General features: G+C 45.3%; 3 protein-coding genes across 5 annotated transcripts; all 3 read left to right on the plus strand.

The window, feature by feature from the left end:
• The first annotated feature begins 33,380 nt into the window (after nt 1–33,380).
• LOC120961803 (pentatricopeptide repeat-containing protein At3g20730) lies at nt 33,381–35,817 on the plus strand. Its single transcript, XM_040399833.3, has 2 exons — nt 33,381–34,317; nt 34,733–35,817. Exons 1-2 carry the CDS (start codon nt 33,720–33,722, stop codon nt 35,785–35,787), a joined length of 1,653 nt encoding a protein of 550 aa, XP_040255767.1. The 5' UTR covers nt 33,381–33,719; the 3' UTR covers nt 35,788–35,817.
• On the plus strand, nt 35,718–39,539 carry LOC109736835 (peroxidase 1). 3 transcript variants are annotated; one of them, XM_040399834.3, is made up of 5 exons: nt 35,798–36,019; nt 37,609–37,706; nt 37,783–37,971; nt 38,201–38,369; nt 38,912–39,539. In XM_040399834.3, the coding sequence occupies exons 1-5, from the start codon at nt 36,007–36,009 to the stop codon at nt 39,343–39,345; spliced, it is 903 nt and encodes a 300-aa protein (XP_040255768.1). In that variant the 5' UTR covers nt 35,798–36,006; the 3' UTR covers nt 39,346–39,539. The 3 variants fall into 3 exon arrangements, with proteins under 3 accessions (XP_020151648.1, XP_040255768.1, XP_020151647.1); XM_020296059.4 differs by lacking the exon at nt 37,609–37,706 and having other exon boundaries at nt 35,718–36,019; XM_020296058.4 differs by lacking the exon at nt 35,798–36,019 and having other exon boundaries at nt 36,042–37,706.
• Nucleotides 39,540–39,862: 323 nt separating this feature from the next.
• LOC109736869 (NDR1/HIN1-like protein 10) lies at nt 39,863–41,307 on the plus strand. Its single transcript, XM_020296085.3, has one exon. It carries the CDS (start codon nt 40,335–40,337, stop codon nt 40,977–40,979), a length of 645 nt encoding a protein of 214 aa, XP_020151674.1. The 5' UTR covers nt 39,863–40,334; the 3' UTR covers nt 40,980–41,307.
• The last annotated feature ends 30,782 nt before the right edge of the window (nt 41,308–72,089 follow it).

Below are 72,089 nucleotides of genomic sequence, written 5' to 3' on the forward strand. Positions count from 1 at the left end.
GGCAAATCACCAGAAGAGTATGACTCGTGAAAACTCTCGGGTGCATACGGTTAGGGAAGGTATAGGTTCAACCCATAGGGGCATCTTAGGAACATATACCACAAACTTCAGGAGCAAATAACTCCAGCTCGGAAGTAGAGCATGGTTGACAAAGCAGAAGATACAGATTGTCAAAGACATTATGTATCATGGGAATAACTCACAAGAATTTTTCAATGTGAAGGATACTAACGGATAATAACCCAGCAATGGGCCTGGCGGCGCACAACGCAGTTGATGTGAGTATCGGTACTCAATAAGAGGAGGAAAGAATGCAAATGCATCGGATTATAGAACATCTGAATAATTCGTTGCTTTGATAACAAAGGAATTATGATTTCCAAAACGAAGGATCAAAAGCAGACGCTCTGATCAAAGATGGATAGTCGAATAGACATAGGGGCGTACAATCGACGACAAATTGATTGGTCAAGAACCAGCTCATGCCCGGAGTGACGTCTGAGCTGAAGGGAAAATTCTAATTGCTTGATGATTGCGAGAATTCGCAAACATATTGAATTAATGTACTCAAAATAATAGTGACAAAGGGCGCCAATAAGATTACTAGACTTATGGGATTAACCATAATGCAAGCAAGCAAGGATTTCAAGAACAAAAGGCTGTTGAGATTTTCCGAAAGATTGAATAGTATTTCGTAGACTTTTGTGAAACACATGAACAAATGGGGAGAAACAAACCCTCGGTATGTGTGAGGATTAATTTGTAGGTGTATTTGGGTGACAAGGAACTGCAAGGCAGCAGGCACAAAGGATCCTCGGAATAGCGGGAAGTAGTTCAGGGTATCTTGTACTAACAAGAGTAATTGGGAATGAAGGTATACACGGCAAGTGGAAGTAGATATCCATAGGGAGGTATCGGTGGCAGGGAATTGCAAACCCGATGAGCACAAGTTCTCAGAAGAACATCAGAGAGTTCCTTCGGAACCCTACGGTGTGCCGAGCAATCATCTGGAGTGACAGGCTCTCCGGGAGAAAGTAATTACGAGAACCTAGAGTTAGAGTTAGCAAAATCATTTAAACCCGAATAGAAGAGAGATCAGAGTCCCAGAGTATAGACGAGAAATAAAAGATCCTAATACCACCCAATGGCGATGTGGGCCCGTAAGCCACACAACCATGTTCGTAAACGTTTTACAGTGACTAGAGACTCAACTTCGGTCAAGGAGTTCGAAGGGGGATTCCTACATGCAGTCGGCTCTGATACCAACTTGTGACGCCACCGATTCAATCGTACACTAATCATACACGCAAACGTGTATGATCAAGATCAGGGACTCACGGGAAGATATCACAACACAACTCTAAAATAAAAATAAGTCATACAAGCATCATAATACAAGCCAGGGGCCTCGAGGGCTCGAATACAAGTGCTCGATCATAGACAAGTCAGCGGAAGCAACAATATCTGAGTACAGACATAAGTTAAACAAGTTGCCATAAGATGGCTAGCACAAACTGGGATACAGATCGAAAGAGGCGCAGGCCTCCTGCCTGGGATCCTCCTAAACTACTCCCGGTCGTCGGCGGCCTGCACGTAGTAGTAGGCACCTCCGGTGTAGTAGGAGTCGTCGTTGACGGTGGCGTCTGGCTTCGGGGCTCCAGCATCTGGTTGCGACAACCAGGAAGAAAGGAAAAGGGGGAAAAGGGGGGAGCAAAGCAACCATGAGTACTCATCCAAAGTACCCGCAAGCAAGGATCTACACTACATATGCATGGGTATATGTGTAAAGGGGCCATATCGGTGGACCGAACTGCAGAATGCCAGAATAAGAGGGGGATAGCTAGTCCTGTCGAAGACTATGCTTCTGGCAGCCTCCATCTTGCAGCATGTAGAAGAGAGTAGATGGTAAGTTCACCAAGTATCATCGCATATCATAATCCTACCCGGCGATCCTCTCCTCGTCGCCCTGTGTGAGAGCGATCACCGGGTAATATATGGCACTTGGAAGGGTGTGTTTTATTAAGTATCCGGTTCTAGTTGTCATAAGGTCAAGGTACAACTCCGGGCCGCCTGTTACCGTGGACACGGCTATTCGAATAGATCAACTTCCCTACAGGGGTGCACCACATTACCCGACACGCTCGATCCCTCTGGCCGGGCACACTTTCCTGGGTCATGTCCGGCCTCGGGAGATCAACACGTCGCAACCCTACCTAGGCTCAACAGAGAGGTCAGCACGCCGGTCTAAATCCTATGCGTGCAGGGGTCTGGGCCCATCGCCCATTGCACACCTGCACGTTGCGTACGCGGCCGGAAACAGACCTAGCCCCCTTAATACAAGCGCGGGCTTACGGTCCAATCCAACACGCGCCGCTCAGTCGCTGACGTCAAAAAGAGCTTTGGCTGATACCACGACGCCGGTTGCCCATATCTTGTCCCACGTGGCGGTTAGTGCGTATAAGGTCAACGACCCAACTCAGATCAAATACCAAGATCTTGTTAAGCGTGTTATTTTGAAGTAACCGCGGACGCCGACCAGGGCCAGGCCCACCTCTCACCTAGGTGGTCTCAACCTGCCCTGTCGCTCCACCAGAAAGTAACAGTCGGGGGCCGTCGGGAACCCAGGCCCACCTCTACCGGGATGGAGCCACCTGTCCTTTCAGCCCCCTCATCGAAACCACTTGCGGGTACTCTACGAGCCGACCCAACTTTAGTCACCACATGTATCATGTATAATATGTATGTAAGTATATACCCGCGATCACCTCCGGAGTGATCACGGCCCGATAGTATAGCATGGCAGACGGACGAGAATGTAGGGCCATTGATGAAGTACTAGCAACCTATACTAAGCATGTAGGATTGCAGGTAAAGGTATCAACAATTGTAGCAATAATGACAGGCTATGCAGCAGAATAGGATTAACCGAAATCAGTAACATGCTACACTACTCTAATGCAAGCAGTAGAGAGAAGGAATAGGCGATATCTGGTGATCAAAGGGGGGGCTTGCCTGGTTGCTCTAGCAAGGAGGGATTTTGCCCCGGGCCTTGCCCTGGCCGATCAGGTGAGACGCAGGTTTGGATCTACAGTGCATTTTTCCCCTTCCAGAGACGTCAAGGAATTCTTTTTGGTGGCCTCGTTTTCTGCTGCCTCTTTCCCTCTCACGGTGGAATCCGTTGGTATTTCTCTTCAATGCTGCACTGGGGGCTATCGTGTTGGTCTTAACGTGGTCCAAATCTCTCCTCGAGCATTTCGGTTTTCGGTTGCCAATAACAAAGTTGGCCATATTCATATACAGTCTTAAGGACCGGGTTTGGCCTGATTTTGTGTGCCGTTTTCACTTATTCAATGACCGTTTTAACCGGGCTCCAGTGGCTGCATCCTGCTGGCATGCTAATGAGGAATTACCAGAGTTAATTGGTCGGAGACCTATTGCTATTCAGTCCAAATTGGTTCCTACGAATCACATGGATGTCTCCACCTCCATGCAGCAGCTTGCCAAATTCAATTTGGCTCCGCTCAATTTGATGAGGTTTTCCAATAAGGATTCGGCTGAAGCTTCTACTTCTAATATTGGGATTGTTCAACGACCGGATTCATCTGTTCATACTACTATTCTTGCTCAGGAAGAACAAACCATTTTTGGATCCTTTCGTACCACATCCGCATTTGAGGCAACTGATCAACCTATTTCCTTATTGGACAAATTCCTCCAATCAGCGCGTTTAGAGGAATCACAAATTCCGGTATTTCTCCATTTGGGCGCTTTCAAATGCAGAGTTAATGTGGCATATCCCGCTCTCCCGCAAAGTTTCCTTTCTTCGGCTTTCAAGTATGCACCGGCCCATGACCACTGGCCCCCGATTCTCTCGGCCCAGCACAAGGCAGACTTGGCCCAAGCCTCATACACAGAAGCGGAGATTGTAGATTTATCGGCTAACTGGGCAAACCTGTGTGGACGCTGTCTGCAATGGGGTCACAAAAAGATTAATTGCCATGCCAGGCTTATTTGCATTAATTGCTCTGCACCTGATCATAAGGTAACTCTCTGCCCATTACGAGCTAATCTGCCGTCCAATTCGGGTGTGGAATCCACAAGTTTTGGGAATCATATCAATCAACCAGGGTTTCCTATCCCGATTACTTCTGGCACTTCCCCAACTACCAAACCCTCGACCACCGTCCGATGCAGTAGCTATGGTTTCTATGGCCACGTGGCTCGATTTTGCCTTAAACGCTGCAGAGCGAGGCAATGGAAATGGGTACCCAAAAAATCTACTCTTTCCATTTCTACCCCTCACGTTCCAACTTCTGCCTCAAATACTGATACGCCCCTGCTCTGTCTGACATTCGACCGCACCCACCAACATCGCTCCCACCCTTGCTCCCCCTCCCCCTTTCCACCATGGCGAACTATCCCCTGAACCCGGTGCCGTTCCTGCCACCGGGCTTCGCCGTCGAGCCAGGGCTTGATGATCGCGTCGTCCGGGGCGGGATGGTGGTCGGCCCGATCCCTCCGCTGAATCACGACTACCTTGCCATTGCTGAAACTAGTCAGTATGTTCCTCTGCATCGCCGAGCCGCCATCCGCAATGCCATCCAAGGTTTGCTTCATGAAGCCCAACTTTTCACCACTGAATCCAGTGATCATCCTTTGGGTATTGGGATTTTTGGATTTGCGGATTCTTTTCTCAGAGATACTGCTGTTGCCACCCCTCTGGAATTAGAGGAGGAAGATCTGCTCATTACTTTTGTGCCGCATAATGAAGCTCTCAATAGGCGCATCACTACCTTTGGTCCTGAGATTTGGCTGATGTTTTTTGGTTTTCCCTATGACTACCAGACAGATTACTATGTTAGTAAGGCTTTGGGGGGATTTGGTTCCTTAGTGAATTGGTATAACCCCCGTCAGGACATAAGGTTTATGCTAATCAAAGCTAGAGTTATCAGTCTGAGATTGGTGCCTAAAAGCTTTGTAGTGTGGCAACTGGGTGGTGCACGGGACTGTTGGACAGTCCAAATCACTATTTTGCGTAGCAATGACTAGAACGCCCTCCTACCTGAAGTTCCTCCTGCAGGTGAAGAACCGCCACCTCCGGATGGCAATCCGCATCCCCAGTTTGGTCCTGAACTCACCGCGGAGCAGCTTTACCAACAGAAAGTACACAATTGGCTTGTTCAGAATGCCGCCCCGGCCAATGGTGGTCAGCAAGGCAACAATGGTTGGGGTGCATGGCCGGAGCCCCCACCTCCACCCATTGCCCAAATGCCACCCTATCTGATGAATTTTCAAGCTTGGTTGGCCGCGCAGGGTCTGACAGTGCAACATGGTCTGGTTCCTGAGGACAACTTGGAAGACAGTGCTACTCAGGCCTGGAATGACTCGATCATGGTCTCTGATGAGGGTAATTCGGATCTCTCGGGGTCCGCCTTTGCCTTGGTGATTGTGGACAATCCAACCCATCAGGAGACGATGCCAGTGGTGTCTGAAGAATCTCTTACTGTCACTGTCGAACTGCACAATGAAGGGCTGCGCTTTGGACTTTCCACCCACGGAGAAATGCTCATGAATCTTCTACTTGCTGACCCTACTCCTTGCCAATTACTCAACTATGCCTTGTTCTCTGCAATTCGACCAGTTCTGGCTACCTGGGGTCCCTGGAGTAGTGGATACGGTCCGAGGTCCAATTTGCAGGTGGAAGTTCAGGTCTCTGTCAACACTAATGGGCTGCAGTTCACGCACGTCCCCAACACTACCACCAGCTCTTCTGTGGTCCTCACCGAGCTGACTGAGCCCACTGCCCAGTTTGAGCTTTTGAAGTTGCCTGCACCTCGAGAGATGCAGGCGATCAGTTTTCAACCATCTGAATCTGTTGAGCCTGCTGATGTGCATCCTGAAGATATTCCGATATCTGTTACTGCCGAACCTGTAGCAGCTCAGTCCGATGATCACATCTCCCCTGCCAGTACTGAAGTGATGTCTGAATCCTTCTCCTCTGAAATCGATGCACTGAGCAGCGCGATGTCTGAAACTAGTTTAATTTCTGAGAGCTCTTCCAGGCACACCAACATTCAGAAACTCCGCAAAGGAAAGATGTCGGTGCCCATTGATACAGCCACTCTACGCCGCAGTAACAGATCCACCAAGTATGATGGCTTCCGGGTTCCACAGCCTTCCGATTCTCGTCAACAGAAGTCCAAGGTTAAACCTCGCCTGATCCCCTCGGTTGTTACTGATGCATCACAGCCCACCTTTGCAGATCAGGCACCTGTCGCCCAAGAGCTGGTAGTCCCACCTCCTACTCCAATTGCTACTATGCAAGCAGTGGGTACCCATCTGTGCGCCATCCCAGCGGAGGAGCTATCTGATGCAGCTCTCACCAAGGGGCCCGAGGATTCCACCTCCTCTGCCTGAGTTATCTGAGTATTTTTCTTTTGCTTCTTTCGTCAATGGTACTTTTGCAGAGTTGGAATGTACTCTGTTGGAATATTCGCGGTCTTAATTCCCCCGACAAACATTTAGCTCTTTCAAACGCGATCAATGCTAGTGGATGCGCCGTTATCTGTCTCCAGGAGTCTAAAATGCCTTCTTTTGATGTCGCTGCGCTCAAAGTTTTATGCCCTCGACGTTTTGATAAGTTTGCTTTTATACCATCGCAAGGGGCCTCGGGCGGCATAGTAACGATTGGGAATAGTAGCATGTTTACCGGCGATTTCTTTTTATCAGAACCGTTTGCTCTGGGCATAGATTTTACTTCCACTCAATCTTCGCATCGATGGAAACTGATTAATGTTTACGGTCCGTGCCAAGGGGAACATCGTGACAAGTTTACTCAGTGGCTCTTTGACATTGATATCCCACCTTCTGAGGACTGGCTCATCCTTGGGGATTTCAATTACATCCGATCACCTGACAATCGCAGCAAACCTGGTGGTAACGTGCATGATATGTTTGTTTTTAACGATTTCATCCGGCAACAGATGCTTACGGAAATTCCTATCAAAGGACGAAGTTATACATGGTCAAACATGCAACAAAAGCCACTACTTGAACAACTTGACTGGGTTTTCACTTCTCTAAATTGGACTGCCTCCTTCCCCAATACGATTTTTCACCCGCTGGGTAGACCGGTTTCAGATCATATCCCTTGCTCGGTGGTCATTCAGACCACGATTCCTAAATGCAAAATCTTTAGGTTCGAAACCTACTGGATCGCGCACCCTGGGTTCATGGACATTGTTGAGCAGGCTTGGAACAACCTATTCGCCATGGAAAAACCTCGAATGCTGCCTCCAGACTCTGCCAAAAGCTTAAGTCTGTTCGCCATGCGCTCTCGCAGTGGAGTAAAAAGATTTCCCGCCTCAAAGTCGCCATTGACAACACCAACAAAGCAATCCTTGAAATGGACTCTATTGCGGACCACCGCCGTCTCACACTGCCTGAAACCAACTTCTTGGCCATTCTCAAGAAACACCTTCTTCGACTATTGCAATACCAGAAAGATTATTGGAAAAAACGATGCACTATCAGATGGATTCAGTTTGGCGATGAAAACTCGAAGTTTTTTCAGGCGGTGGCAACGGAAAGCTATAGGAGAAATTGTATTTCCACCCTAAAGACACCAGATGGCACGACAATTGATGACCATGCGGGCAAGGAGTCAATTCTTTTTGAGGCCTTCAAAGCTCGACTTGGGAAAGCTTACCCTCAACCCATGCGCTTCAACCTTTCCAAGCTATTCAGATCACAGGTGGACTTTGACAGCCTCACCACTCCTTTCACACATGCAGAAATAGACGATGTTGTCAAAGAAATGCCGGTGGATCGCGCCCCTGGGCCTGACGGTTTCAATGGAGCCTTTTTAAAAGCGTGCTGGCCAATCATCCGATCGGATTTTTACCAGCTTTGTGAAGAATTTCACTCGGGCAAACTAAATTTGGAAAGCCTCAACTATGGATTCATCACTCTCATACCTAAGAAAAATGCCCCAGAGACAGTTAATGATTATCGGCCCATCACGCTCCTTAACTGCTGCCTCAAGCTGGTAACCAAAATTCTTGCAAATAGGCTCTAGAAAATCATCCTTCAAATTGTCCATCGTAACCAATACGGCTTCCTACGGGGTAGATCGATACATGATTGCCTGGCCTGGGCTTTCAAATACATACACCAATGTCAGGCCTCCAAACGGGATATTATCTTATTGAAGTTGGATTTTGCCAAGGCATTCGACACCATAGAACACTCGGCTATGCTGCAAATTATGAAGGCAATGGGATTTAATAAGAAATGGATCCAATGGATAGAATGCATCTTTACTTCTGGGAAATCTTCAGTCCTTCTCAATGGATCCCCGGGCCGCCAATTTCTTTGCAAATGTGGAGTCCGACAAGGTGATCCTTTGTCACCCTTGATCTTTGTGTTGGCTGCTGACCTCCTTCAAATGGCCATTAATGATGCTCTGGCTAACAATCTCTTGCAACACCCGATCCCACCATCATCTGAAGACAACTATCCGGTAATTCAATACGCGGACGACACCATTATTGTCATGCCCGCCTGCCGAGAACAGATCATCCGCATGAAGCAAATTTTGACAGATTATGCTGCCTCAATCGGACTCAAGCTCAACTTTCATAAGTCATCCATGATTCCGATCAACACTTCCCACAACGAATGCAAAACCCTCGCTGACCTTTTTGGTTGCTCCATTGCCAGCATGCCCTTCACCTATCTAGGCCTGCCACTTGGCACGACCAAACCAACGGTCCTTGATATGGCCCCCATGGTTTGCAAGGCTGAACAAAGAATCACTGCTGCTATGTCACTAATGTCATATGCCGGCAAACTGGCACTTGTGAACTCCCTCATCACGGCTCTTGCTATCTATCCCATGGGAACCCTCAAACCCCCCCCCCCCCCTTAGATAATTGAACAGCTCGATAAAATCAGAAGATATTGTCTGTGGAAGAAGAAGACCGAAGATGGGGAGAAATGTACACCCCTGGCTGCATGGGACATGATTTGCCGACCCAAGAAATGTGGTGGCCTTGGAGTACTAAATTTACGCATACAAAATGAGGCCCTTTTGCTGAAGATGCTGCACAAATTCTACAACCATCATGACATCCCGTGGGTAAACCTCATATGGCACACTTACTACAATGGCCTTATCCCACATGCAACTGAACCCTCTGGATCATTCTGGTGGAAAGACCTCATTAAGCTCATGCCTACATATCGTGGGATTACAACGGTGCAAATCAACTCTGGGGATACGACCCTTTTCTGGAAAGACATGTGGAATAGCTCCATCTACAACACTACCTTCCCTCGAGCATTTTCCTTTGCTGCCAATGAAGATATTTCAATCCAACAGTTTCTGGCAACCACGGATCTGGCTGCAACCTTTCGCCTCCCGCTTTCCATGCAAGCACACGACGAGCTCAGACAAATTCAGCGGGAGGTCTCTCACTTCACTCTGGATGGCTCAAAAGATCAATGGACTTGCATTTGGGGAGCCCAAACTTTCAAAACCTCTGCCTATTACAACTTTGTCTTTCGGAATGTTCAGACCCATGAGGGGTTCAAATGGCTTTGGAAGGCCAAATCCATTCCAAAACTCAAAGTGTTTGGCTGGTTTCTGCTCTCCGACAGACTCAATACACGCAACATGTTGAATAGACGACACTACAATATTGGCACCAATTTAGTCTGTCTCCTTTGCAACCAACATGTTGAGGAGACGGTGGAACATCTGTTCTTCCGTTGCACCTTCAGTCAAACATGCTGGCACCTCTTGGGGATCCATTGGCCACCTCAGGGCAATAGGCTGGATATGATTTCACACCTAAAAATGAGACATAGGCGCAAGATGATCATGGATATCTTCCTGGTGGCCGCCTGGAGCCTATGGAAGGAACGTAATAACAACTACTTTCGACATATGACCCCTACAGTCGACTCCTGGAGGGCACGCTTCAAAAAGGACTTCTCTGATATTAGCCATAGATTACCACAGCATAAGATCCATTTACTGGACACAGTGCTTGCTGCTCTCCTCTAGCCACCCCCAACCCTCTGTTACCCCCTCATGTAAACCCCCCCTTCCCCCCTCCATTATAAATACCATGTAACACCACCCATTATATATATATATATATATATGCAGTAGGAAACTCTCCTACTGTCTAAACTTTCAAAAAAAAGGAGGGGTCGTCAACACCGTAGTCGATCGGGTCAGCAGCGGCGTTGGTCTCGGTGTCTAACGAGAGAAGAGGGGGAAGAAACAATAAATATAATGCAAACAGAAGCATGACGATGCATGACAGGACAATGAGCGGTGCTAGGTATGCCCTAACGCGGTAGGAGGTGATACCGGCGAAGGGGGAAAACATCCGGGAAAGTATTCGCGGTGTTTCGCGTTTTCAGATAGATGAACCGGAGGGGGAAGTTGCGTGTTTGCTATGCTAGGGATGTGTGGCGGACGAACGAGTTGCGTATCCGGATTCGTCTCGTCGTTCTGAGCAACTTTCATGTACAAAGTATTTTCATCCGAGTTACGGATTATTTTATATTAACTTTTAAAGATTTAATTCATTTTCTAGAATTAACAGATTATTTTAATTCAAAATTGCCTTTATGACGTCAGCATGACATCAACAGTCAACTCTGACCGTTGACTGGTCAAGCTCACACGTGCGTCCCATTGGTCATAGACCTAGGTTAACTAAACCGAGTTAATTAGACTAACTAAGTGATTAGACTAATTTTTTTGATTAGATTAGTTAAACATGATTAGTTAACTTAATTAACTCATTAATTAATTAATAATTTATTTATTCTAACATTCTTTTTTTTAATTCCGTTTACAGGGGCGTGGGCCCTGTTTGCCATAGGCCCTAGGCCTTAGCGGGCACCGGGTGGTGCGGTTACGGGCGCGAGGGCGTGCTGGCGCCCGAACCGGGCGGGGGCCGAGCGGCCGCTGCAGGGCGCCGGCGTGGAGCAGTGGCAACAAGAGAGGGGGCGGCCCGGTGAGGCATGGCACGACGGAGCCAAGGCAGGAGGCGGGGCGACAGGGGGGCGCGGCGCGACCGGGTGGAGTGGGCGCGCGGGTCGTGGACGGCGCGGGGAGCACGCGAGCGAGCGCGGGCCGGCCACGACAGGCAGGCGTGGGGCGAGGCGCGGGGAGCTGCGGGGCCGGGCGGAGCCGGGCGCAAGCTGGCTGGAGCGACGACGGCCAGTGGCGCGGTGGCGGCTGCGGGTGGCCGCGATGGAAGCGGGAGGCGGCGGCGCAGCGGGCACGAGAAGCAGCCGGCGAGCACGCCGAGCGGGAGGGGCGGCAGGACGGAGCGGGCAGCGGGGCACCGGAGCGCGCGAGCAGGGGCGGACAGCAGATGGCGGCCAGGCGAACGAGCGCGAGCGGGGACGGGGCCCGGGGAGGAGGCCACGGTGTGAGCGCGTGCGCGCGAGGGAGAAAGGAGGAGGGGGGAGCTCACGGGGGCCGTAGGGATATGGCAGTGGGCGCGGGGAGGATGTCGGGGACGGTGACGACGCACGGGAGGAGGCGACGAGGTCCGGGTGGTGGTGGTGCTCCGGCGACGGCGGGGTCCAGCGGCTTCGAGTGGCGCGGTGGCCTTGAGCGAGGGGCGACAGGCATCGTTTCCCGATCCAGATTGGATCGGGAAGGGGGAGGAGAGAACGAGGGAGTGGGGGGGAGTGGTGCGGTTAGGGGGTTAGGGTTTCGGCACCAGGGGATAAGGGAGTGGGGGCGGTCCGGTCAGGCTAGTGGGCTTGCCAGCTGGGCCTTTTGGCCCATTTGGCCAGGGGGTTGTGTTTGTTTTTGTTTTTTTTTCGTCTTGCCCTTTTTCTTTATTTTTCCCTTTATTTTTTTATTTTTAGTCCCATCTTATTTAAGTTTTATAAAACACAAAAGTTATACCAAAATCAGTATTACTAATTATACCTCTGCTACTAAAGTTTCAAACCCCTAAATAAAATATTTTAATATTTTAAATTAACAAAAGGCATTTATTAAATTGGTATGATGTTGTTGCATTCGCATTTGAGCATTTAAACATTTTATAAAAGTGTGGTTTCTCCACCATAATTACCTATGCATTATCTGGGTCACTCCGAACATTTTAGTTTTAATATTTGAAAACTTTTATTGTTTGCTTGATTTTGAATTTGAATTCGAACCGGTTTCGAATTAACGCGAGATTAGCAACAGTAATCGAGGTGACGTGCATCATTAGCAGAGGTTCACTGTAGCTTAAATATCCGGGCGTCACAAGGCTACACATAGTAGTAGGGATCTACATCGAACCGCGCTACCGCTACTTGCTTTGTAGCAGCGCGTTTACGCTGAAAGGTGCTACTGCTAAAGGAAATAAAATTAAATGGAAAGCAAATAGAAAAGTAAATGAAAATGAAAGAAATAGAAAAAGGTGAAAGGAAAAAAATAAAATGTAAAGAAAAATAAATAAAAAAGGGAAAAAGAGAAAGGAATAGCAGTAGCGCGTATCGAGGAACGCGCTGTGCCTATCTTAGAAGTAGCGCACTTCCTGGAACGCGCTACTGCTACTTCTGACTTAACCGCGCGGTTCATTCTTCCCCATGACCACTTCCCCCAAATCCAACTCCTCCGCCGTCGCCCGTTGGCCGCTGCGTGCTCTCTCCCGTCGCTCTCCGCACACCCTCGACGCCGCCCCCGACCCCGGATTCGACGCCGCCCCCGACCCCGACCTCGACGCTGCCCCCGACCTCGACGCCGCCCTCCGCCGCGCGCCCGAGCCCCGACCCCGACCTCGACGCCGCCTGCCCCTCCCTCGCCGCAGGCACCCGAGGTGAGCACGCCTGCTCCTCCCCCTCCCCTACCTCTGCCTAGGGTTCTTCAAATTTTAGTTGCATCAAATTAGTTAGGGTTCATCTATCGGTGAAAACGAATCGGATGCGGATGTTATCGGATACGGATGCGGCTCGGATGTTTTCTTAGATGATGAATAAACACTATTGTAATGCATAATAAAACGAGTAAAATTTGACCACTTATTTCACTTTTAAGTTGGATAATTGGAATATCCGCTACCACTTTCCACCCCTAGGTTCATCAAATTAGATGGTAATTAGGGTAGTAGTTTCTAGGTACTAATTAGTTAGTAAGAACTAGGTACTAATTAGGTACTAGTTTATTTTTATTTATAGTAAGTTTATTTTTAGTAAGAACTAGTTGAATTAATAGAACTAGTTGAACATGTCACATTTGTTGTTATTTTTTAGTTAAAGCAATTTTTCCCGCATCGACGTCGATGATGCCTATCCCGCATCCTCGTTGTCGACTCGACGAAGGACACCTGCTTGACCAGATGGGCCATGTCCGGGACTGGGCTCCGCCGGGCTGGTACTGGGAGGCGCTACCTACCGGGGGGCGCAGCTTGGTGAGGAGCCAGCCCATCATTGACCCGAACCTTCTTTGGTGGCGGTCGCGTGGGCCAGTGACGGTGCAGAGGCTTGAGGACCCCGCGGAGGTGCTACGTCACCGTGTCAGCAAGGAGGACGTGCACGTCCGTCGCTACTTGTTTGCGTTGGAGCACATGTTCTCTAATACCTGGCAGGTTCTCCAGGGATCTCACTGGAGCTATGATCCTGTGATGGTTCCTTCTCTTTGGGTGTCCAGCGCCCACGCCGATACCCGTCGTACGCTAGGGTTTTAGTTGTATTAGTGATGTTATATGTATGATACTATTCGGGATGTATTAGTGATAATATTCGACGATGTACGGACGCATGAGATGATTTACTTTTGCTTATTGAATGCATGCTAATTTGAATACTTATTTATTTTACGATTTGGTTTTGCTTATTGAATGCTCAAATAGGATATGTGCTTGCCCAAGTGGCCGGTCATGTTTGCAGGTTACACCTCCGAGTGGCCTATGTTTTGCCAGAGTTTTGATTCATTTCCGTTCCGGCAAATTTCAGGCGCTCGATATGTCCTATTTTAGCAAAGGTCATGCCAGATTTTTCCGTGAATTTTGGCATGACTTGTGCCAGAATATGTAGGAAATATCGAGTGCCCAGGATTTGTGTGTTGAGTATCCTGGTAGTTGTCTTCGATCGATTTTCAATTAATGTTTCAACTATTAACATAGAAAATGTCTGACGACGAAAAGGATTTCGGTATTTGCAAATACTACGAAGATGAGCGCGGCCTGTGCGACGGAATCTTCCTAGATGATGATAGGCGCTTCAGCATCAAGCTGGACGAGAACTTCGAAGTGGATACAGTAAGTCACAACGACAAGTCTTTTTTCGTAATTAAGCATGACATTTGCTTCATTTGCTTCAACTTATAATTTTTTTACTATTCTACTAGCGTATCCCCTGCCATGCAAGAGTTTTTGTCTTGGATAGGATAGGTTTCAGTAAAACTACTATGGAGGTAAAGGGAGTTTACTTGAAGACCGAGCATGGTTGTACTTTCCACGCAAAATTATACAACGCAGACATCTACACCTATTTTGGATGCAAAACTTGGCAAGCACTATGCAAGACTTATGCATTTGAGCCTGATATGGTTATCACCTTTGATATTCGTCCGGAAGATGATATTGAAGGTAATATCGACATCTGGGTCGATGTGCAGACACCTCCAGTTATACCATTATGTGAGTTTCTGACCATATTTATGTCTTTGATATTGTTTATTCAAAAATAGTTGACAACTAATTTCTATTGACAGCTTATTTCCGTTCAAGCAAACATGTCTAGCGCTTGGAAGACAGGACCTATTACTGTCCCGGGGCTGAACTAAACTGCGAGGAGATAAGTCATTATGTTTCATGGCTTGAGGATCTTCATACTGTCAAGACAAATTATTTTTCTGGACTTAAAAATCTTAGTACTGAAAACGTGCGACCAATACTGTTCGTACTGAACTACGGTCACATCTATTTAGGAAAGATGGTAATATTTTTACTATTTGTCCTCAGCGCATCTTTTGCATACATTATTTTTTAAGCTAAACTTCATTGCTAAGTATGTTACTATACGATGTTCTTCAACAGGGACTCCCGATGAATGTTGTGCCTCAATGGATCGAGACTAAAGGTCGCATGAGAATTGTTAGCTTACAGCCAAGATATCCTACAATGCACTTTAGTGCATTCAAGATTTCTAATAGTGAGAAATGCTTAATAGTGAGAGACTGGAGCAAAATTGTGAACGATCTCAAAGAAGTACTAGGGGGCAGCAATCAGAAGCACAGCCCACGATTAGGAGACAGGTTCATCTGCATGCTCCAACTTGATGAAGCAAGAGTGCTACACATGTTTTATGTTATTTTACCTGAGAGAGAGCAGCAGGAGTGATTAGCTAGCTAGAAATGAGTTTGAAGATGATGATGTGCTACACTATGACTATGATGATTAAATAGCTAGTGTTGGTGGTAATGACTATGATGATTATTATTAGCTAGTGTTGGTGGTGATTAGATAGCTACCACAGCTAGTGTTGGTGGTGATTAGCTAGCTAGAATGAGTTTGACGATGATGATGTGCTACACTATGACTATGATGATTAAATAACTACTGTTGGTGGTAATGACTATGATGATGATTAAATAGCTTGTCCTGGCGGATTAGATTAAAGTGGAGGCAACATGTGGTGCACATTGAAAGTACTACTAGTCCAAACTAGATCAAGTTTGGATTAGTAGTATACTTTTGACATGCACCACATATTGCCTCCACTTGAACCTAATCCACCTTCATTTGACACACTGTTATGGACATAATGATATAAACCTCATAATTGATATTGTACCAAAATTTGTATAACGGCGTATAAATACACCCAAAATAAAAAAAATGAAAAAATGAATACTAGTGGAGATGGATAGTAAACACGCTGCTACTAGCTAGATTAGCAGCAGCGCGGGAGATAACACACGCTGCGGCTATGTGTCTTAGCAGTAGCGCATGTAGCACGCGCTACTACTAAGTAATAGCTGTAGCGCCTTATTAGTAGCGCGGTGCCCCGCGCTACTAGTGGGCATTAAACCAGCGCTACTACTAGGGTTTTCCCTAGTAGTGTAGGGAGGAGGGAGGAGAGAGGAGGAGGAGGGAGGAGGAAGGAGGAGGGAAAGAGGGACTACCTCAGTGGAGGAGGAGGAGCGTCGGCGGCGGTGACGGACGGCGGGGGGTGCGGGGGGGAGAGTGAGAGTGGAGAGGGAGAGTGGGGGCGGACGGTTGGGGAAGATAGGATGGCGTTTAGCAGTAGTGCGCTTCGTGATAAAGCGCTACTGCTAAACAACATAGCAGTAGCGCTTTTCAGCAGAGAAGCGCTACTGCTATGTAGCAGCAACGCTTTATGCAAAACGCGCTATTGCTAAGGCTAAGAATGCAAAAAAAAAACCAAAATACATTGGTCATCAATGATCTTTTTGTATAGAATCTAAATTGTCAATAGGAATCTTCCCCGATTTAAGAACCGGCGAAGAGTCTTATTGCGGAATACAGATCCTGCACATAGAGTTCAATGAAGACCAAGTAGCACGGGTGGGGAAAAGCGCTGCTGCTAAGTTAATTAGCAGTAGCGCGTTTGCAGTACCGGCGCTGCTACTATACCTATTCTGGCGGCTACGTCGTGGCAATTGTAGTAGTAGCGCTGTTTTCACCTAGCGCGCTACTGCTATGCGGCTAGCAGTAGCGCGGTTTGTTTCAGCGCGCTACTGATAAGTAGCAGTAGCGCCTTGTTTTAGACCGCGCTGCTGGTAAGGTTCTGTGTATAACCTTTTCCCTAGTAGTGTGAAACCGTCATTGCTATGGAAGATATAGAGCCCTTCTTCCATCATCCTCTCCCAGTCACCTAGGCAAGAGAAATGCATGATGTACAGATTGTCATTTAGCAAGTGAATTTTCACCTTTTTTAGTAGGCCATCCGCATATTCTTGTAGAACCAAAATGGGCCTAAGAAGTCCACCCTTTTAGCCGACAATCTCACCCTTTCTTTTCAATTCATGAATGGGCCGCCCCCCAACAACAAAAATAAAATAAAAAAAATGAATAGGCCGCCCTGACTGCAGCCCATTTAAGCGCCGTAAGGGTAACCGCGTGCTTCCCGCTTGCTATAGCAGCTCCCCTCGCTTCTCGTGCTGGTGACTGCTGCCCCCCCCCCCCCCCCCCCCCCCCCCCCCCCGCCGCAGCCTCAGAGCCCGCAATCTTTATTAGCCCTGCCGGCCGTCGCCTCAATGCTAGCGGTCATCAACACCGCAACCTGAGAGCTTGGGCATAATTCAGTTGAACTTTGCAACTCTATGCTTAAACAATACAAATTACAGAATTGCAAAATTCAATCTCCAACTTCCATAAAAATCAACCGAAAATCCGACATTTCATTTTGTCTATGCATTTCAATTGAACTTTGCAAGTCTATGCTTAAACAATACAAATCTTACACACAACTCATCCGTTTAAAATAAACTTAATAAAAACGTCTAACCATATACACGCAGTAAAACGCGGTGGTTTTTAAACAAACATCCTACTCCACACACGAAGCGCGTGGAACAGATCGAACGGCCTCGGCCTCGGGCCGGACCGATCACCTGAACGGCGCCCGTGCGGCGGCTTCGGCACACCAGGCGCCGGGGGGAGAGACGGCCTGCGCGACCCACCAACCCCGGGCACGGGGCCCCACCGCCCAGCCGGCTGACGATAGCGCGCCGGGTTGCGCTCCTGTGGCGGCGGCGGCGGCGGCGCTGCTGACCGGCGCAACTCATCATCCGGTGGCGTTCCTGGGGCGGCTCCCTCCTTGCCGTCGTCACCGCTCCTCCGTCCCGTTTCGTAGCTCACCAGGGCCTCTCCGGCCTCCTCTGCTGCTCCCTGGCGAGGCAGCGGAGAGAGAGGCGCAGATGGTCTTCCTTATCGGCGATAGGGATGTTCCTTTGCCGATCCTGGGAACTGAGATGGTAATGTCGAGAGGGATGCGCACCAAGTCCAAGCGGTCTCGCCTCAAACGGTGAGATGTTGAGAAAGAAGATGACCACAAGCGTGAAAGCAAGTGAGAGCTTCATGGCTTGAGGCTGCGTGCACCAAGTACAGAGGAGTGAGAGAGCAAGGCCAGAGCTACATGCTTATATATAACCCCATACGTACCGGCGGCTGAGACTGGGCTGGGATTACAGAAAGACTGACCTTATGACAATGTGAGAATTGAGCAGTCCTGCCTCCTTCATGGTTGGGTGAGTCAAACCGCCGCGTAGTTTGATCCATCCTTTGTCTGCATTATATACCGCCAGAACAAGGGAATCGAAGGCTCCTTGGTTGTTCGGATGCCGCGCTCTCTGTCGCTAGCGACCAGCCACAATATGCCTTCTTCTTTCGTCGCTGTTGACTCCGCCAATCATTCTTGCATTGCACACGATTGAAACGCATAGCTGCAGGGAGATTTTATTAGTACTAATAATAGGTAGCAGGTGACCAGCTCCATGATTATGGTGGACATGTTACACCTTATTTTGTGCAAATTGGTTGGAAAGCTAGTGGAGTAGCGGTTAATTACTGTCGTTTTTTCTAGGAAGTTTATAGTCTCTCTTAGCCCATCCGCAAAAGTTTAATATGGGGCAAAAGAAATTTGGTTTGGGGAATTAACACCCATCTTCCTGCAAAAAAATTAAAGTAAATAATTCACACCCATCTAGCCCACCCACCATTTCCTTTAGTTTTTCAAAAAATAGCTTTTCATTCCCCATATTTTCCTCCTGTGTCTCGTATTTACTCTAGCAGAGACAACTCTCCTAAAAATGGTGAAACTATAGTGCCGCACGCAATGGCGGAGCTATGTTGGTTGCTTGGGGGGGGGGGGGGGGGCTGTGGCCCCCCAACATTGAACCAACGAAGGAAAAAATATTGTGAGGGCTTAGATTAAAAGTATTTTAGCTTTTGCCCCCCCCCCAAAAAAAACTCTCATATTTTGTATTTCACCCCCAGCTGATTCTGTCTGGCTCCGCCACTGGCCGCACGTGCCCATTGCCGCTGTCGTGCACCCCACCGTCTATGGCGTATCTGCAGTCCCACGAGTCGTAGACCCCCATCATCTCCATTGAACTTTATTTTTCACCTTTTCATCTTACCCATTGCCTTCGGCCACAATGGCACTTCTCCCCGGCGGCGCTCCTCCCCCATTGTCCCCAGACACGAGCAAAGCTGCACCACGTCAAAGGAGCAACTACAGAGGGAAAACTCAAGTACATGAAGAAAGTGTACACAGAAAGATGGTTGTCAGCTGCCATTGTCCATTCCAAAGAATCCTTGCGTTTTGAACCACACCATCCCGCCGGAGAAGGGCGAGGAGAATAACCCGTTTAGACGAAGAAACACCCAATCCACGGCCTATGGAGGACGACTCCTTCGTCACACACTTACACCACGCTTTATGAAATTACTTGTCGATCATCTATCCAATGCCCCTAGCTTATAGACATCATCTAGTGGCGAGAATTTATCGTTGATTCCGTAGAAGGAAGAAGGAAGGAGAATAAAATGAAGAGAGGACTTCCATATGAGATCGAGTAGGTTTGCGGAGTTAAGTTTGGATAAGGAGCTAAATGGACAAAAGTTTAATTTTACAAAATATGAATAATTAAAGGATGGGGCATAGGATGGATAACTTATGGGGATGGGCTAAAGATGCCCTAAGAGAAATAGTAGCAGATTCGTCATATTTGTCCTTCATAACACATATGTAGCCGGTTCCATAATGCTTCAGAGGCCACAGATACTGTGCGCAAACATAGAGTTGCCATAATGTAGCCTTCATATTTTTCCTGCAATTAGGACCCACATGTCATTGGGTCATAAATTCTCTCTAGCGTATCACACCAACTTAGATCAAACAATGATAATAACTCAACAAATAGTATTACAAACATTAATGCGAATACAACAGTTAATCCAAATTAACAAATATTATTACAAACCATAATCAATGAGATTTGTTCGTTGTTGGAAGAAAGGTTCACTAGTGTGCATGTCATCAGCAATTCGAAGGAACAACCAGTTGGTCATGCGTAAGCGTCCCCAAAACACGTATGGAGGGAAGGTACAACCCAACACATGGTAGTCGGGCATGAGCCGCTCGTGTCCGGTGAATTTGTTCCAACAAATGTCGCACGACCAACTCGCGATCATGGACGCCGCTCTTCCTTGCGGTTGATGCTATCCATTCAACAACCATCAATATTACATCGTCTTATTCGACATCCATCAGCTCACTCTTGGACTCGGAGCTCGAATTTGATGATGAATCATATTTTTTTAGCTCCAGCATCAGATTCATCTACACATATTGTGAATCATATGTCATCTGCACGAATCTATGAGTCACTAAACTAAATATAGAAGAAAAGGAAGGAGAAATTGTAACATCCCAAAATTCTAAATTTTGAAATGTTATATTAAATAAATAGTTTTGATTGATTGTTTGATTGTGGTGTGGTTGCTTGTGTGAAATTGAGTGAAATTTGAAACTTTTTGAAAGTTAAATGAGAGGGAATAAAATGACTTTCCTAAACTTTCATTTTTGCATTTATGATTTCCATGAATTAAAATTCATTTCATCACAAAACCCTAGAGAGAAGATGACATGACTTCTCCCATTTAATTAAATAAAAAGGGTTTTGAAAAGATTTGAACTTTATTTGGAAATATTTCCAGATTCAGAAACTTTAAGCAACTCAATGATTTTCATGAGAGGAGATAAAATGACTTCTTCAAAACATATGAAATATGAGTTGGAAGTTTAAAAGAATCAAATTTAAAGTCCCTTTGAATTATTTTCAATTTGGAGTTATTTGGTTTTTATTCAAATTATTTTTCTCCAAAAATAAAATATATGGAAAATAGGGTAAAATGATTCCCTACAATAGAAAATTGGAGAGAAATAAATTTGAAATAATTTGGTACATTAAAATAATTTTATTTGGTTTTTAATGAACCAGCAGGACTCTTTGCTTTATTTGAATTTGTGCGCATTTTATTTGACTATAGAAAAATGTTTATGTCGTAGGAAATCTTTTTCCAAAATTTTGGGCATATAATATGCCTATTTAAAGTTTTCCTTTTATTTTCGTATTTAGTTTTTCCTTTTCTGTTTCTATTTAAAAAAACTGCGCGTGCGCCTGGAACTAACTGTCGCCCACGTACACAGCATAGTGTCATTGGGCGCACAATCATTTTTTTCTTCTCTCCTAAATGGGCCAGGCCCAGCCAGCCTTTTCCTTTCCAGATCTTTTTTCTTCCTTTGGCAAAAAAAAACTGCAGCGCAATACGCGCGGCCGGCCGAACCGCATGAGGCCTTTAGGCCCATGCGAGACGCCTCCCCTGTTTCTTTTTTTTCTTCTACTTTTAATCCCATATTGCCTAGCCTTGGATCTCTAAACCTCTTTTCCACCTATAAATATAGACCCATAGAGCCTAAAAAATCATCTGATTCGGGTTAAATCAATATTTTGGTTTGACTAGATTCACTAAAGAAAAATATGTTTTTCTTTCTGGCGGGACTTCTGAAAGTTGTCTTCTCTCTCCGAAGTCATTTTTTTCTCTACCTTATAAAGGTATCTTTCTTCGTATTTTTTTATATATACTCCCGTAGCTTATTATTTCTAGACTAGTACGATAGCGTAGAAATCTTTTAGCAATAGCTCTTTTTCTTCCGTAAAACAGTTTGACCCTGATTTTTCAAATAGCCATAACTTTTTACTCGTTCATCCAAATTAGACGAAACCAACGCCAATATTTTCGTCTTGATTCCACCTATCTATCAAATAAACTTTTTGCAACTTTTAAATTTTGAAATTTGTTCAGATTCATATTCAAATTTTTTTGTTCATAACTTGAGTTTTATAACTCCGATTTAATTGATTCCTTTTTGAAAATTGAAGCTCTTGATCTAAACTTTCTGATAAGACCAAATCCCTCAATTTTGGTGTTGTTAGAAATTGTTTTCTGTTGCAAGAGTTAATTGCTTGTTTTCGAAGTTTTTCGAGATCTTTTCTTCGATTCTTTTGCATGAGTGCTTATGTATGCAATTGCTTGCTCACGATAGATTGAACGCAGTGTGACGAGTAGAACTATCAGCAGTTATGAGTGCGACGAATCTTCATCAACAGTACAAGGCAAGTTCACACTTTGATCATATCCCTTTATTACCTGGTTTTTATGCATTAGTTTCGACCCTCAAACATTGCATGAGTAGGTTTGATAACATGTGGGTATTGGGAAGTAGTTGATGAGATAGGAAACTATTGTCTTATATCAAACCCCGGGTATATACGTTATGCTCATACTGCTTTGCTGGTTTTGAGAGAATTCATGAAAGATGTGAGAGTTGTTGTTAATTAAGGTTTAACTTAAGGTGGCTACTTTAATACACATCTGGGTGGATTGGTTGGGGCACCCTGGAGCACCCAGTGGTTTGCCCGGGCACCTGGAGAACCCAGTGCTTGCCCAAGGGGATCCCGGAGTACCCGTGAGATCACTCTATGGATTGCCACCCAGGCTTAAAGGGATCATAAGATTATTCATGCTAGAAACTTCCCTGTGCAGCCACAAGCCATTATGGGCTCTGGCATAGATGAGTAAGTTGTGGGAATCCTTTCCATGATGGGCTAGCAGATGTAGGGGATTGTAGGTGTACCGGCCTATCTATCGGTTAAGGGGACCTCTTCGGAAAGAGTGTGTCTCGGTCATCCGTTTCTCAAACATCATGGAGTGCGAGCAATTCAATGGAGAAGATCGAGTCTTGTGGGGAAAAGTGCGCAAACCTCTGCAGAGTGTACAAACTAATTATGATTAGCCGTGTCCCCGGTTATGGACATCTTGAGTATCTGGTACTTGAATTGTTGATTTGATCTCATCACTTTACTTAATTATTTTGTTGGGTTATAATTATTAATAATTTGGGATTGAGTTGGAGGAACCTTCTCAATATTTTCAACAAACTTTGTAGTTAAATAAAATATATTCCTTTGTTGTAGGGAAAAATTGGCTTTATGCAAAAATTAAACTTAGAGCCTCCACCAGCCAAATATGCATGTAGTAATAGCCATTATTCAGCATTGCTCTACAGTGTGAAATTGCCAGTACATTCAATGTACTGACCTGTTGGGGAACATAGTAATTTCAAAAATTTCCTACGCACACACAGGATCATGGTGATGCATAGCAATGAGAGGGGAGAGTGTTGTCCACGTACCCTCGTAGACCGAAAGTGGAAGCGTTATGACAACGCGGTTGATGTAGTCGTAAGTCTTCATGATCTGCCGATCCAAGTACCGAACGCACGGCACCTCCGAGTTCAGCACACGTTTAGCTCGATGACGTCCCTCGAACTCCGATCCAGCTGAGCTTTGAGGGAGAGTTCCGTCAGCACGACGGCGTGGTGACGATGATGATGTTCTACCGACGCAGGGCTTCACCTAAGCACCGCTACGATATTATTGAGGTGGATTATGGTGGAGGGGGGCACAGCACACGGCTAAAAAATCAATGATCAATTGTTGTGTCTCCAAGGGGTGACCCCCTCCCCGTATATAAAGGAGTGGAGGAGGGGGAGGGCCGACCCTCTCTATGGCGCGCCCTAGGAGGAGTCCTACTCCCACCGGGAGTAGGATTTCCCCCTTCCAAGTAGTAGGAGTAGGAGTCAAGGAAAGGGGAGAAAGAAGAGAAGGAAGGAGGGGGCGCAGCCCCTCCCCCTAGTCCAATTCGGACTAGGCCTTGGGGGGCGCCCATCCTCTTCTCTCTCTTTCCCCTAAAGCCCAATAAGGCCCATATACTCCCCGGCGAATTCCCGTAACTCTCCGGTACTTCGAAAATATCCGAATCACTCGGAACCTTTCCGATGTCCGAATATAGTCGTCCAATATATCGATCTTTACGTCTCGACCATTTCGAGACTCCTCGTCATGTCCCCGATCTCATCCGGGACTCCGAACTACCTTTGATACATCAAAACACATAAACTCATAATATAACCGTCATCGAACTTTAAGCGTGCGGACCCTATGGGTTCGAGAACAATGTAGACATGACCGAGACACGTCTCTGGTCAATAACCAGTAGCGGAACCTAGATGCTCATATTGACTCCCACATATTCTACGAAGATCTTTATCGGTCAAACCGCATAACAACATACGTTGTTCCCTTTGTCATCGGTATGTTACTTGCCAGAGATTCGATCGTCGGTATCTAATTACCTAGTTCTATCTCGTTACAGGCAAGTCTCTTTACTCGTTCCGTAATACATCATCCCGCAACTAACTCATTAGTTACAATGCTTGCAAGGCTTATAGTCATATGCATTACTGAGTGGGTCCAGAGATACCTCTCCGACAATCGGAGTGACAAATCCTAATCTCGAAATACGCCAACCCAACAAGTACCTTTGGAGACACCTGTAGAGCACCTTCATAATCACCCAGTTATGTTGTGACGTTTGGTAGCACACAAAGTGTTCCTCCGGTAAACGGGAGTTGCATAATCTCATAGTCATAGGAACATGTATAAGTCATGAAGAAAGCAATAGCAGAATACTAAACGATCAAGTGCTAAGCTAACGGAATGGGTCAAGTCAATCACATCATTCTCCTAATGATGTGATCCCGTTAATCAAATGACAACTCATGTCTATGGCTAGGAAGCATAACCATCTTTGATCAACGAGCTAGTCAAGTAGAGGCATACTAGTGACACTCTGTTTGTCTATGTATTCACACAAGTATTATGTTTCCGGTTAATACAATTCTAGCATGAATAATAAACATTTATCATGAAACAAGGAAATAAATAATAACTTTATTATTGCCTCTAGGGCATATTTCCTTCAGTCTCCCACTTGCACTAGAGTCAATAATCTAGATCACATCGCCATGTGATTTGACATCAATAGTTCACATCACCATGTGATTAACACCCATAGTTCACAGCATCATGTGACCAACACCCAAAGGGTTTACTAGAGTCAATAATCTAGTTCACATCGCTATGTGATTAACACCCAAAGAGTACTAATATGTGATCATGTTTTGCTTCTGAGAGAAGTTTAGTTAACGGGTCTGCCATATTTAGATCCGTATGTATTTTGCAAATTTCTATGTCTACAATGCTCTGCACAGAGCTACTTTAGCTAATTGCTCCCACTTTCAATATGTATCCAGATGAAGACTTAGAGTTATCTGGATCAGTGCCAAAACTTGTATCGACGTAACCCTTTTACGATGAACCTTTTGTCACCTCCATAATCGAGAAACATATCCTTATTCCACTAAGGATAATTTTGACCGCTGTCCAGTGATCTACTCCTAGATCACTATTGTACTCCCTTGCCAGAATCAGTGTAGGGTATACAATAGATCTGGTACATAGCATGGCATACTTTATAGAATCTATGGCTGAGGCATAAGGAATGACTTTCATTTTCTTTCTATCTTCTGCCGTGGTCGGGCTTTGAGTCTTACTCAATTTCACACCTTGTAACACAGGCAAGAACTCTTTCTTTGACTGTTCCATTTTGAACTACTTCAAAATCTTGTCAAGGTATGTACTCATTGAAAAAATTTATCAAGCGTTTTGATCTATCTCTATAGATCTTGATGCTCAATATGTAAGCAGCTTCACCGAGGTCTTTCTTTGAAAAACTCCTTTCAAACACTCCTTTATGCTTTGCAGAATAATTCTACATTATTTCTGATCAACAATATGTCATTCACATATACTTATCAGAAATGTTGTAGTGCTCCCACTCACTTTCTTGTAAATACAGGCTTCACCGCAAGTCTGTATAAAACTATATGCTTTGATCAACTCATCAAAGCGTATATTCCAACTCCGAGATGCTTGCACCAGTCCATAGATGGATCGCTGGAGCTTGCACATTTTGTTAACACCTTTAGGATTGACAAAAACTTCTGGTTGCATCATATACAACTCTTCTTTAATAAATCCATTGAGGAATGCAGTTTTGTTTATCCATTTGCCAGATTTCATAAAATGCGGCAATTGCTAACACGATTCGGACAGACTTAAGCATAGATACGAGTGAGAAACTCTCATCGTAGTCAACACCTTGAACTTGTCGAAAACCTTTTGCGACAATTCTAGCTTTGTAGATAGTAACACTACTATCAGCGTCCGTCTTCCTCTTGAACATCCATTTAATCTCAATGGCTCGCCGATCATTTGGGCAAGTCAATCAAAGTCCATACTTTGTTCTCATACATGGATCCCATCTCAGATTTCATGGCCTCAAACCATTTCGCGGAATCTGGGCTCATCATCGCTTCCTCATAGTTCGTAGGTTCATCATGGTCAAGTAACATGACCTCCAGAATAGGATTACCGTACCACTCTGGTGCGGATCTCATTCTGGTTGACCTACGAGGTTCGGTAGTAACTTGATCAGAAGTTAAATGATCATCATCATTAGCTTCCTCACTAATTGGTGTAGGAGTCACAGGAACAGATTTCTGTGATGAACTACTTCCCAATAAGGGAGCAGGTACAGTTACCTCATCAAGTTCTACTTTCCTCCCACTCACTTCTTTCGAGAGAAACTCCTTCTCTAGAAAGGATCCATTCTTAGCAACGAATAACTTGCCTTCGGATCTGTGATAGAAGGTGTACCCAACAGTAACTTTTGGGTATCCTATGAAGACACACTTTTCTGATTTGGGTTTGAGCTTATCAGGATGAAACTTTTTCACATAAGCATCGCAACCCCAAACTTTAAGAAACGACAGCTTAGATTTCTTGCCAAACCATAGTTCATACGGTGTCGTCTCAACGGATTAGACAGTGCCCTATTTAATGTGAATGCAGCCGTCTCTAATGCATAACCCCAGAACGATAGTGCTAAATCGGTAAGAGACATCATAGATTGTACTATATCCAATAAAGTACGGTTATGACGTTCGGACACACCATTATGCTGTGGTGTTCCAGGTGGCACGAATTTGTGAAACTATTCCACATGTTTTTAATTGAAGACCAAACTCGTAACTCAAATGTTTGTCTCCGCGATCAGATTGTAGAAACTTTATTTTCTTGTCACGATGATTTCCCACTTCACTCTGAAATTCTTTGAACTTTTCAAATGTTTCATACTTATGTTTCATCAAGTAGATATATCCATATCTGCTCAAATCATCTGTGAAGGTCAGAAAATAACGATACCCGCCGCGAGCCTCAACACTCATCTGATCGCATACATCAGTATGTATTATTTCCAATAAGTCAGTTGCTTGCTCCATTGTTCCGGAGAACAGAGTTTTAGTCATCTTGCCCATAAGGCATTGTTCGCAAGCATCAAGTGATTCATAATCAAGTGATTCCAAAATCCCATCAGCATGGAGTTTCTTCATGCGCTTTACACCAATATGACCTAAACGGCAGTGCCACAAGTAAGTTGCACTATCATAATTAACTTTGCGTCTTTTGGCTTCAATATTATGAATATGTGTATCACTACAATCGAGATCCAACAAACCATTTTCGTTGGTGTGTATGACCATAGAAGGTTTTTATTCATGTAAACAGAACAACAATTGTTCTCTAACTTAAATGAATAACCGTATTGCAATAAACATGATCAAATCATATTCATGCTCAACGCAAACACCAAATAACACTTATTTAGGTTCAATACTAATCCCGAAAGTATAGGGAGTCTGCGATGATGATCATATCAATCTTGGAACCACTTCCAACACACATCGTCACTTCACCCTTAACTAGTCTCTGTTTATTCTGCAACTCCTGTTTCGAGTTACTAATCTTAGCAACTGAACTAGTATTAAATACTGAGGGGTTGCTATAAACACTAGTAAAGTACACATCAATAACATGTATATCTAATATACCTTTGTTCACTTTGTCATCCTTCTTATCCGCCAAATACTTGGGGCAGTTCCGCTTTCAGTGACCAGTTCCTTTGCAGTAGAAGCACTCAGTCTCAGGCTTAGGTCCAGACTTGGGCTTCTTCACTTGAGCAGCAACTCGCTTGCCGTTCTTCTTGAAGTTCCCCTTCTTCCCTTTGCCCTTTTCTTGAAACTAGTGGTCTTGTCAACCATCAACACTTGATGTTTTTCTTGATTTCTACCTTCGTCGATTTCAGCATCACGAAGAGCTTGGGAATCATTTCCGTTATCCCTTGCATATTATAGTTCATCACGAAGTTCTAGTATCTTGGTGATAGTGACTAGAGAACTCTGTCAATCACTATCTTATCTGGAAGATTAACTCCCACTTGATTCAAGTGATTGTAGTACTCAGACATTCTGAGCACATGCTCACTAGCTGAGCAATTCTCCTCCATCTTGTAGGCAAAGTACTGTCAGAGGTCTCATACCTCTCGACACGGGCATGAGTATGAAATACCAATTTCAACTCTTAGAACATCTTATATGCTCTGTGGCGTTCAAAACATTTTTGAAGTCCCGGTTCTAAGCCGTAAAGCATGGTGCGCTAAACTATCAAGTAGTCATCATACCGAGCTTTTGTCAAACGTTCATAACGTCTGTATCTGCTCCTGCAATAGGTCTGTCACCTAGCGGTGCATCAAGGACATAATACTTCTGTGCAGCAATGAGGTTAATCCTCAGATCACGGACAAAGTCCGCATCATTGCTACTAACATCTTTCAACTTAGTTTTCTCTAGGAACATATCAAAATAAAACAGGGGAGCAAAATGCGAGCTATTGATCTACAACATAGATATGCTAATACTACCAGGACTAAGTTCATGATAAATTTAAGTTCAATTAATCATATTACTTAAGAACTCCCACTTAGATAGACATCCCTCTAATCCTCTAAGTGATCACGTGATCCAAATCAATTAAACCATGTCCGATCATCACGTGAGATGGAGTAGTTTCAATGGTGAACATCACTATGTTGATCATATCTACTATATGATTCACGCTCGACCTTTCGGCCTCAGTGTTCCGAGGCCATATCTGTTATATGCTAGGCTCGTCAAGTTTAACCTGAGTATTCCGCGTGTGCAACTGTTTTGCACCTGTTATATTTGAACGTAGAGCCTATCACACCCGATCATCACGTGGTGTCTCAGCACGAAGAACTTTCGCAACGGTGCATACTCAGGGAGAACACTTATACCTTGATAATTTAGTGAGAGATCATCTTATAATGCTATCGTCAATCAAAGCAAGATAAGAAGCATAAAAGATAAACATCACATGCAATCAATATAAGTGACATGATATGGCCATCATCATCTTGTGCTTGTGATCTCCATCTCCAAAGCATCGTCATGATCACCATCGTCACCGGCGCGACACCTTGATCTCCATCATAGCATCGTTGTCGTCTCGCCAACTTATGCTTTTACGACTATCGCTACCGCTTAGTGATAAAGTAAAGCATTACATGGCGTTTGCATTGCATACAATAAAGTGACAACCATATGGCTCCTGCCAGTTGCCGATAACTCGGTTACAAAACATGATCATCTCATACAATAAAATATAGCATCACACCTTGACCATATCACATCACAACATGCCCTGCAAAAACAAGTTAGACGTCCTCTACTTTGTTGTTGCAAGTTTTACGTGGCTGCTACGGGCTGAGCAAGAACCGTTCTTACCTACGCATCAAAACCACAACGATAGTTCGTCAAGTTAGTGATGTTTTAACCTTCTCAAGGACCGGGCGTAGCCACACTCGGTTCAACTAAAGTTGGAGAAACTGACACCCGCCAGCCACCTGTGTGCAAAGCACGTCGGTAGAACCAGTCTCGCGTAAGCGTACGCGTAATGTCGGTCCGGGCCGCTTCATCCAACAATACCGTCGAACCAAAGTATGACATACTGGTAAGCAGTATGACTTTGTATCGCCCACAACTCACTTGTGTTCTACTCGTGCATATAACATCTACGCATAAAACCAGGCTCGGATGCCACTGTTGGGGAACGTAGAAATTTCAAAAATTTCCTACACACACACAGGATCATGGTGATGCATAGCAACGAGAGGGAGAGTGTTGTCCACGTACCCTCGTAGACCGAAAGCGGAAGCGTTATCAGTTGATGTAGTCGTACGTCTTCACGATCCGACCGATCCAAGTACCGAACGCATGGCACCTTCGAGTTCAACACACGTTCAGCTCGATGACGTCCCTCGAACTCCGATCCAGCCGAGCTTTGAGGGAGAGTTCCGTCAGCACGATGGCGTGGTGACGATGATGATGTTCTACCGACGCAGGGCTTCGCCTAAGCACCACTACGATATTATCGAGGTGGATTATGGTGGAGGGGGCACCGCACACGGCTAAAAGATCAATGATCAATTGTTGTGTCTTCAAGGGGTGCCCCCCTCCCCGTATATAAAGGAGTGGAGGAGGGGGGGTGGCCCTCTCTATGGCGCGCCCTAGGAGGAGTCCTACTCCCACCGGGAGTAGGATTCCCCCTCTTCCAAGTAGTAGGAGTAGGAGTCAAGGAAAGGGGAGAAAGAAGAGAAGGAAGGAGGGGGCGCAGCCCCTCCCCCTAGTCCAATTCGGACTAGGCCTTGGGGGGGGGGGGCGCCCAGCCTCTCCTCTCTCTTTCCCCTAAAGCCCAATAAGGCCCATATACTCCCGGCGAATTCCCGTAACTCACCGGTACTCGGAAAAATACCCGAATCACTCGGAACCTTTCCGATGTCCGAATATAGTCGTCCAATATATCGATCTTTACGTCTCGACTATTTTGAGACTCCTCGTCATGTTCCCGATCTCATCCGGGACTCCGAACTACCTTCGGTACATCAAAACACATAAACTCATAATATAACCGTCATCGAACTTTAAGTGTGCGGACCCTACGGGTTCGAGAACAATGTAGACATGACCGAGACACGTCTCCAGTCAATAACCAATAGCGGAACCTGGATGCTCATATTGGCTCCCACATATTCTACGAAGATCTTTATCGGTCAAACCGCATAACAACATACGTTGTTCCCTTGTCATCGATATGTTACTTGCCCGAGATTCGATCGTCGGTATCTCAATACCTAGTTCAATCTCGTTACCGGCAAGTCTCTTTACTCGTTCCGTAATACATCATCCCGCAAATAACTCATTAGTTACAATGCTTGCAAGGCTTATAGTGATGTGCATTACTGAGTGGGCCCAGAGATACCTCTCCGACAATCGGAGTGACAAATCCTAATCTCGAAATACGCCAACCCAACAAGTACCTTTGGAGACACCTGTAGAGCACCTTTATAATCACCCAGTTACGTTGTGACGTTTGGTAGCACACAAAGTGTTCCTCCGGTAAACGGGAGTTGCATAATCTCATAGTCATAGGAACATGTATAAGTCATGAAGAAAGCAATAGCAGAATACTAAACGATCAAGTGCTAAGCTAACAGAATGGGTCAAGTCAATCACATCATTCTCTTAATGATGTGATCCCGTTAATCAAATGACAACTCATGTCTATGGCTAGGAAACATAACCATCTTTGATCAACGAGCTAGTCAAGTAGAGGCATACTAGTGACACTCTATTTGTCTATGTATTCACACAAGTATTATGTTTCCGGTTAATACAATTCTAGCACGAATAATAAACATTTATCATGAAATAAGGAAATAAATAATAACTTTATTATTGCCTCTAGGGCATATTTCCTTCATGACCTACATGGCTGCAACGTCTTATGTTGCAGGATTCTTACGACGAGTAAGTGATACGTTAGGGTTACGATGTCTAGACTCAACTTTGCCGTTGGTGTCGATGGGAATCCACAACTTTGTTGTTACTTCCGCTATATGGATTGAGGTAATAGTATTTACGTTACTTATACATGTGATTTACCTCTGTTATAAATTCTCGAGTACTGTGTGTGTCAGCATACCGATCCAGGGATGACACTTAAGCATAGAGACTTAATCCATTCGGGTCGGGCCGCTACAGAAATGTACCTTGAGGTCACGCAATGGAAAGGGTGCCATGGATGGACGGCAGGAGGAAGGCGCGGAGCTGCGGCGAAGCGTGGGAGATCTGGGAACGGTTTAGTGGAGGTGACCGGGGCCAAATCATGGCGGGCCGAGCGGTGGTGAAGGCACCAAACGAAGGGGGCGTAAGGATATTGGCTACAAGAGAAGGGAACGTGCGTCCTGAAATGTCTGTGACGCCAATATTTGGATGGATGAAAGCCGCACCAAATCGCCTTGCCCAATCTCCGAACATGGACTCTCGTAGGCTTCATTTGGAGTGCGCTCCAAAGATTATGCGATCGAGGGCCGTCTCGCGGTTTTGCTAGAGGCCTTTTTTGCCACAATTGTCAACTCGACGGTTATTAGGCCAATCGAGCGATGACTCTGCTATGGTTGAGCCAAAAATTATGATGATCGAGAGTCGTATAGCTAGAGTCGCTCTAACTCATACTTAGCGTCTCTAAATACACTAAACCAACCTAACCTTTTAATTTGAAAATAGGCCGCACCGACCGTGACACATTTAAGCGCTGCACGACCGATCGCGTGCTTCCCGCTCTACTGAAATTTTCTATTTGGCGCATGTTGCAGCAAATAGTTGATCCTCCACACATGTACGAACAAGCGGTCGATGATATATTGGGCTGGCCAATTTAAGCATGTTGTCTTGTTCGGTTTTATCGGTTTTGGGAACCTTTATTCCTAAACAAGGGGTTTTCTGTTAGTTCTCTATTAGGTTTTTCGGTTTCCTTTTTGGGTTTTATTCTTTTGTTCATTTTTTTCTTCAAAAATTCACAAATGTTAAAATGTTTCAGAACTCTTTTGAAATTCGAAAATTGTTTGATATTTTAAAAACTGATTCCATTTAAAAAAAATGCTTGGAATTTAAAAAATTATGCCTGTTTTTTCAAAAGCTGTTCACTTTTTGTTTTCTGAATTGAAAAGTGTTTGGATTAAAAAAACTTTTTCAATATTTTCAGGTATTCTTCTTTTTTTCAAAAAATGTTAGAATTTCAAAATTTGTTCACACTTCTAAAAAAGTGTTAAAATTTTAAGAATCAGTTTGTTTTTTGCGAAAAATGTTCTAAATTTCATTTTTTTCAAAAATTTCCAAAAATGTTCATAAAATTGAAGTATGTTGCAAAGATACAATAATCATACAGTAACACCGGGACAACAATAATTGCCACAGTGCTCTCGCTGCACTGAACATCGTTACATGCTTTTTTTTAGAAGACACTGAACATCGTTACAGTCAGTGATTGTTTGATACAGTACTAATGGGCCGGCGGCCCAGCCGTGCTGCCCCTGGACGCAATAAGCGTCGTATAGGATCTCCCCTCGCAATTCTCAAAAAAAAAAAAAAAAAAGGAGCTGCCCTCGCTAGCAGTGCTCCTCACTCCTCGTCTTGGCGACCGACGCCGCCGCCGCCTAGGAGACCGGAATCTCGATTAGCCCTGCCGGCCATCGCCTTCATGCTAGCCATCATCAACACCAACACCGCAGCCTGAGAGCTTGGGCATCCCATGGGTATGGGATCGGAGCCTCGGCAGCAACGCCGCCGCCCCTGCGCCATCGTCATTGACCAACCCAGGCGGCCGGAGCTCCCACGAGGAGACACACATGCTCTGGTAGACTGAGCTCTTCCTAGTACGGAGGCAAAGCTGTTCTATTCCACATCTCGGAGGGGAAGAACCGCGCGCGACAATGGCCAGGGCCGCCGACTACTACTCCCTCCTCCAGAGCTGCATGGGCTGCTTCCGGCAGGGCAGGTCCATCCACCACAGGCTCCTCGCGTCCGCCTCTCCCCCGGACCTGCACCTCAGCACCAAGCTCGTCCTCTTCTACGCCAAGCACGGCGACGTGGCCACCGCCCGCAGGGTGTTCGACGGAATGCCGCACCGGAGCGTCGTGTCCTGGACGGCCATGGTCTCGGGCTACTCCAGGAACGGCCGCCCCCGGGAGGCGCTGGAGCTGTTCGCCCTCATGCACACGTCCGGCGATGCCAGGCCGAACCAGTTCACGTATGGCAGCATGGCCAGCGCGTGTGCGGCGGCTGGGTGCGTGAGGAGCGGGGAGCAGGTGCACGCGTGCACGGCCAAAGGGAGGTTTGCTGGGGACATGTTCGTGCAGAGCGCCCTCATGGACATGTACCTGAGGTGTGGGTCTGTGGCTGACGCGAGGCGGATGTTTGCGGCGATGGAGAGGAAGGATGTGGTTTCGTGGAATGCCTTGCTCAGGGGTTTTGTGGAGCGTGGGCATTGCAGTGACGCGCTTGGGTTGTTATCCTCAATGCTGAGAGAAGGTATGTGCTGGCAACCAAATCTGCTACTCATTGCACTGCCTTGAAAATGTGCGGTCTCGCTCACATACTGCTCTGAACACCTCAAATCCATGCTCTTCATTGTAATTGTAGTGTGTCATGCATGCCTATTTGATTTTAGTTAAAAGCAATAATATGCTATACAAAATTTGGGACTCTCTGAATGTATAATTCTTTCCTCATAGAAATGTACGAGACAGGGTAACCAATATTGTTACTCATCTCTGAGGTAACGTTGACATAAAATTAGCACTTTGAATGAAAAAAAAAATCCACCGTTCAATTTCTGTTTGTCTTTTAGGCTTGTTAGTTTAAATTTCTGTTATACTGTCGTTTGAATGTTCAAAGTGCATTTTTTCCTTGATTGTTAACCATTCACATAAAAAAAACTTGACAGAAATGCTACCTGACCATTTCACATTTGGAAGTGCTCTAAAAGCTTGTGGATCAGTCAGTGTGCTCACCAACACGGAGCTGATTCACACTTGCATAATAAAGTTGGGCTACTGGAGTGAAAAGGTTGTTATTGGATCACTTATTGATGCTTATGCAAAATGTCGGAGCATGAGAAGTGCACGAGTAATATATGACTCCATCTGTGAACCAGACCTTGTGTCGTCTACTGCGCTGATCAGTGGGTACTCCATGGATAAAAACCATATCGAAGATGCAATGGAGCTCTTCTGCAAGATTTATCGTAGGGGTTTGAGGATTGATGGTGTTCTGTTAAGCTCCTTGCTTGGCATTTGTGCTAATGTGTCATGTCTCAGATTTGGGACACAAATTCATGCTTACATGTGCAAAAAGCAGCCAATGGGAGACGTGGCATTGGACAACGCTCTAGTTGATATGTACGCAAAGGCAGGCGAATTTACAGATGCCAGGCGTGCTTTTGATGAAATGCCCTGCCGAAATGTGGTCTCATGGACTTCACTCATTACTGCCTGTGGGAAAAATGGTTTTGGGGGAGAAGCTGTGAGCCTTTTTGAGAGGATGGTGGAGGATGGTGTGAAGCCAAACGATGTGACATTCCTTTCTCTTCTGTCTGCTTGTGGTCATTCTGGTCTGATGAGCAAAGGGATGGAGTATTTCACTTCCATGATGAGCAAGTACGGTATTGATCCAAGAGCTGAGCATTTCAGTTCTGCTATCGATCTTCTTGGCCGTGGGGGTCAGTTAGAGGATGCGTGGAAGCTAGTGGAGAATGTGGATACTGAACCCAACTCCTCAATATTGGGCGCTATGCTTGGAGCTTGTAAAACACATGGAAACATGCCTCTCGGAGAAACTGCAGCCAAGAATCTTATCAGTAAAGGTGCTGAGAGTTCTGTACACTATACCATGCTTGCAAATATGTATGCAGAATCTAATTTATGGGAGGATGCTCAAAGTACAAGGAAATTAATGGCTGAAACATCTGGTGGCAAGGAAGCTGGTTGCAGTGTTCTCTGAAGATTACTAATAAAGTCTTGCTTTCCAAGATATTCAGATAATGGTCATTTGCCCTGATAGATGCACCAAATGCATCTGGATTACCCTCAGACCTTTGTCCACAATGAACCTGACTGATCCAATAGGTAGAGCCTCCAGATCTTTGTAAACTCTAACCGACTTCAGAATCTTGCCCATTTGATTAAGCAGTGAGAATCTAATGACTTATCAGCAGCCATCATGTTCGTTCAGGGTAAGTGCACATTGTGCTTAATATTAAAAAATAAAAACTTTTGTATAGTTTGTTCATTTGGATAATCTGTTGGTTACATTCCCTGTGAAGTCATATCTTGCAAATTTTACTAACTGTAAAAGATTTGTGGATGCATGTTTGTCTCATAAAGTCTTGTCAGTATTCTCAACTATGTCCATTGTATTGATTGGACAGTCACAGGTTTATATGGTCTTAATCCTTTTTTTTTTACTTCCAAGTTGTCTCTATCTGATACCTATAAGAATACTGTAAGAACATGCAGTGGATAAACCAGTTTGTTATTCCCTTCTGTACATGACTATAGGGCGATACCCTGTTTTTCCACTCTACGCTATCCATTTCTCTTTTGATGTGGGTACAAATGTTGAGTATTTTTTCAAATAGATGGATACATGATTTATGACTAATCTGTGATCCTTGCTTTATATGTTGAATCTGACAGTGCCAATATCATGGCTTTGATCTATTGCATACCCTGTGTCGGTGTCAAGTGAAGCAGATCTTAAACTTTCAAGTCTCGAGAAACCAAAAGCCACCACGTTTCATCTACCCAGTGAATAATTGAATATGTTATCAAACCCATGTGCTGTTGACTTATGTTATGTTTGTTGAGTTGATTTACCTAGTAAAGTATGTTAATCACTACTTTTGATCTAAACTGCAAAAATAATTTTTTTGTATCATTGTAGAAGATCTTATATTTGTTGAAAATGGCATACATTTCTTTCAGTATCATATTGTAGTATAGTCCTGACTGATACACTAATCTTGCTTGTCAGCTCGATCATGACGAATCATAGAGCTGAAACGTCTTCTTTTTTTAGCTTGCATGCATTTGACGAGTGGTTGCTGCTCTATGAACTAGCATAATACGGTTATTCTTCTTTCAAATTGCATCTGAGGATAATTACTACCAGAATCAGTCGTTCCAAATAATATTAAAATAGGGGATGATAACAGCTAGCAACTTACAGTTCAAGTATTTGATTTGGCACTTTTTGGGAACATGCCGTAGTCACATCTTAAGAGTGTCGGTTACACAACTGCATGTGCCACGGTGGATGGTCATCATTCATCCAATGCCTGTTGGCTAAAATAGCTCATAAACTGGTTGATTACAGATCCTTAACTTCTGGAACACTTGCTATGCCATCATACTCCCTAGATGCCTCATCCGAGACTATTCTTCACTTCTTGTACATCCACGCTAACCACAGGATTCCTGAAATACTGATATTCAATCATATGCCGAAGTCTTAGGCCATCTACTGGCTGCGTGATATAAGAAGTAGTACAGCTGTAAGGGCGTGCAGGCTTCTAGAGTCACTATACTAATATTGAGCAAAATGGCTTTGCTTACTATCACTTATGTGCAAGCTAAGCAACTGAACTATATAAAGCAGGCTGTGAGCTCTAGTTCACCTAAAAAATCAGCAAGGACATTCACAACATGGTTTACAGACTCCTCTTTGGATTTCTCCTTCCTCTTGTCTTACAACCATCCTTAGTGTTATGCAATCGACCAGAGCTGAAGGTTGGCTTTTACCAATACACATGCCCGTATGCAGAGGTCATTGTTCGCGATGAGATAGCCAGGATCATCTCCCACGTCCCAAGCCTCGCTGGTCCTCTGCTTCGCATGCACTTCCACGACTGTTTTGTGAACGTGTGCACACACCTTAGTCTCTTCTTAGCTGCTTCAGTTGAATTTAGAGATGTACTGAACTGTTTGTGCTGTGCAGGGTTGCGATGGTTCTATTCTGCTTGATAGCATACCAGGATTACCATCCGAAAAGGAATCGGAACCGAACCTCAGCCTGCGAGGCTTTGGCACAATTGACCTTGTCAAGGCTAAACTGGAGCAAGCCTGCCCTGGAGTGGTCTCATGCGCTGATGTCCTAGCTCTCGTGGCAAGGGATGTTGTACTACTGGTAAGAACTAGCACTAGCAGTTCTGTTCATTAATTTTGATTTTATTCTTCAAGTAAGAGAAGTTGACATAGTTCAGAAGAATGGCGGGGATAGGACGATTTAGGCTAACAGTGGTGGCAAAACCCACAGTTTTGACCGGTTTCGCTGAGTTTGATCATCTTTTATGTATTTATTACTGGACAGTACCTATTCTCTTGGTAACCCAGCTTTCATTTTCACTATGCAACAGACCCATGGGCCTTACTGGAATGTTCCAACTGGGCGGCGAGATGGGTTGAGATCGGTGAAGGATGAAGCTTTGAACAACCTACCTCCACCTTTTTTTGATGCCACTCGTAATCTGAACCAGTTCTTCGTCCCGAAGGGTCTTGATGCGAAGGATCAGGTGGTTCTGCTAGGTATATACTATTCTTCAGGAACTAAACTCAATGCATGAGCTAATAAACTAGTGCATCTTCTCTCCTAGTTTTGTGTAGCCTATGCTCTTCTGATTCTTCTCTGTTTTAATTTACTTGAACTTTGCCGATCCCAACAAATCTCTAGTAGCATTCCCCAATAAAGGTGTTCGTTTGCATGCACAACTAAGCAATGGGTTAATCAAACAAGGCCGTATGCTGTATGCACGTGCCAAGTCAACAGAGACGGGAAAACTAAACTTTGTCGGTTCTTGTAGTTAAACTGCATGATGCAAAACCAAGAGTCACTTTGTTCTGGTAGAAAAACAAAGTATAACTCCTTATTCGAAAACCAGTACGTACTACATTATTTGCTGTTCATTTTGCACGCGTAGAAGAGATGGGGTAGAAAACCTCTGTAGTTCACTATTATAAACTAGTAATGCGTTGCAATTTTATTTCTGATTGTTGCAAATATTGCAGTTCAAGCTCTGCAGGAAACCATGTAAACTGACACATTCTAACTTGTTCCTGCATTTTGACAGGGGGGCACACCCTCGGCACCTCCCACTGCTCGTCCTTCTCGGACCGTCTGTACAACTTCAGCGGCACGCAGATGCCGGACCCGGCGCTGGACAGGCGGTACGTGCCGCGGCTGAAGAGCAAGTGCAGGCCCGGCGACATTACGGCGCTGGTGGAGATGGACCCGGGGAGCTTCCGGACGTTCGACGCGAGCTACTACCGTCACGTCGCCAGGGGGAGGGCGCTCTTCACCTCGGACGAGACGCTCATGCTGGACCCCTTCACCCGGGACTACGTCCTGCGCCAGGCGGCCGTCGCCGCTGCCGGCGGCTACCCCGCGGAGTTCTTCACGGACTTCGTGGCGTCCATGGTGAAGATGGGGAACATGCAGGTGCTCACCGGCGCGCAGGGTGAGGTGAGGAGGCGCTGCGGCGCCGTGAACCCGATGGGCATGTAGGCCGCCGGCGGTGGTCCGTGATCATCGGCCCGTAAATTATCGGAAGTCTGTGGCCTGTGGGTATTGTATAATTGATGTGTATTACGCGTGTACATTGTGTGCATCATTGTCTTTCTTCATTTGCATCGTTTGTTCGTTTGTACGATGTATCCAGATTCAAATAAAATGTTTGCTTGATTGATTCAGTGAAATAATGTCCTCTGCCAACGTCGATGAACACACTACGACAGAGAGAGTTGGAGTTGTATTTTCCGATTATTTTCGGCTGCGTACACGGTACAGCGGGTACAGGAAACTTGAGGCTGGGATGTGTTTTCTGGCAAAAGAGTTTACTTGGTGCTCTGGATATTCTACAGTATCTCCTTAGGCCGTAGCTAGCTAGCTAATGGATTAAGCATAACAACAAATCAAGCTAGCTCCACATGGATGGACGTGGACCACGCCATCCACTCGTCAACTCTTCAAGCTTGTCTCACACTCCTTGTACACTAACTTTCCAGCCTTTTGGTCATTTTTTTTTTGCGGAGAAGCCTTTTGGTCATTATTATCCGGTAAATTTTGTTAAGGCCAGTTGAGTAGTAAAAAGCAGACAGTTACTTCAAATAATTTTACGAGACGAGAACCAGATGTACGATAATTTCAGACAGCTAATAACCAGCAATATTTTTTTTTGCTCGAAATCGTCTTGTATACAGTTACACACCACCTTTCTTTGCTCGTCCAAGTTCCCAACCGAAAGACGAGGAAGCGATCGGAATACACCGTACACCAAAGCTCGAAGAAACCTAGCTGGTTAGCTAGCCAGCTAGCTTTGGCATCTCCATCGCTTTCTGTTCCTTGCTCTTTCTTCAAAGAATCACCACGGGCCAGTATAACACCCGAAACAACGACGTAATCAAACCTGTACATGCACGCCAATGCGCGCGCACGCGCACACGTAGGGCGACCAGAGACCGAACAAGGGGGCAGGGGCACGCGCGCGCGCCGCCATGCAGCCGGCGCCGACCGCCCGGACCGCCGGCTGGCTCCACCGCCCGCTCCCGAGAGAGCGGCCGCACCTGACCCGCTGCACCAAGATCCTCTGCTCGGCGTTCCTCACCCTGCTCCTCGTCGCCGGCGTGCTCCTCTTCGTCGCCTACCTCGCCGTGCGCCCGCACCGGCCGCGCTTCCACGTCACCGCCTTCTCCGCCGCCAGCGTCCAGCAGGCCGGCGCCGGCGCGGTCCTCCTCTCCGGGCAGCTCTCCATCCGCAACCCGAACCGGGACGTGGCCTTCTTCTACGACCGGCTCTACATGTCCGTGCTCTACCGCCAGTACGGCGCCGTCGTCAAGGACCACGACCTGGCCGGCGGGGCGCCCATGTACCAGCCGCCCAAGACCACGACGCCCCTCGCGTTCGAGGGCGTCGCCGTGCCGGCGGGCCCCGCCACGGCCGACATGGCCAGGGCGGCCGCGGAGGCCGGAGGTGGCGCGGTGGAGTTCACGGTGAAGGTCCGGTCGAGGATCCGGGCCAAGGTGGCCGTCTGGGGCTTCCACTGGCACCCGCTCCACGTGGACTGCGACGTGGCCGTGGGCCCCGACGGGCAGCTGCTGCCGGAGGCCCGGCAGAAGCGCTGCGACATAGACTTCTTGTAGGTGTAATCCGCCTGCCTTTCACATAAAAAGACCAAATGAGTACATACCAGCAACAACTAGCGGCAACATTCCAATGTAATCCTACAATACAGAGCAAGTAATTAACATCATATAGTATAGGTTAATTATAAGACAAACCAGATCCTTGATTGTGGGGCCCATCACCTGTTGCTTCTCTGTATAATCCCATTGCTCCTCCATGACTTTGGGCTGTGATAAAAGCCATGCTCTTCTCCTCATTGATGGATGAGTTCTGAATAAGAATAAAGAGAGCAAATCTGCCAACGCCGACTCCCCGTTCATCCTTCCTGCCTTGTCAAAGAAGGAAGGGGCAGCGTGGGGATCGAAACCAGCAGCAGCCAGTAGCCTCTAGCTCATTCCTACGATGCAGAGTATACGTAGTTAACATCATATCATACATTCATACTCTTACAAAACAACATATTCTAATTAACACGAAGTAAATACTTGCGTGCATACAAATACTGGGTTAGCTTAATGTTTTTGTAAGTTTTTTTTATATGTTTGTTTCTAGTTGGTTTCAGCTACTCTGGATTGTCCATAGTTTTTGAAAACCCTAAGTTTTGCCCCTCTTTCATTTGGTGCCCAACGGAAATCCCATTCTGCCAATTTTTGTTAGCGCCCATGGACCATCACATTCACGTAGGTTATAGGTTCCTTTTCTGTTTAGCAGCACCTCACGAGTGAGACCCAGTTGGCACTGTCCCGTAGCCGAGGGACGTAGGTGTCCAACGGTCAACGGACATGAACGTGACAGTGGGTGCTGACCGGAAAAAAACATGTCAAATGGGGATATTCGTAGGGACACCGAAGGAAGAGGGGCAAACTAAGAGTTTCCAAAAACTAGGCATAATCCTGAGTAGCTGGAAGCAACTAGGGACAAAAGCACACACAGACACATTGTTAAGATGCATGTATGAACAAGGTGGGGCTAAAAGAAGTGATGAACTTAATATACCTTCGTAGCAATGGCGCCAAGAGGAAGTGGGTTGGGAACCACAACCTGAATATTTGGATCATCTCAGACGCGTGCCTCGCAATAACATGCCCAACCTACATATATATAGAAACCAATAAACAATACTATCGTCTTTGAAAACTAACAACCTCAGTAATCCAAAACGAACGAACAAACAAGCATATGTATGTACCTCATGTGCGATGACGGCGGCAATCTCAGCATCCGTGCTGAAATGATCAAGTAATCTCGTGAAGACTATAATCTTACCACCACCGTCAAAGCAATGTGCTTTCTTGACGTTGTGTTCGGCAACTATCACCTCCCAATTGAGCTCGTCGATCCAATCCAGACACGTCGCCATGTGTGGTGGTTCCCGTCCTGGTTGTTCTATCTTGTTCTTGATGGACAAGCCACGACGGATAGCGCGAATGATCTTCGAGCCAATGGCGTGGACACGGACACTTTGGTGGTGGTGTGGGTCTACGATCTCGGAGGCATGCTCCTTCTTGAAATCGGCAAAGCGGATCTCTCCGCTCACGCACGCTGTCCTAGTAGAGAAGATGACCTTGTGAGTGCGGTTGGTGTAAGGCACAGTCTCGACAACAAATTCGCAGTTGATGATCTTCCTTGCGCCTTTGCGAAAAATTCGGGGCGGCACAATTGCTGTCATGGCCCTCCGCAGCGTGTGGGAGTACCCACGAAGAGACAAGTGACTGGTCACCGACCTCCAGAGGGAAGTACAATAGTCCTGAGGAACACGCAATGCCATAGACATAGGTTGACAGAAGGGTTGCAGGAGACGGAAGGCTTCAATGAGGAGGGAGCGCAAGCTCATCAGGCACGAGCTCATGATTTCTTGGTGTGTTTCTCTATATATAGGCGGCTTATCTCTGTTTTCTCGAGACAAATACAACAACCTCCTACGTGCGTGTGTAAACTCGTACGTGCGCGCGAGGCTCTATTATTTGGCCGCTGCCCATCGCCGTAGAGCACGAGTCGGATACTTAACGCCCTTCCGTTTCGGGAACCATATGTGCTTTATTTCTCAGATTAGGCTGGTACGGAGTACATCCGTCACAAATTAATCATCTTAATTGTCTTATATAGACCGAAGCTAAAACGTGTAGATAAATACAGTTAATTCGGGATGAAAGGAGTATTAGTTACTAAAAAAAAGTTACTGATGGACTGCACATGCCACTCCCGCGCGCAATTCTGCTCTCCATTTTCAAAAAGAATCGCGTGACGATACTGATGAAATTCTTACGTTGAGATACATACACCATGTTCCCTGCCTCAAAAAAGGAAATACACCAATGTTCGTTCTGTCCCATGAAGAGTTAGGGTTCCTCTGTGTCCCACCGGCGCCGGCGCCGGTCTGCCTCGTCTCTGGTGGCCTTAGGGCCATGGGGGCGTGGTTGATCCCGGCCTTTGCCGGCGGAAGGGCTTCGTTTTCACACGTTTCTTTGAGTTTTGTTAGGTTTGTGTCCTGCTCAGAAAGGTGAGACAGCGGCGGCTCCGTAAAGATGGAATAATGTTCTCCCCGCCTAGCTCCCATCCCGGCGGTGTGTCTAGCATCTCCGGTGGCGCGCGTGGAGGTATGTGTCCGCCGGATCTGTCTTTGGTGGATCTGCTCGGACCTAGTCGTCGTTCGTCTACGTTCGTGCGTCTTCAGGTTTGATTCTTTCGATCTATGCTGCTCTTCATCGGCGGCGATTGCTGTTCTGGTGCTAGTCCTATGGGGTCTTAGCACGACGACTTTCCGACTATCTACTACAACAAGGTTTGCCCGGCTCCGGTGAGTGAGGGGCGACGATGGTGCCACGCCTTCGGCTCGCTTCAGTGCCGTCATTAGGTGGTCTACGGATCTGGATGTAATTTTTATTAGTTCTGGTTTTCGTTGTACTGCCATGATTGAAGATGAATAGATTGGAAAAAAATTGCAAAAAAAACTCACTTCTCCAAGTTGTTGCAGTCCTGAGGCGTCTGGGAGCATGTACAGCCGGATACCTTATATTTCCCATATACGATTCGGCAGACGGCCCGTTCAATGACCGGTCAAGAAATTTTGACCCAACCACGCCCCTCATACTGGCTCCATATAGCTGGGATGGATATAGGGAGGCCGCACGCCCAGACATGTCCGCCACGTCGGATTCGACCCACGCCGGCCCAGCCTGACCGCATAAATATCTCCATCCTATTCATATCGGGACATAGCCACTGCACTCCACTCCATTTCGAGTTCGCGTAACTCCGCCTCCGGCTCCTTTCTCGCGAGCTCTAGTTGAAGGAAATAAGCCCTAGAGGCAATAATAAAGTTGTTATTTATATTTCCTTATATCATGATAAATGTTTATTATTCATGCTAGAATTGTATTAACTGGAAACTTGATACATGTGTGAATACATAGACAAAACAAAGTGTCCCTAGTATGCCTCTACTTGACTAGCTCGTTAATCAAAGATGGTTAAGTTTCCTGACCATAGACATGTGTTGTCATTTTGATGAACGGGATCACATCATTAGGAGAATGATGTGATGGACAGGACCCACCCGTTAGCTTAGCATAATGATCGTTAAGTTTTATTGCTATTGCTTTCTTCATGACTTATACATATTCCTTTGACTATGAGATTATGCAACTCTCGAATACCGGAGGAACACCTTGTGTGCTATCAAACGCCACAACATAACTGGATGATTATAAAGATGCTCTACAGGTGTCTCCGAAGGTGTTTGTTGGGTTGGCATAGATCGAGATTAGGATTTGCCACTCCAAGTATCGGAGAGGTATCTCTGGGCCCTCTCGGTAATGCACATCATGATAAGCCTTGCAAGCAATGTGACTAATGAGTTAGTTGCGGGATGATGCATTACGGAATGAGTAAAGAGACTTGTCGGTAACGAGATTGAACTAGGTATGAAGATACCTACGATCGAATCTCGGGCAAGTAACATACCGATGACAAAGGGAATGACGTATGTTGTCATTGCGGTTTGACCGATAAAGATCTTCGTAGAATATGTAGGAACCAATATGAGCATCCAGGTTCCGCTGTTGGTTATTGATCGGAGATGTGTCTCGATCATGTATACATAGTTTTCGAACCCGTAGGGTCCGCATGCTTAACGTTTGATGATGATTTGTATTATGAGTTATGTGTTTTTGGTGACCGAAGATTGTTCGGAGTCCCATATGAGATCACGGACATGACGAGGAGTCTCAAAATGGTCGAGAGGTAAAGATTGATATATTGCACGATAGTATTCGAACACCGGAATGGTTTCGGAGTGTTTCAGGTATTTATCGGAGTACCAAGGGGTTACCGTAACCCCCCGGGGAAAGTAATGGGCCACATGGGCCATAGGGGAGAGAGAGGGTAGCCCACAAGGGGGTGCCCCCCCCATGGGGAGTCCGAATTGGACAAGGGGAGGGGGCCCGGCCCCCTTTCCTCCTCCCTCTCCCTCTCCTTTCCCCTTTCCCCCTCCGATGAATGGAATGGGGCCGAATTGGACTAGGAGTCCAAGTGGGACTCCTCCCACTTGACGCGCCCCCTAGGCCGGCCTCCTCCCCTCTCCTCCTTTATATATGGGGGCAGGAGGGCACCCCAAAGTAGATCAATTGTTTCTTAGCCGTGTGCGGTGCCCCTCCACCGTTTACTCCTCCGGTCATATTGTCGTAGTGCTTAGGCGAAGCCCTGCGCAGATCACATCACCATCACCGTTACCACGCCGTCATGCTGACGAAACTCTCCCTCGACACTTTGCTAGATCAGGAGTTTGAGGGACGTCATCGAGCTGAACGTGTGCAAAACTCGGAGGTGCCGTACGTTCGGTGCTTGATCGGTTGGATCGACAAGACGTTCGACTACATCAACCGCGTTAAGCTAACTCTTCCACTTTCCGTCTACGAGGGTACGTGGACACACTCTCCCCATCTCGTTGCTATGCATCTCCTAGATAGATCTTGCGTGATCGTAGGATTTTTTTTAAAATTGCATGCTACGTTCCCCTAAAGTGGCATCCGAGCCAGGTCTATGAGTAGATGATATGCACGAGTAGAACACAAAGAGTTGTGGGCGATCATAGTCATACGGCTTACCACCAACGTCTTATTTTGATTCGGCGGTATTGTTGGATGAAGCGGCCCGAACCAACCTTACATGACCACGTTCATGAGACCGGTTCCACCGACAGACATGCAACTTGTTCTGCATAAAGGTGGCTGGCGGGTGTCTGTTTCTCCAACTTTAGTTGAATCGAATTTGACTACGGCCGGTCCTTGTTGAAGGTTAAAACATCAAACTTGACAAAACATCGTTGTGGTTTTGATGCGTAGGTAAGAACGGTTCTTACTAAAAGCCCGTAGCAGCCACGTAAAACTTGCAACAACAAAGTAGAGGACGTCTAACTTGTTTTTGCAGGGTATGTTGTGATGTGATATGGCCAAGAAATGATGTGATATACGTTATTGTATGAGATGATCATGTTTTATAGAAGTTATCGGCAACTGGCAGGAGCCTTATGGTTGTCGCTTTATTGTATGAAATGCATTCGCCATGTAATTGCTTTACTTTATCACTATGCGTTAGCGACAGTTGTAGAAGCAATAGTTGGCGAGACGACAACCATGCTACAATGGAGTGTTGGAAATATGCCCTAGAGGCAATAATAAATAGGTTATTATTATATTTCCTTGTTCATGATGATCGTTTATTATCCATGCTAGAATTGTATTGATAGGAAACTCAGATACATGTGTGGATACATAGACAACACCATGTCCCTAGTAAGCCTCTAGTTGACTAGCTCGTTGATCAATAGATGGTTACGGTTTCCTGACCATGGACATTGGATGTCGTTGATAACGGGATCACATCATTAGGAGAATGATGTGATGGACAAGACCCAATCCTAAGCCTAGCACAAGATCGTGTAGTTCGTTTGCTCAGAGCTTTTCTAATGTCAAGTATCACTTCCTTAGACCATGAGATTGTGCAACTCCCGGATACCGTAGGAATGCTTTGGGTGTACCAAACGTCACAACGTAACTGGGTGGCTATAAAGGTGCACTACAGGTATCTCCGAAAGTGTCTGTTGGGTTGGCACGAATCGAGACTGGGATTTGTCACTCCGTATAAACGGAGAGGTATCTCTGGGCCCACTCGGTAGGACATCATCATAATGTGCACAGTGTGACCAAGGAGTTGATCACGGGATGATGTGAGTTACGGAACGAGTAAAGAGACTTGCCGGTAACGAGATTGAACAAGGTATAGGGATACCGACGATCGAATCTCGGGCAAGTAACATACCGATGGACAAAGGGAATTGCATACGGGATTGATTGAATCCCCGACATCGTGGTTCATCCGATGAGATCATCGTGGAACATGTGGGAGCCAACATGGGTATCCAGATCCCGCTGTTGGTTATTGACCGGAGAACGTCTCGGTCATGTCTGCATGGTTCCCGAACCCGTAGGGTCTACACGCTTAAGGTTCGATGACGCTAGGGTTATAGGGAAAGTATGTACGTGGTTACCGAATGTTTTTCGGAGTCCCGGATGAGATCCCGGACGTCACGAGGAGTTCCGGAATGGTCCGGAGGTAAAGATTTATATATGGGAAGTCCTGTTTTGGTCACCGGAAAAGTTTCGGGTGAAATCGGTAATGTACCGGGACCACCGGGAGGGTCCCGGGGGTCCACCAAGTGGGGCCACCAGCCCCAGAAGGCTGCGTGGGCCAAGTGTGGGAGGGGACCAGCCCCAGGTGGGCTGGTGCACCCCCCCACCAAGGCCCAAGGCGCATGGGAGAGTGGGAGGGGGCAAACCCTAGGTCCAGATGGGCCTTAGGGCCCATCTAGTGGGGCGCCCCCCCTCTCCTCCCCTTGGCCGCCCCCCTTGATGGGATCTAGGGCTGGCCGCCTCCTCTTGGGGGTGGAAACCCTAAGGGGGGCGCAGCCCCTTCCCCCCTATATATAGTTGAGGTTTGGGCTGCCCAAGACACACGAGAACGTCTCCTTTTTGGCGCAGCCCTACCCCTCTTCCTCCTCCTCCTCTCCCGCGGTGCTTGGCGAAGCCCTGCGGGATTGCCACGCTCCTCCACCACCACCATGCCGTCGTGTTGCTGCTGGATGGAGTCTTCCCCAACCTCTCCCTCTCTCCTTGCTGGATCAAGGCGTGGGAGACGTCACCGGGCTGCACGTGTGTTGAACGCGGAGGCACCGTTCTTCGGTGCTTAGATCGGAATCAACTGCGATCTGAATCGCTACGAGTACGACTCCCTCATCCGCGTTCTTGCAACGCTTCCGCATCGCGATCTACAATGGTATGTAGATGCACTCTCCTTCCCTCTCGTTGCTAGTAAACTCCATAGATTGATCTTGGTGATGCGTAGAAAATTTTGAATTTCTGCTACGTTACCCAACAGTGGCATCATGAGCTAGGTCTATGCGTAGTTTCTATGCACGAGTAGAACACAAACTAGTTGTGGGCGTCGATGTTGCCAATTCTTCTTGCCGCTACTAGTCTTATCTTGTTTCGGCGGCATTGTGGGATGAAGCGGCCCGGACCGACCTTACACGTACGCTTACGTGAGACAGGTTCCACCGACTGACATGCACTAGTTGCATAAGGTGGCTAGTGGGTGTCTGTCTCTCCCACTTTAGTCGGAACGGATTCGATGAAAAGGGTCCTTATGAAGGGTAAATAGAAATTGGCATATCACGTTGTGGCTTTTGCGTAGGTAAGAAACGTTCTTGCTAGAATCCCATAGCAGCCACGTAAAACATGCAACAACAATTAGAGGACGTCTAACTTGTTTTTGCAGGGTATGCTATGTGATGTGATATGGCCAAAAGGATGTGATGAATGATATATGTGATGTATGAGATTGATCATGTTCTTGTAATAGGAATCACGACTTGCATGTCGATGAGTATGACAACCGGCAGGAGCCATAGGAGTTGTCTTAATTTATTGTATGACCTGCGTGTCATTGAATAACGCCATGTAAATTGCTTTACTTTGTTGCTAAGCGCGTTAGCCATAGAAGTAGAAGTAATCGTTGGCGTGACAACTTCACGAAGACACAATGATGGAGATCATGATGATGGAGATCATGGTGTCATGCCGGTGACAAAGATGATCATGGTGCCCCGAAGATGGAGATCAAAGGAGCAAAATGATATTGGCCATATCATGTCACTATTTGATTGCATGTGATGTTTATCATGTTATGCATCTTATTTGCTTAGAACGACGGTAGTAAGTAAGATGATCCCTCACTAAAAATTTCAAGAGACATGTTCCCCCTAACTGTGCACCATTGCGAAGGTTCGTTGTTTCGAAGCACCACGTGATGATCGGGTGTGATAGATTCTAACGTTCGAATACAACAGGTGTTGACGAGCCTAGCATGTACAGACATGGCCTCGAAACACAAGCAAAACACTTAGGTTGACTTGACGAGCCTAGCATGTACAGACATGGCCTCGGAACACAAGAGACCGAAAGGTCGAACATGAGTCGTATAGCAGATACGATCAACATGGAGATGTTCACCGATGATGACTAGTCCGTCTCACGTGATGATCGGACACGGCCTAGTTTGACTCGGATCATGTATCACTTAGATGACTAGAGGGATGTCTATCTGAGTGGGAGTTCATTCAATAATCAGATGAACTTCATTATCATGAATAGTCAAAAGGTCTTTGCAAATTATGTCATACGCTTTAGTTCTACTGTTTAAGATATGTTCCTAGAGAAAATTTAGTTGAAAGTTGGTAGTAGCAATTATGCGGACTGGGTCCGTAAACTGAGGATTGTCCTCATTGCTGCACAGAAGGCTTATGTCCTTAATGCACCGCTCGGTGTGCTGAACCTTAGCGTCGTCTGTAGATGTTGCGAAACATCTGACATACACGTTTTGATGACTACGTGATAGTTCTAATGGTTTAGAATTGTGGCACCAAAGACGTTTGTGAAACGTTGCAGAACATATGAGATGTTCCGAAGACTGAAATTGGGATTTCAGACTAGTGCCCACGTCAAGAGGTATGAGACCTCTGACAAGTTTCTTAAGCCTGCAAACTAAGGGAGAAAAGCTCAATCGTTGAGCATGTGCTCAGATTGTCTGAGTACCACAATCGCTTGAATCGAGTGGGAGTTAATCTCCCAGATGAGACAGTGATGGTTCTCCATAGTCACTGCCACCAAGCTAGTAGAGCTTCGTGATGAACTATAACATATCGGGGATAGTTATGATGATCCTTGAGCTATTCGCGATGTTTGACACCGCGAAAGTAGAAATCAAGAAGGAGCATCAATTGTTGATGGTTAGTAAAACCACTAGTTTCTAGAAGGGCAAGGGCAAGAAGGGATACTTCATGAAATGGCAAATCAGTTGCTGCTCTAGTGAAGAATCCCAAGGTTGAACCCAAACCCGAGACTAAGTGCTTCTGTAATGAGGGGAACGGTCACTGAAGCGGAATTACCCTAGATACTTGGTAGATGAGAAGGCAGGCAAGGTCGACAGAAGTATATTGGATATACATTATATGAATGTGTACCTTACTAGTACTCCTAGTAGCACCAGGGTATTAGATACCGGTTCGGTTGCTAAAGTGTTAGTAACTCGAAATAAAAGCTGCGGAATAAACGGAGACTAGCTAAAGGTGAGATGACGATATGTATTGGAAGTGTTTCCAAGGTTGATGTGATCAAGCATCGCATGCTCCCTCTACCATCGAGATTTGGTGTTTGCGTTGAGCATGATTGGATTATGTTTATCGCAATACGGTTATTCATTTAAGGAGAATAATGGTTACTCTGCTTATTTGAATAATACCTTCAATGGTCTTGCACCTAAAATGAATCTCGATCGTAGTGATACACATGTTCGTGCCAAAAGATGTAAAATAGTAATGATAGTTCCAGATACTTGTGGCACTGCAATTTGAGTCATATTGGTATAGAACGCATGAAGAAGCTCCATGTAGATGGATCTTTGGACTCAGTCGTTTTTGAAAAGATTGAGACATGCGAACCATGTCTATTGGTATATATGCATGAAGAAACTCCATGCAGATGGATCGTTTGGACTCACTTGATTTCGAATCACTTGAGACATGCAAATCATACCACATGGGCGAGATGACTGAAAGTCCTCGTTTTTCAGTAAGATGGAACAAGAGAGCAACTTGTTGGATGTAATACATTTTGATGTGTGCAGTCCAATGAGTGCTGAGGCATGCAGTGGATATCGTTATGTTCTTACTTCACAGATAATTTGAGTAGATGCTGAGTGTATTTACTTGATGAAACACAAGTTTGAATTATTGAAAGGTTCAAGTAATTTCAGAGTGAAGTTGAAGATCGTCGTGACAAGAAGGATAAAATGTCTATGATATGATCATAGAGATGAATATCTGAGTTACAAGTTTGGCACACAGTTAAGACATTGTGGAAAGTGTTTCACAATTAATACCGCCTGGAACACCATAGTGTGATGGTGTGTCCGAACATCATAACTACACCCTATTGGATATGGTGCATACCATGATGTTTCTTATCGAATAACCACTATCGTTTATGGGTTAGGCATTAGAGACAACCGCATTCACTTTAAAAGGGGCACCACGCAATTCCGTTGAGACGACACCGTTTAGAGAAACCTAAATTATCGTTTCTTAAAAGTTTGGGGCTGCGATGCTTATGTGAAATTTTTTCAGGATAATAAGCTCGAACCCAAAGTGGATAAATGCATCTTCATAGAATACCCAAAACAGTTGGGTATACCTCCTATTTCAGATCTGGAAGCAAAAGTAATTGTTTCTAGAAACAAGTCCTTTCTCGAGGAAAAGTTTCTCTCGAAAGAATTGAGTGGGAGGATGGTGGAGACTTGATAAGGTTATTGAACCGTCACTTCAACTAGTGTGTAGCAGGGCACAGGAAGTTGTTCCTGTGGCACCTACACCAATTGAAGTGGAAGCTTATGATAGTGATCATGAAACTTCGGATCAAGTCACTACCAAACCTCGTAGGATGACGAGGATGCGTGCTACTTCAGAGTGGTACGTGATCCTGTCTGAGATATCATGTTGTTGGACAATACTTAACCTACGAGCTATGGAGAAGCGATGGTGGGCCCATATTCTGACAAATGGTTAGAAGCCATGAAATCCGAGATAAATGGAACTTTGAGAAGAAGACGGACGTGGACGGTAATGTTACCGTCTATGAAGCTCGACTTGTGGCAAAGAGTATTTCCACAAGTTCAAGGAGTTGACTACGATGAGATTTGCTCATCCGTAGCGATGCTTAGGTCCGTCGGAATCATGTTGGCATTAGCTGCATTTATGAAATCTGGCAGATGGATGTCAAAACAAGTTTCCTTACCAGTTTTCGTAAGGAAAGGTTGTATGTGATACAATCAGAAAGGTTTTGTCGATCCTAAGGATGCTAAAAGGTATGCTAGCTCTAGCGATCCTTCTAAGGACTGGAGTAAGCATCTCGGAGTTGGAATGTACGCTTTGATGAGATGATCAAAGATTTTGGATTTATACAAAGTTTATGAGAAACTTGTATTTCCAATAAAGTGAGTGGGAGCGCTACAACATTTCTGATAAGTATATGTGAATGACATATTGTTGATCCGAAATGATGTAAAATTTCTGGAAAGCATAAAGGGTTGTTTGAAAGGAGTTTTTCAAAGGAAGACCTGGATAAAAGCTGCTTACATATTGGGCATCAAGATCTATAGAGATAGATCAAGACGCCCGATGATACTTTCAAAGAACGCACACCTTAACATGATTTTGAAAGAGTTCAAAATGGATCAGCAAAGAAGGAGTTCTTGGCTGTGTTACAAGGTGTGAGTGTTGAGTAAGACTCAAGACCCGACCACAGCAGAAGAGAGAGAAAGGACGAAGGTCGTCCCCTATGCTTTAGACGTAGGCTCTACAGTATGCTATGCTGTGTACCGCACATGAAGTGTGCCTTGCCATGAGTTGGTCAAGGGGTACAATAGTGATCCGGGAATGGATCACATGACAGCGGTCGAACTTATCCTTAGTATCTAGTGGACTAAGGATTTTCTCGATTATGGAGGTGAAAAGGAGTTCGTCGTAAAGGGTTACGTCGATGCGAACTTTGACACTAATCCGGATGGCTCTGAGTAGTAAACCGGATTCGTATAGTAGAACAATTATTTGAAATGGCTCCAAATAGCGCGTGGTAGCATCCACAAGATGACATAGATATTCATAAAGCACACACAGATCTGAAAGGTTCAGACCCGTTGACTAATAACCTCTCTCACAAGCATAACATGATCAAACCAGAACTCATTGAGTGTTAATCACATAGTGATGTGAACTAGATTGTTGACTCTAGTAAACTCTTTGGATGTTGGTCACATGGTGATGTGACCTGTCAGTGTTAATCACATGGTGATGTGAACTAGATTATTGACTCTAGTGCAAGTGGGAGACTGTTGGAAATATGCCCTAGAGGCAATAATAAATAGGTTATTATTATATTTCCTTGTTCATGATGATCGTTTATTATCCATACTAGAATTGTATTGATAGGAAACTCAGATACATGTGTGGATACATAGACAACACCATGTCCCTAGTAAGCCTCTAGTTGACTAGCTCATTGATCAATAGATGGTTACGGTTTCCTGACCATGGACATTGGATGTCGTTGATAACGGGATCACATCATTAGGAGAATGATGTGATGGACAAGACCCAATCCTAAGCCTAGCACAAGATCGTGTAGTTCGTTTGCTCAGAGCTTTTCTAATGTCAAGTATCACTTCCTTAGACCATGAGATTGTGCAACTCCCGGATACCGTAGGAATGCTTTGGGTGTACCAAACGTCACAACGTAACTGGGTGGCTATAAAGGTGCACTACAGGTATCTCCGAAAGTGTCTGTTGGGTTGGCACGAATCGAGACTGGGATTTGTCACTCCGTATAAACGGAGAGGTATCTCTGGGCCCACTCGGTAGGACATCATCATAATGTGCACAGTGTGACCAAGGAGTTGATCATGGGATGATGTGAGTTACGGAACGAGTAAAGAGACTTGCCGGTAACGAGATTGAACAAGGTATAGGGATACCGACGATCGAATCTCGGGCAAGTAACATACCGATGGACAAGGGAATTGCATACGGGATTGATTGAATCCCCGACATCGTGGTTCATCCGATGAGATCATCGTGGAACATGTGGGAGCCAACATGGGTATCCAGATCCCGCTGTTGGTTATTGACCGGAGAACGTCTCGGTCATGTCTGCATGGTTCCCGAACCCGTAGGGTCTACACGCTTAAGGTTCGATGACGCTAGGGTTATAGGGAAAGTATGTACGTGGTTACCGAATGTTGTTCGGAGTCCCGGATGAGATCCCGGACGTCACGAGGAGTTCCGGAATGGTCCGGAGGTAAATATTTATATATGGGAAGTCCTGTTTTGGTCACCGGAAAAGTTTCGGGTGAAATCGGTAATGTACCGGGACCACCGGGAGGGTCCCGGGGGTCCACCAAGTGGGGCCACCAGCCCCAGAAGGCTGCGTGGGCCAAGTGTGGGAGGGGACCAGCCCCAGGTGGGCTGGTGCGGCCCCCCACCAAGGCCCAAGGCGCATGGGAGAGTGGGAGGGGGCAAACCCTAGGTCCAGATGGGCCTTAGGGCCCATCTAGTGGGGCGCCCCCCCTCTCCTCCCCTTGGCCGCCCCCCTTGATGGGATCTAGGGCTGGCCGCCTCCTCTTGGGGGTGGAAACCCTAAGGGGGGCGCAGCCCCTTCCCCCCCTATATATAGTTGAGGTTTGGGCTGCCCAAGACACACGAGAACGTCTCCTTTTTGGCGCAGCCCTACCCCTCTTCCTCCTCCTCCTCTCCCGCGGTGCTTGGCGAAGCCCTGCGGGATTGCCACGCTCCTCCACCACCACCATGCTGTCGTGTTGCTGCTGGATGGAGTCTTCCCCAACCTCTCCCTCTCTCCTTGCTGGATCAAGGCGTGGGAGACGTCACCGGGCTGCACGTGTGTTGAACGCGGAGGCACCGTTCTTCGGTGCTTAGATCGGAATCAACTGCGATCTGAATCGCTACGAGTACGACTTCCTCATCCGCGTTCTTGCAACGCTTCCGCATCGCGATCTACAATGGTATGTAGATGCACTCTCCTTCCCTCTCGTTGCTAGTAAACTCCATAGATTGATCTTGGTGATGCGTAGAAAATTTTGAATTTCTGCTACGTTACCCAACATGGAGATCAAGGTGTCAAGCCGGTGAAGATGGAGATCATGACGGTGCTTTGGAGATGGAGATCAAATGCACAAGATGATGATGGCCATATCATGTCACATATTTTGATTGCATGTGATGTTTATCTTTTATGCATCTTATTTTGCTTAGTATGGCGGTAGCATTATAAGATGACCCCTGACTAAAATTTCAAGGTATAAGTGTTCTTCCTAAGTATGCACCGTTGTGACAGTTCGTCGTGCCGAGACACCACGTGATGATCGGGTGTGATAAGCTCTACATTCACATACAACGGGTGTAAGACAGTTTTGCACGTGCGGAATACTCGGGTTAAACTTGGCGAGGCTAGCATGTACAGACATGCCTCGGAACACTGAGACCGAAAGGTCGAACGTGAATCATATAGTAGAGGCAATAATAAATTGGTTATTATTATATTTCCTTGTTCATGATAATCGTTTATTATCCATGCTAAAATTGTATTGATAGGAAACTCAGATACATGTGTGGATACATAGACAACACCATGTCCCTAGTAAGCCTCTAGTTGACTAGCTCGTTGATCAATAGATGGTTACGGTTTCCTGACCATGGACATTGGATGTCGTTGATAACGGGATCACATCATTAGGAGAATGATGTGATGGACAAGACCCAATCCTAAGCCTAGCACAAGATCGTGTAGTTCGTTTGCTAAGAGCTTTTCTAATGTCAAGTATCATTTCCTTAGACCATGAGATTGTGCAACTCCCGGATACCGTAGGAATGCTTTGGGTGTACCAAACGTCACAACGTAACTGGGTGGCTATAAAGGTGGACTACAGGTATCTCCGAAAGTGTCTGTTGGGTTGGCACGAATCGAGACTGGGATTTGTCACTCCGTGTAAACGGAGAGGTATCTCTGGGCCCACTCGGTAGGATATCATCATTATGTGCACAATGTGACCAAGGAGTTGATCGCGGGATGATGTGTTACGGAACGAGTAAAGAGACTTGCTGGTAACGAGATTGAACAAGGTATCGGGATACCAACGATCGAATCTCGGGCAAGTAACATACCGATTGACAAAGGGAATTGTATACGGGATTGATTGAATCCCCGACATCGTGGTTCATCCGATGAGATCATCGTGGAACATGTGGGAGCCAACATGGTTATCCAGATCCCGCTGTTGGTTATTGATCGGAGAACGTCTTGGTCATGTCTGTATGGTTCCCGAACCCGTAGGGTCTACACACTTAAGGTTCGATGACGCTAGGGTTATAGGGAATAGATATACGTGGTTACCGAATGTTGTTCGGAGTCCCGGATGAGATCCCGGACGTCACAAGGAGTTCTGGAATGGTCCGGAGGTAAAGATTTATATATGGGAAGTCCCGTTTTGGCCACCGGAAGAGTTTCGGGCGTCACCGGTAATGTACCGGGACCACCGGAGGGTTCTGGGGGTCCACCGGGAGGGGCCACCAGCCCCGGAGGGCCCTATGGGCTGTATGTGGGGAGGGACTAGCCTCTTAGTGGGCTGGGCGCCTTCCCTCCCAGGGCCCATGCGCCTGGGGGTTTGGGGAAACCCTAAGGGGAGGCGCCCCGGCCCCCTTGCCTTGGGGGGCAAGGCAACCCCCCTGGCCGCCGCCCCCTCCTCAGATTGGATCTGAGGGGGCCGGCCCCCCTCTCCCTTGCCCCTATATATATGTGGGGGGTGGGAGGGCAGCAACAACCCAAGTTCTGGCGCAGCCCTCCCCCTCTTCCATGTCTTCCTCCTCTCCTGCGGTGCTTGGCGAAGCCCTGCAAGATTGCCACGCTCCTCCATCACCACCACGCCGTCGTGCTGCTGCTGGACGGAGTCTTCCCCAACCTCTCCCTCTCTCCTTGCTGGATCAAGGCGTGGGAGACGTCACCGGGCTGCACGTGTGTTGAACGCGGAGGCGCCGTGGTTCGGCGCTTAGATCGGAATCAACCGCGATCTGAATCGCTACGAGTACGACTCCTTCATCCGCGTTCTTGCAACGCTTCCGCATCATGATCTACAAGGGTATGTAGATGCACTCCCCTTCCCCTCGTTGCTAGATTACTCCATAGATTGATCTTGGTGATGCGTAGAAAATTTTGAATTTCTGCTACGTTCCCCAACATTAATCTTCCAGATGATAGTGTCATTGACAGAGTTCTTCAATCACTGCCAGCAAGCTATAAAGGATTTGTGATGAACTATAATATGCAAGGGATGAACAAGACGATTCCTGAGCTCTTCACAATGCTTGATAACCCACAAGTATAGGGGATCGCAACAGTTTTCGAGGGTAGAGTATTCAACCCAAATTTATAGATTCGACACAACGGGAGCCAAAGAACATTTGAAGGTATTAGCAGCTGAGTTGTCAATTCAACCACACCTGGAGATTAATTATCTACAACAAAGTGATTAGTAGCAAAGTAGTTTGATAGTTTTGATAGTAGTGACAACAGCAATAGTAACAGTAACAGTGATAGCAGTAATTTTTTAGCAAGTGTAACAGTGATGATAGCAGTAGTAACTTAGCAGAAACAATATAAGATAAATTCGTAGGCATTGGATCGGTGACTTGTTGGATGATATTCATCATGTGACAGTTATAACCTAGGGCGATACGGCACTAGCTCCAGTTCATCAATACAATGTAGGCATGTATTCCGTAAATAGTCATACGTGCTTTATTAAAAGAACTTGCATGACATCTTTTGTCCTACCCTCCCGTGGCAGCGGGGTCCATATTGGAAACTAAGGGATATTAAGGCCTCCTTTAAATAGAGAACCGGAACAAAGCATTAACACATAGTGAATACATGAACTCCTCAAACTACAGTCATCACCGAGAGTGGGCCCGGTTGTTGTCACTCCGGGGTTGTCGGATCATAACCGTAGTAGGTGACTATAACTTGCAAGATCGGATCTAAAACATGGTTATAATGATGAATTCATAAACGGTTCAGATCTGAGTTCATGGCACTCGGGCCCAAAGTGACATGCATTAAGCATAGCAAAGTCATAGCAACATCAATCTAAGAACATAGTGGATACTAGGGATCAAGCCCTAACAAAAATAACTCAATTACATGATGAATCTCATCCAACTGACCAGCGAGCCTACGAAGGAATTACTCACTCCCGGTGGGGAGCATCATGGAATTGGCGATGGAGAGGGGTTGGTGATGATGAAGAACGAAGATCCCCCTCTCCGGAGCCCCAAACGGACTCCAGATCCGCCCTCCCGAGGAAGAACAGGGCTTGGCGGCGGCTCCGTCTCGTGGATCGCAATAATTCTTTCTCCCTGATTTTTTTCCTGGAAATATGTGATTTTATAGTATCAGGGGGGGGGGTCGCCAGCAGGGCCACCAGGTGGGTACAACCCACTTGGGCGCGCCAGGAGAGGGGGGCGCGCCCTGGTGGGTTGTGCCCACCCAGGGGCCCCTCTCCGGTGGATCTTGGCTCCAGAAATTCTCTTTTATTATATAAAAAATCCTCGCAAAGTTTCGTTCCATTTCGAGAACTTTTATTTCTGCACAAAAACAACACCATGGTAGTTCTGCTGAAAACATCGTCAGTCTGGGGTTAGTTTCATTCAAATCATGCAAATTAGAGTCCAAAACAAGAGGAAAAGCGTGAGAAAAAGTAGATATGTTGGAGACGTATCAACTCCCCCAAGCTTAAACCTTTGCTTGTCCTCAAGCAATTCAGTTGATAAACTGAAAGTGAGAAAGAAAAACTTTTACGAACTCTTTTGCTCTTGTTTGCATAAATAAGCTTAAACAACACCCAGGTTTTCAGCCAGCATTATAACTAACCATGTCGACAATAACTCTTAAAGATTATAATGATTCATATCAATGACATAATCAGCTAGCAAGCAATAATAAGATATCTCAAACGGCAACACGTTGTCAAAACAACCATGATATAATATGACAATAGTGGTATCTCGCTAGCCCTTTCTGAGACCGTAAAACATAAATGCAGAGCACCTCCAAAGTTTAAGCAGCGACTAAACATTGTAGTTCATGGTAGAACAGATCCAGTCATGATGCACCCAACATTAGCTACACACAATGCATAAATCATGACAGCTGTGCTCTACTCAGTTTCTTGCGCTTGTTTTTAGAAGGTGATGACACAACATACAAGTAAATAGATAGTCCCTTCGCGGAGGGAAGCCATGATTTGCAGAGGTGCCGGAGATCAATTTTTAAAACAGAGATAAATGATATTTTGAGACATGCACCCTTCTTATTCACTTCACGACCATCAGTTATCAACATCCTCCATGCTAAGCATGGTAGTGGCGGTTCACAAGCGATAAAAGTAAAGATTTTGACTCCATTGGGAGTTCTTGTTTGATTAATTCAGAGATGAACTCTCTTTTCATGTTTGCAGTTTGGGACTGGGCATTCCTATTACCACCCATTTTCTCATGCGATGGCGAGTGAATAAACCCTCGACCTGAGAATAACCTGCTTAGCACGGAAGATATGGACCACCTCCTGTCGTTCCATGAATGATCCAGGCACACAAAAAGGATAAATTATAGAAGTTTTTAGAGGTGGCACATGCAAATTTACTTAGGACGGCAGGGTAATACCGCATATAGGTAGGTATGGTGGAATCATCTGGAATAACTTTGGGTTCAAGTTTTTTGATGTACAAGGAGAATTCCCACTTAGTACAGGCAAAGGCTAGCAATTAAGATTGAGAAGCGGCCAGCTAGAGAGCAACAACGATCATAACCATGCATTATGCATAAGTAACATTGGACACTAGCATGAGTAGGATATGAACACCTTGAACATAAATATCATAGAGGCTATGTTGGTTTTGATTCAACTAGATGCATGAACATGTACCAAGTCAAGCCACTTGAACATTCAGAGGAGGATACCATATCATCATACTACATCACAATCATTTTAACGCTATGTTGATATCCAAGATAAATCATTATCAACTCCCAGCTACTTATGCATGGCATGAGAAACTATAATCTCTAATTGTCACTGCAAACATGTTTAATCATAATGGGCTGAAGCCGGGATACTAGGTTAAACATATTTACACAAAGAGAACAAGTCGAGTTCATACCAGTTTCTCTTTGCCACGGCCAGTTCATCGAATATCGTCATTATTTCCTTTCACTTGCACGACCGAATGATATGAAAATAATAATAGTGCAAAAGTGCCGTGGACTAAGCTGGAATCTGCAAGACATTTTATTCAACTGGAGAAGACAAGGTAAAATGTGCTCTTTATTAGTTCAGCAATTATTCATATGAGAGCCACTCAACATTTTCATCGTGGTCTTCTCCTCGGTATAACTCGAATAAAAAGAAAAGAAATTCAGAGAAACACACTGAATTATTTTTGGAGTTTTTGGTTTTCTAGAACGAGCAAATAAAAGGGAAAAGCAAAAAATGAGAAAAACTATTTACACAGGAAAGTTCCCAACAAGCAAAAGAAGAACAAGGAAATCTTTTTGGGTTTTCTTTTTAATACTACTACTAAGCATGCATAGAAAGTAAATTACTACAACTAATTTTTTTGGTTTTTTCTAAAGTTTTTCAAACACACAAGAAGAAAGCAAGAAAATAAATCTAAGCATGGATGATACAATGAAAAAGTGTGAACACCGACAAATGGAATAAGTGGACATGAATGTAAAGACGGTGGAAACACGTACTCCCCCAAGCTTAGGCTTTTGCCCTAACTTGGTAGCCGATCAGTAGCCTGGAGGGTAGTAGTCGGCGTGGTAGCTCACGGAGGATCTCGGTGCGGATGCCTGGGCCTGCCGTGCTGCCACCACTACTGCGTTGTGAGCTCGGGCCTCGCTCTCAAGACCAAAATATCTTCCCTTGCTGTGATAGTCAAAAAGAGCAGGCGCATGCAAATATGTGTCCACTGAAGGAAATATGCCCTAGAGGCAATAATAAAGTTATTATTTATTTCCTTATTTCATGATAAATATTTATTATTCATGCTAGAATTGTATTAACCGGAAACTTAGTACATGTGTGAATACATAGACAAAACAAAGTGTCCCTAGTATGACTCTACTTGACTAGCTCGTTTATCAAAGATGGTTATCTTCCTAACCATAGACATGTGTTGCCATTTGATGAACGGGATCACTTCATTAGAAGAATGATGTAATGGACAAGACTCATTCGTTAGCTTAGCATTATGATCGTTACAGTTTCATTGCTACTGCTTTCTTCATGACTTATACATCTTCCTCAGACTATGAAATTATGCAACTCCCGAATACCGAAGGAACACCTTGCGTGCTATCAAACGTCACAATGTAACTGGGTGATTATAAAGATGCTCTACGGTTGTCTCCGATGGTGTTTGTTGAGTTGGCATAGATCAAGATTAGGATTTGTCACTCCATGTATCGGAGAGGTATGTCTGGGCCCTCTCGGTAATGCACATCACTATAAGCCTTCCAAGCATTGTGACTAATGAGTTAGTTGTAGGATGATGCATTACGGAACGAGTAAAGAGACTTGCCGGTAACGAGATTGAACTTGGTATGAAGATACCAAGGATCGAATCTCGGGCAAGTGACATACCGATGAGAAAGGGAACAACGTATGTTGTTATGCGGTTTGACCGATAAAGATCTTCGTAGAATATGTAGGAGCCAATATGAACATCCAGGTTCCACTATTGGTTATTGACCGGAGACGTGTCTCAGTCATGTCTACATAGTTCTCGAACCCGTAGGGTCCGCACGCTTAACGTTCGGTGACGATCAGTATTATGAGTTTATGTGTTTTGATGTACCGAAGATAGTTCGGAGTCCCGGATGTGACCATGGACATGACGAGGAGTCTCGAAATGGTCGAGACATAAATATTGATATATTGGACGACTATATTCGGACACCGGATGAGTTTCGGGGGTCACCGGATATTTATTGGAGTGCAGGGGGGTTATCGGAACCCCCGGGGGAACTAATGGACCAACATGGGCCTTGTGAGAGAGAGAGGAGGGGGCCTAGGGCTGGCCGCCCCCCCTTGGGAGTCCGAATTGGACAAGGAGGGGGGGCGCCCCCTCTTTCCTCCCTCTCTTCCTCTCCTTCCTTTCCCCTTCCCCCTTCCTAGTTGGACTAGGAAAGGGGGATTCCTAGTCCTTCTAGGAGGAGGACTCCCCCCACTCCTTGGCGCACCCCAAGGCCGGTCGGCCTCCCCCTTGCTCCTTTATATACGGGGGGCAGGGGGGCACCCTAGAACACACAAGTTGATTGTTTCCAGCCGTGTGCGGCGCCCCCTCCACCATAATCCACCTCGGTCATATCGTCGTAGTGCTTAGGAGAAGCCCTGCGCCGGTAGCTTCATCATCATCGTCATCACGCCGTCGTGCTGACGAAGCTCTCCCTCGACACTCTGCTGGATCGTGAGTTTGTGGGACGTCACCGAGCCGAACGTGTGCTGATCATGGAGGTGCCGTACTTTCGGTACTAGGATCAGTCGATCGTGAAGACGTACGACTACATCAACCGCGTTGTCATAATGCTACCACTTACGGTCTACGAGGGTACGTAGACAACACTCTCCCCTCTCGTTGCTATGCATCACCATGATCTTGCGTGTGCGTAGGATTTTTTTTTTGATATTACTACGTTCCCCAATAGTGGCATCCGAGCCAGGTCTATGCGTAGATGTTATATGCATGAGTAGAACACAAGTGAGTTGTGGGCGATAATAGTCATACTGCTTACCAGCATGTCATACTTTGATTCGGCGGTATTGTTGGATGAAGCGGCCCGGACCGACATTACGCGTACGCTTACGCGAGACTGGTTCTACCGACGTGCTTCGCACACAGGTGGCTGGCGGGTGTCAGTTTCTCCATTTTTAGTTGAATCGAGTGTGGCTACGCCCGGTCCTTGTTGACGGTTAAAACAGCAGATACTTGACGAAAAATCGTTGTGGTTTTGATGCGTAGGTAAGAACGGTTCTTGTACAGCCCGTAGCAGCCACGTAAAACTTGCAACAACAAAGTAGAGGACGTCTAACTTGTTTTTGCAGGGCTTGTTGTGATGTGATATGGTCAAGACGTGATGCGATATAAGTTGTTGTATGAGATGATCATGTTTTGTTGAAGTTATCGACAACTGGCAGAAGCCTTATGGTTGTCTCTTCATTGCATAAGATGCAAGTGCCATGTAATTGCTTTACTTTATCGCTATGCGATAGCAATAGTTGCAAAAGCAATAGTTGGCGAGACGACCATATGACGACACGTTGATAGAGATGAAGATGATAAAGATCATGGTGTCATGCTGGTGACGATAGAAATCATGATGGTACTTTAGAGATTGAGATCAAAGGCACAAGATGATGGTGGCCATATCATGTCACATATTTTGATTGCATGTGATGTTTATCTTTTATACATCTTATTTTGCTTGGTTCGGCGGTAGCTTTATAAGATGATCCCTTACTAATTTCAAGGTATAAGTGTTCTCCCTGAGTATGCACCGTTGCGACAGTTCTTTGTGCTGAGACACCACGTGATGATCGGGTGTGATAAGATCTACGTTCACATACAACGGGTGCAAGCCAGTTTTGCACATGCAGAATACTCCGGTTAAACTTGACGAGCCTAGCATATGCAGATATGGCCTCGGAACACTGGAGACCGAAAGGTCGAACGTGAATCATATAGTAGATATGATCAACATAGTGATGTTCACCATTGAAAACTACTCCATCTCACGTGATGATCGGACATGGTTTAGTTGATATGGATCACGTGATCATTTAGATGACTCGAGGGATGTCTATCTAAGTGGGAGTTCTTAAGTAATATGATTAATTAAACTTAAATTTATCATGAACTTAGTCCTGATAGTATTTGCATATCTATGTTGTAGATCAATAGCTCACAAATAGCTTCCCTGTTTTATTTATGATATGTTCCTAGAGAAAACTAAGTTGAAAGATGATAGTAGCAATGATGCGAACTTGGTCCATGATCTGAGGATTATCCTCATTGCTGCACAGAAGAATTATGTCCTTGATGCACTGCTAGATGACAGACCTATTGCAAGAGCAGATACAGACGTTATGAACGTTTGAAAAAGCTCGATATGATGAGTACTTGATAGTTTAGTGCACCATGCTTTACGGCTTAGAATCAGGACTTCAAAAATGTTTTGAACGCCACGGAGCATATAAGATGTTCCAAGAGTTGAAATTGGTATTTCATACTCATGCCCGTGTCAAGAGGTATGAGACCTCTGATAGTACTTTGCCTACAAAATGGAGGAGAATGGCTCAACCAGTGAGTATGTGCTCAGATTGTCTGGGTACTACAATTGCTTGAATCAAGTGGGAGTTAATCTTCCAGATAAGATAGTAATTGACAAAGTTCTCTAGTCACTATCACCAAGTTACTAGAACTTCGTGATGAACTATAATATGCAAGGGATGACGAAAGTAATTCCCGAGCTCTTCGTGATGTTAAAATTGGCGAAGGTAGAAATCAAGAAAGAGCATCAAGTGTTGATGGTTTACAAGACCACTAGTTTCAAGAAAAAGGGCAAAATAATAGAAAGGGAAATTCAAGAAGAATGACAAACAAGTTGTCATTCCCGTGAAGAAACCCAAAGCTAGACTCAAGCCTGAAACTGAGTGCTTCTACTGCAAAGGAAATGGTCACTGGAAGTGGAACTGCCCCTAGATACTTGGCGGATAAGAAGAATGGCAAAATGAACAAAGGTATATTTGATATACATGTTATTGATGTGTACTTCACTAGTGTTTATAGCAACCCCTCGGTATTTGATACTAGTTCAGTTGCTAAGAGTAGTAACTCGAAACGGGAGTTGCAAAATAAACAGAGACTAGTTAAGGGCGAGGTGACGATGTGTGTTGGAAATAATTCCAAGGTTGATAAGATCACCATCGCACACTCCTTTTACCTTCGGGATTAGTGTTGAACCTAAAATAAATGTTATTTGGTGTTTGCGTTAAGCATGGATATGATTTGATCATGTTTATTGCAATACAATTATTCATTTAAGTCAAAGAATAATTTTTGTTCTATTTACATGAATAAAAACCTTTTATGGTCATACACTCAATGTAAATGGTTTATTGAATCTCGATCGTAGTGATACACATATTCATAAATATTGAAGCCAAAAGATGCAAAGTTAATAATGATAGTGCAACTTATTTGTGGCACTGCCGTTTAGGTCATATTGGTGTAAAGCGCGTGAAGAAACTCCATGCCGATGGAATTTTGGAATCACTTGATTATGAATCATTTGATGCTTGCAAACCATGCCTCATGGGCAAGATGACTAAGACTCCGTTCTCCGGAACAATGGAGCAAGCCACTAACTTATTGGAAATAATACATACCGATGTATGCGGTCCAATCAGTGCTGAGGCTCACGGCGGGTATCGTTGTTTTCTGACCTTCACAGATGATTTGAGAAGATATGTGTATATCTACTTGATGAAACACAAGTCTGAAACACTTGAAAAGTTCAAAGATTTTCAGAGTGAAGTAGAGAATCATCGTAACAAGAAAATAAAGTTTCTACGATCTGATCGTAGAGGCAAATATTTGAGTTACAAGTTTGGCCTTCAATTAAAACAATGTGGAATAGTTTCACAAACTCATGCCACCTGGAACACCACAGCATAATGGTGTGTTCGAACGTCATAACCGTACTTTATTGGATATAGTGCAATCTATGATGTCTCTTACCGATTTACCACTATCGTTTTGGGGTTATGCATTAGAGACAGTTGCATTCATGTTAAATAGGGCACCATCTAAATCCGTTGAGACGACACCTTATGAACTGTGGTTTGCCATGAAACCCAAGCTGTCGTTTCTTAAAGTTTGAGGCTGCGATGCTTATGTGAAAAAGCTTCAACCTGATAAGCTCGAACCCAAATCGGAGAAATGTGTCTTATAGGATACCCAAAGAGACTGTTGGGTACACCTTCTATCACAGATCCGAAGGCAAGATCTTTGTTGCTAAGAATGGATCCTTTCTGGAGAAGGAGTTTCTCTCGAAAGAAGTGAGTGGGAGGAAGGTAGAACTTGATGAGGTGATTGTACATTCTCCCGAATTGGAAAGTATTTCTTCACTGAAATCAGTTCAAGTGATGCTTACACCAATTAGTGAGGAAGTTAATGATGATGATCATGAAGCTTCGGATCAAGTTACTACCGAACCTCGTAGGTCAACTGGAGTACGTTCCGTACCAGAGTGGTACGGTAATCCTATTCTGGAGTTCATGTTACTTGACCATGACGAACCTACGAACTATGAGGAAGCGATGATGAGCCCAGATTCCGCGAAATGGCTTGAGGCCATGAAATCTGAGATGGGATCCATGTATGAGAACAAAGTGTGGACTTTGGTTGACTTGCCCGATGATCGGGAAGCCATAGAAAATAAATGGATCTTCAAGAGGAAGACGGACGCTGATAGTAGTGTTACTATCTACAAAGCTAGACTTGTCAAAAAGGGTTTTGACAAAGTTCAAGGTGTTGACTACGATGAGATTTTCTCACTCGTAGCGATGCTTAAGTCTGTCCAAATCATGTTAGTAAATTGCCACATTTTATGAAATCTGGCAAATGGATGTCAAAACTACATTCCTTAACGGATTTCTTAAAGAAGAGTTGTATATGATGCAACCAGAAGGTTTTGTCGATCCTAAAGATGCTAACAAAATGTGCAAGCTCCAGCGATCCATCCATGGACTGGTGCAAAGCATCTCAGAGTTGGAATATACGCTTTGATGAGTTGAGCAAAGCATATAGTTTTATACAGAATTGCGATGAAGCATGTATTTACTAGAAAGTGAGTGGGAGCACTACAACCTTTCTGATAAGTATATGTGAATGACATATTGTTGATCGGAAATCATGTTGAATTTTCTGGAAAGCATAAAAGGAGTGTTTGAAAGAAGTTTTTCAAAGAAAGACCTCGATGAAGCTGCTTACATATTGAGCATCAAGATCTATAGAGATAGATCAAGACGCTTGATAAGTTTTTTCAATGAGTACATACCTTAACAAATTTTTGAAGTAGTTCAAAATGGAATAGTCAAAGAAGGAGTTCTTACCTGTATTGCAAGGTGTGAAATTGAGTAAGACTGAAAGCCCGACCACGGCAGAAGATAGAAAGAGAATGAAAGTCATTCCCTATGCCTCAGCCATAGGTTGTATAAAGTATGCCATGCTGTGTACCAGATCTATTGTATACCCTACACCGAGTTTGGCAAGGGAGTACAATAGTGATCTAGGAGTAGATCACTGGACATCTGTCAAAATTATCCTTAGTGGAATAAGGATATGTTTCTCGATTATGGAGGTGACAAAAGGTTCGTCATAAAGTGTTACGTCGATGCAAGTTTTGACACTGATCCAGATTTCTCTAAGTCTCAATCTGGATACATATTGAAAGTGGGAGCAATTAGCTAGAGTAGCTCCGTGCAGAGCATTGTTGACATAGAAATTTGCAAAATACATATGGATCTGATTATGGCAGACCCGTTGACTAAACTTCTCTCACAAGCAAAACATGATCACACCTTAGTACTATTTGGGTGTTAATCACATGGCGATGTGAACTAAGATTACTGACTCTAGTAAACCCTTTGAGTGTTGGTCACATGTCGATGTGAACTATGGGTGTTAATCACATGGTGATGTGAACTATTGGTGTTAAATCACATGGCGATGTGAACTAGATTATTTACTCTGGTGCAAGTGGGAGACTGAAGGAAATATGCTCTAGAGGCAATAATAAAGTTATTATTTATTTCCTTATTTCATGATAAATGTTTATTATTCATGCTAGAATTGTATTAACGGGAAACTTAGTACATGTGTGAATACATAGACAAAACAAAGTGTCCCTAGTATGCCTCTGAAGGAAATATGCCCTAGAGGCAATAATAAAGTTATTATTTATTTCCTTATATCATGATAAATGTTTATTATTCATGCTAGAATTGTATTAACCGGAAACATAATACTTGTGTGAATACATAGACAAACAGAGTGTCACTAGTATGCCTCTACTTGACTAGTTCGTTAATCAAAGATGGTTATGTTTCCTAGCCATGGACATGAGTTGTCATTTGATTAACGGGATCACATCATTAGGAGAATGATGTGATTGACTTGACCCATTCCGTTAGCTTAGCACTTTATCGTTTAGTATTCTGCTATTGCTTTCTTCATGACTTATACATGTTCCTATGACTATGAGATTATGCAACTCCCGTTTATCGGAGGAACACTTTGTGTGCTACCAAACGTCAGAACGTAACTGGGTGATTATAAAGGTGCTCTAGAGGTGTCTCCGAAGGTACTTGTTGGGTTGGCGTATTTCGAGATTAGGATTTGTCTCTCCGATTGTCGGAGAGGTATCTCTGGGCCCTCTCGGTAATGCACATCACTATAAGCCTTGCAAGCATTCTGACTAATGAGTTAGTTGCGAGATGATGTATTACAGAACGAGTAAAGAGACTTGCTGGTAACGAGATTGAACTAGGTATTGAGATACCGACGATCAAATCTCGGGCAAGTAACATACCGATGACAAAGGGAACAACGTATGTTGTTATGCAGTTTGACCGATAAAGATCTTCGTAGAATATGTAGGAGCCAATATGAGCATCCAGGTTCCGCTATTGGTTATTGACCGGAGATGTGTCTCGGTCATGTTTACATAGTTATCGTACCCGTAGGGTCCACACGCTTAAAGTTCGATGACGGTTATATTATGAGTTTATGTGTTTTGATGTACCGAAGGTAGTTCGGAGTCCCGGATGTGATCACCGACATAACGAGGAGTCTCGAAATGGTTGAGACGTAAAGATCGATATATTGGGCGACTATATTTGGATACCGGAATGGTTCCGGGTGAGATCGGGATAATACCGGAGCACCGGGAGGTTATCGGAACCCCCGGGAGGTATATGGGCCTTAATGGGCTTTAGTGGAAAGGAGGGGAAAGGAGCAAGGGAGGGGGCGCCCCCCCAAGCCCAATCCAAATTGGGAGGGGGGCCGTCCCCCCTTTCCTTCCTCCCTCCTTCCTCTTCCTTCCCTCTCCCTCTCCAAATAGGAAAAGGAGGAGTCCTACTCCCGATGGGAGTAGGACTCCCAAACTTGGGCGCGCCTCCTCCCCTTGGCCGACCCTCTCCTCCCCCCTTTATATACGGAGGAGAGGGGCACCCCATAGACACAACAATTGATCTCTTGGATCTTTTAGCCGTGTGCGGTGCCCCTCTCCACCATAATCCACCTCGATAATATCGTAGCAGTGCTTAGCCGAAGCCCAGCGTCGGTAGCAACATCATCATCGTCACCAGGACGTCGTGCTAACAGAACTCTCCCTCAAAGCTCGGCTAGATCGGAGTTCGAGGGACGTCATCGAGTTGAACGTGTGCAAAAATCAGAGGTGCCGTGCGTTCGGTACTTGATCGGTCGGATCGTGAAGACGTGTGTGCTTAGGATTTTTTTTGAAATTACTACGTTCCCCAACAGTGGCATCTGAGCCTGGTTTTATGTGTAGATGTTATATGCATGAGTAGAACACAAGTGAGTTGTGGGCGATACAAGTCATACTGCTTACCAGCATGTCATACTATGGTTCGGCGGTATTGTTGGATGAAGCGGCCCAGACCGACATTACGCGTACGCTTACGCGAGACTGGTTCTACCGACGTGCTTTGCACACAGGTGGCCGGCGGGTGTCAGTTTCTCCAACTTTAGTTGAACCGAGTGTGGCTACGCCCGGTCCTTGAGAAGGTTAAAACATCACTAACTTGACGAACTATCGTTGTGGTTTTGATGTGTAGGTAAGAACGGTTCTTGCTCAGCCCGTAGCAGCCACATAAAACTTGCAACAACAAAGTAGAGGACGTCTAACTTGTTTTTGCAGGGCATGTTGTGATGTGATATGGTAAAGGCATGATGCTAAATTTTATTGTATGAGATGATCATGTTTTGTAACCGAGTTATCGGCAACTGGCAGGAGCCATATGGTTGTCGCTTTATTTTATGCAATGCAATCGCCCTGTAACGCTTTACTTTATCACTAAGCGGTAGTGATAGTTGTAGAAGCATAAGTTGGCGAGACGACAACGATGCTTCGATGGAGATCAAAGGTGTCGCGCCGGTGATGATGGTGATCATGACGGTGCTTCGGAGATGGAGATCACAAGCACAAGATGATGATGGCCATATCATATCACTTATATTGATTGCATGTGATGTTTATCTTTTATGCATCTTATCTTGCTTTGATTGACGGTAGCATTATAAGATGATCTCTCACTAAATTTCAAGATAAAAGTGTTCTCCCTGAGTATCCACCGTTGCGAAAGTTCTTCGTGCTGAGACACCACGTGATGATCGGGTGTGATAGGCTCTACGTTCAAATACAACGGGTGCAAAACAGTTGCACATGCGGAATACTCAGGTTAAACTTGACGAGCCTAGCATATGCAGATATGGCCTCGGAACACTGAGACTGAAAGGTCGAGCGTGAATCATATAGTAGATATGATCAACATAGTGATGTTCACCATTGAAACTACTCCATCTCACGTGATGATCGGACATGGTTTAGTTGATTTGGATCACGTGATCACTTAGATGATTAGAGGGATGTCTATCTAAGTGGGAGTTCTTAAGTAATATGATTAATTGAACTTAAATTTATCATAAACTTAGTACCTGATAGTATTTTGCTTGTCTATGTTGATTGTAGATAGATGGCCCGTGCTGTTGTTCCGTTGAATTTTAATGCGTTCCTTGAGAAAGCAAAGTTGAAAGATGATGGTAGCAATTACACGGACTGGGTCCGTAACTTGAGGATTATCCTCATTGCTGCACAGAAGAATTACGTCCTGGAAGCACCGCTAGGTGCCAGACCTGCTGCAGGAGCAACACCAAATGTTATGAACGTCTGGCAGAGCAAAGCTGATGACTACTCGATAGTTCAGTGTGCCATGCTTTACGGCTTAGAACCGGGACTTCAACGACGTTTTGAACATGATGGAGCATATGAGATGTTCCAGGAGTTGAAGTTAATATTTCAAGCAAATGCCCGGATTGAGAGATATGAAGTCTCCAATAAGTTCTACAGCTGCAAGATGGAGGAGAATAGTTCTGTCAGTGAGCATATACTCAGAATGTCTGGGTATAACAATCACTTGATTCAACCGGGAGTTAATCTTCCGGATGATAGCTTTATTGACAGAATTCTTCAATCACTGCCACCAAGCTACAAGAGCTTCGTGATGAACTATAACATGCAAGGGATGGATAAGACGATTCCCGAGCTCTTCGCAATGCTAAAGGCTGCAGAGGTAGAAATCAAAAAGGAGCATCAAGTGTTGATGGTCAACAAGACCACCAGTTTCAAGAAAAAGGGCAAAGGGAAGAAGAAGGGGAACTTCAAGAAGAACAACAAGCAAGTTGCTGCTCAGGAGAAGAAACCCAAGTCTGGACCTAAGCCCGAGACTGAGTGCTTCTACTGCAAACAGACTGGTCACTGGAAGCGAAACCGCCCCAAGTATTTGGCGGATAAGAAGGATGGCAAGGTGAACAAAGGTATATATGATATACATGTTATTGATGTGTACCTTACTAATGCTCGCAGTAGCCCCTGGGTATTTGATACTGGTTCTGTTGCTAATATTTGCAACTCGAAACAGGGACTACGGATTAAGCGAAGATTGGCTAAGGACGAGGTGATGATGCGCGTGGGAAATGGTTCCAAAGTCGATGTGATCGTGGTCGGCACACTACCTCTACATCTACCT

This window comes from Aegilops tauschii, chromosome 2 (genome assembly GCF_002575655.3).
Source record: "Aegilops tauschii subsp. strangulata cultivar AL8/78 chromosome 2, Aet v6.0, whole genome shotgun sequence".
In the NCBI taxonomy this organism is placed as follows: Eukaryota; Viridiplantae; Streptophyta; class Magnoliopsida; order Poales; family Poaceae; genus Aegilops; species Aegilops tauschii.

What these genes read in the sequence shown, in the direction of transcription:
- LOC120961803 (XM_040399833.3), top strand. Translation starts at nt 33,720, where the DNA reads ATGGCCAGGGCCGCCGACTACTACTCCCTCCTCCAGAGCTGCATGGGC. An exon ending in ATCCTCAATGCTGAGAGAAG is followed by an intron (nt 34,318 to 34,732) that starts GTATGTGCTGGC and finishes AAAACTTGACAG; the next exon opens with AAATGCTACCTGACCATTTC.
- LOC109736835 (XM_020296058.4), top strand. Translation starts at nt 37,491, where the DNA reads ATGGTTTACAGACTCCTCTTTGGATTTCTCCTTCCTCTTGTCTTACAA. An exon ending in TCCACGACTGTTTTGTGAAC is followed by an intron (nt 37,707 to 37,782) that starts GTGTGCACACAC and finishes TGTGCTGTGCAG; the next exon opens with GGTTGCGATGGTTCTATTCT. An exon ending in GGATCAGGTGGTTCTGCTAG is followed by an intron (nt 38,370 to 38,911) that starts GTATATACTATT and finishes GCATTTTGACAG; the next exon opens with GGGGGCACACCCTCGGCACC.
- LOC109736869 (XM_020296085.3), top strand. Translation starts at nt 40,335, where the DNA reads ATGCAGCCGGCGCCGACCGCCCGGACCGCCGGCTGGCTCCACCGCCCG.